The following is a 59,781-nucleotide window of genomic DNA, read 5'->3' on the forward strand; positions in this document are numbered from 1 at the left end:
TTAATTATAAGTTTTACATACATACCTAGTATAGTTATATTTATTTTGAGAGTGGAATGCAAGAAAGTCATCATTCCCTATTTGCGGAATGATAAATATAGGAAAATGATTCATCATGAGAAATGTACAATTTTCATTAAAGACTTTCAAATAATGTTTTTTGTTATTAATAAAGCTTTATAATATTTTCTTTAAATGCATATACCTACTTTGGTATGTATACCGAATGTGTCCTTCATTAGGGGGAGGGGAGGGGTGTTTAAATCCAATTCAATTTAGCATTACTTTTCAGATGTAAAACGATCTTTTAAGCACTCTGGAATTTTTTTTTACCAAGTATCCGAAATATTCCATTCGGCTGCAATTAGTTTTTTTTTAAATGAACAATAAGGATCACTTGAGAAAATGAAATTTAATAAACTTTTTGAAACTCAACAACCTAAATTTAAAATCTAAACTTATGAAATTCAGCAACTTAGCTTTAAAATTGAAACTTCTGAGTCCCTTTGCAAATAGAGAATGTTGTTAAAAAAAGTCATTTTCAAAATAAAATCAAAAACACCCTCTGGAGACTCAAATTTTACAAACAAAATTTTTTCATTAAAATACAATAGAATAGGATATTAAAAGGTCACTCTAAAAATTGGATACCCTATTACACATGCTAGAATAAACATTACAAAACATTTCACCCTTTTTGTGACCCTTGACCTTTTATATGACCTTAAAACTGTCTTTATAAGCTTAAAATGCTATATGTTGATTGCTGTAAGCATAATGAGGGTTTCATCATCTCAGCTTTGCGAGTTTATTTTGTTACTTTGAAAATAGATTTTTTTTATTTACCCATTTTTGGGGTAGGGGTAAAGGTTTGGCTTCGGATTTTTGTTCCAGAGTGCTTAAAAGATCATTTTGTATCCGAAAAGTTCTGCTAAAATTTAATTTACTCATTTTAATGAATTAACATTCCCCCCCCTCTGCTTGTGTTTTGGTATCTGCACTCCCCCAACCCTGGTCTGGGTAAAATACGCTCTCTACTGAAACCAATCAAAAGGGAGTTTACGGTGTGACTATGATTTGTTACTTCTATGTTTTATCTATAATAATGATAAGTAAGACTCTAAAGTTTATTTACAAATGAAGTGATAGTTATTAAAGAAAAAGAAAGGTTCTTATCTGTTATAAAATATGCAAATTCCAAATCATTGAACACATTTTTGACCATTTAAATTATGAAAAACAATGTTTACAACATATTTTCATAATACACCAAATTATAAAAAATATATAAAGTACTATTTTCAACTCATAGGATTATGTTTGGTACCATTTATGAGACCTATAAATGGTATATATTAGCCGAAAAAAAATCTATTTTTTTTTCTATTTAAAATACTCTGCCCACAGCATAACAGCTAATGAGGCTACAAACTTTATCAAAGTCCTTCTTATTGTCTTAGTATAAAAAGTCTTTTTACAGAAGAAAAAATAACTAAAAGAGAACAGAAAAGTCTAACTTTCACAGTGTGCAATCATAAACAAGTTGTTTTATTCACTTTTATTTTTGTACATTTATTGAAGAACATATCTAACACATAGATTAAATAATATAAAAGATACTCATTTACTATTCGTTTTTTTAAAGAACATATCATATTATGTATGTATATACATTACCTGGTTTTCTACTGAGCAGAATCTCAAATACTCTTCATTAGAACTAATGCTCATTGTTTTTAAAATAATTTTGGTATATTCAATTCCATAATAAAGTATGTATTCTGTGTACTTTATTTACAGAAACTCGAAAAAAATGAATAAAACTCAATTTTTCCTTATCTCCGATATCTATTATACAAAATATGTATGTATAATGTCGAACTAAATGTATTATTAAATGCAGTACGAATGCTATTAAATATTTTGAGAACATAGGTGTTTTGATTAATCATAAATTTTTTTCAAATATCCTAAATATAAATAGTGGCAAAACAGCTAATTTTTTGGATCTATGGTGGTTGTTTATTAATTTAAATAGTAACTAATTAGTAATACAATATCAGTGTTCCTTAATCAAACTAGATACTCAATTTTGTCACAAAATAGCTATGTTATGAGCTTACAAATCCTTATTCATGTTATAATCTACATTATATGTAAAAAATTATGTCAAATTTTTGATAGTAAAATGGAAGTAGATGGAAAACTAGTAACTGATAATTATATCTTTGATGTTCTTGTCCTCATAATCAGGTATTGCCTCAATAATTATTTAAAGGGTGAGTAAATTTACATGACCATTGTCGAAAAAACTAACAATATCTGCAGCGTAGTCCATTCACTATCCTTGTAATGGGGAATCCTAAAGAAAAAGGCAGTGTAGAAGCAATGGGATTTTTTTTCAGAAAATGAAAGTTTATAATACGCCCAGAAGTGAGGCAGCTGACTATGTATATTTTAATGCAAGCTAAAGCAAAGCAAACATCCCTAGTTTTGGGGGCTTCGCAGTTAGAAGGAAAATATTCTTATAACTCCTCTGCAACCCCACAGTGTTAGGTCCTTTTTTCCATGAGTACATGTACTCGTGATACTTTGTACTAATAAGTATGAAAAAAACAATGTCTCTAAAGGAAAGCAAAATGAACAATTCCTGAAGCCAACGTAAGATAACTATTATTACTTCTTTTTATACATAACTACAAAAATTTAATGACGTTATCGTGAGATAAGACTAAACGTTCTATTAATGTACATTTAAATGAATTGATTAGTAGAAGACAATCTTTGTAAATCAATTATTTTGTTGTCTCAAAGTTATTATTGCTTTAATTATAAGTTTTACATACATACCTAGTATAGTTATATTTATATTGAAAGTTGAATGTAAGAAAGTCATCATTCCCTATTAGCGGAATGATAAATATAAGAAAATGATTCACCTTGAGAAATGTACAATTTTCATTAAATAATTTTAAATAATGTTTTTGTTATTAATAAAGTTTAATAACATTTTCTTTAAATGCACATACTTTGGTATGAATACTGAAATTTGTTTCTTTTTGGGTTGTAACTTGTATTTGGGATTTTCATTTGACTATACTACTTACATTCATGAATGAGAGAGCCAACAATATTTACAAAAATATTGTGGTTGTTAATTTGAATATAAGTACATACAATTGTCCTTTGGGAGTGGGGGGGGGTTAAAAAGTTCGAGCCTAACTTTTCAGATATAAAACGATGTTTTAAGCACTCTGGAGAAAAAAATTACCGAGCATCTGAAATATTCTGTTGGGTTGCAATTAGTTTTTCTTTAAAATGAACAATAATTTTCTTATTTATCACTTGAGAAAATGAAATTTAATAAAAACTTTTGAAACTCAACAACATAAATTTAAAATATAAACTTATGAAATTCAGCAACTTAATTTTAAAATTGAGACTTCTGAATCCCTTTTCAAATAGAGAATGTTGTTAAAAAAGTCATTTTCAAAATGAAGTCAAAAAGACCCTCTGAAGACTCAAACTTTACAAACAAAATTTTTTCATTAAAATACAACAGAATACGATATTAAAAGGTCACTCCAAAAATGGAATACCCTATTACACAAGCTAAAATGAACATTAGGAAACATTTCACCTTTTTTGTGACCCTTGACCTTTTATATGACCTTAAAACTGTCTTCATAAGCTTAAAATGTTATATGTTGATTGCTGTAAGCATAATAGGGCTTTAATGATCTCAACTTTGCGAGTTTATTTTTGTTACTTAGAAAGTAGATTTTTTCATATACCAATTTGGGGGTAGGGGTAAAGGTTTGGTTTGGATTTTTGTTCCAGAGTGCTTAAAAGATCATTTTGCATCCGAAAAGTTGGGCTAAAATTTAGTTTACTCATTTTAATGATTTAACCCCCCCCTCTGCTTGTATTTTGGTAAACATCTGCACTCCCCCAACCCTGCTCTGGGTAAAATACGCTCTCTGCTGAAACCGATGAAAAATGGAGTTTCAGATTTGACAATAATTTGTTACTTCTATTTTTATCTAAAATAATGATGTAAGACTCTAAAGTTTATCTACAAATTTATTGGTTCTTATCTGTTATAAAATATGCAAATTGCAGATCATTGAACACATTTTCAACATTTCAAATTATTAAAAACAATGTTTACAACATTTTTTCATGATAAACCAAATTATATAAAGTACAATTTTCAACTCATTAATTCATGTTTGGTACCATTTATGAGACATATAAATGGGACATATTTAAAGAAATAATCTATTTTTTTCTATTTAAAATTTGTACAACAGCAGAACAGCTTATGAGGCTACAAACTTTATAATAGTCCTTCTAAAGTCTTAGCATAAAAAGTATTTTTCAGAAGAAAAATGATTAAAAGAGAACTGAGAAGAACAATCATAAACAAATTGTTTTATTCACTTTTATTTTTGTACATTTATTGAAGAACTTAGATTAAATAATATAAAAGATACTCATTTATAATTCGTTTTTTTAAAGAACATATTATTAAATAATTTACATTGTATATACATTACTCGGTTTTCTACTGAGCAGAATCCCAAATACTCTTCATTAGAACTAATGCTCATTGTTTTCAAAATAATTTGGTATATTCAATTCCATAATAAGGTTTTTATGTATTCTGTGTACTTTATTTACAGAAACTTGAAAAAAATGAATAAAACTCAATTTTTCCTTATCTCCGATATCAATTATACAAAATGTGTATGTATAATGTCGAACTAAATGTATTATTAAATGCAGTACAAATGCTAGTAAATATTTTGAGAACATAGGTGTTTTGGTTAATCATAAAATTTTTTCAAATATCCTAAATATAAATAAGTGGCAAAACAGCTAATTTTTTTTGGATCTATTGTGTTTGTTTATTAATTTAAATAGTAACTAATTAGTAATACAATATCAGTGTTCCTTAATCAAACTAGATACTCAATTTTGTCACAAAATAGCTATGTTATGAGCTTACAAATCCTTATTCATGTTATGATCTACGTTATATGTAAAAATTATGTCAAATTTTTGATAGTAAAATGGAAGTAGATGGAAAACTAGTAACTGATAATTGTATCTTTGGTGTTCTTGTCCTCATCATCAGGTATTGCCTCAATAATTATTTCAGGGGTGAGTAAATTTACATGACCATTGTCGAAAAAACTTAACAATATCTGCAGCGTAGTCCATTCACTATCCTCGTAATGGGGAATCCTAAAGAAAAAGGCAGTGTAGAAGCAATGGGAATTTTTTTCAGAAAATGAAAGTTTATAATACGCCCAGAAGTGAGGCAGCTGACTATGTATATTTTAATGCAAGCTAAAGCAAAGCAAACATCCCTAGTTTTGGGGGTGGTCTTTTCCCCCTTTGGGCACTCCAAACAGAATGTAGCAAAGAAATACTGGGAAATGTAGCCAGTCAAATTAAAAAAGATCAATATTCAACTTGAAGAAGTATCGAAGAACAATGAATATTGGATATTTTACAAATAAATGGATGATAGAGTTAAACATCTTTCCATAGTCGTTGCATAATGAGTTGAAGTAAATAAAGCCGTCGTAATTTGGAAATGCACCATAAATTTCCTATCCTTCCTGACAAAAAGAGGATTGTAATTTTTTTCTATAGTCGTGACAGGTAAAGAAGATCAATATATCTTTGATATATATTTTTTTGCAACATGCAAAGGTTCAGAGCTTTTATTAAACTTAGCTGCCTTAATAGAGGGTAATTAAAATTTTCAGAATTAACACTTGTATTATAAACATATGATGGATTGTTAAAATTTCTTTAGAAAGAGACTCAATCTTCCTAAATTTTCCATATTTGATAAGTATTTTTTTAATTCTGATGTGTAGCTAATTAATGAAAAGGACACATTCTCTAGAATACCATTCACATCTTTTAGAAACTGCATTACTGCAGCCCTTGTATCTCTAACGTATTTACAGTATAATAATAATCTTGTATAAACTTTTTAGTTGCTTGCATGACCGAAACATTTGATTCCAAAGAGCCAACAAGTATACTTTCATGGTCATTCGATACCCCTTTTTTTCTACAGTCCATATTAGCATTTTCAAACGTTGAGTTCCCAGAAGACTTTAAAATAAAATTTCATTTTTTTTATATGAACTAGGTGTAAGACGATATTTGGCAGTCTTAATTTTTGACAAAAAACAAGGTGAGATGAATCTTATTGCTTATTTGGTTATTAATAATTGACTGAAAAAAAGTTAACTAATTTTTAAAGGGCTGTAAGTCTTTATTAATGAAAAAAAGTGATCAGTAATTGACAAACTTATCCAAGCCATCCAAGCCACTTGGTATAATGAGTTTAAAAGAAACAACTTTTGTTTTGTTATATAAAAAATATTTTTCATAAATCCATGAAATTAAAGGATAAACAATAAAAATATTTATATCATTTTAAAACTTTTTAATTGAACTTTATAATATTAAAGCATTCAACTGCTACCAAAAATGTTAGCTTCAATATTTGAAAATTTTTGTCTTCTTCATAACGTATTCTGTAAGAATATCATATCTTATGTGCATACAAATCATTAGTAAATGTAAGTGCTATATGATTTATAAGAGTGATCACTAACCTTGAAATAAAATAATATGAAGGTGCTCATTATAAGTATGAATGTGGCATGTTTAATAATTACAAAAATAATTATGGCTTCAGTCTAAGTCTTTTCTAAACTCGCCATTACATTTTTAACATTTTGGCAAATTTTAGTATGAGGGTGCAATGTTATTTTGATTTTAGATATGTCCCAAACAATATTTTGTTAGTTAGATGTGAGAAGGCAAGTGAATCATTGTCTAATGATCAATTGAATTGCCAAATAACTGATGATTTGTGATAGATCAATCAATAATCTTGTTTCAATTTGATTAGTACTACATTCATGAGATGATTCTTCTTGAGACATTTTATAATTGAATTTTTGATCATTCGTTTATTATCCATTTCTTTCGTTGACCATTCCTTGTTAATGTTTTACAAGGTAATTTGTGCAAAGTACATCAAACAAAAATATATTATTGCTACTTAAAATAAGCCAAATTCTTTTTATTCTTCAAATCATAATTTTAATGTAATTTTACTGTGAATATTTTTTTCAGTGAGTCAATCCATATTGTGTCTATATTTATTCAGATACAAGATCTTACTTTACGAAATAGTTGTAAAAAAAAAAAAAAAAAAAATCAATTAATATTTTAACATACTTTATTTTGTATCAACATCAATCAAGTATTAAGAGTTTGGACATATTTGTGTATCGATTAATATTTTAAAAACTCCAAATGGGATATATTTATTGGTCTCCTAACTTAGTGGAATGGAAACTTTAGATTATTTTGTCTGGGTATTAATGGTTTTCCCTCGTGGGAAAAGGTCAAGCAAGTCAGTTGGACGTTGTGAAAGTGTGGTCCAATTAACAGGAATTATATTGATTCAATGTCAAATGTATGTTAAAATGTTGAATTTATTAGAAATGATAATAAAATCAGTTCAGAAATAAAGTCACTGTATCTTTTTACTTTATTTTTCTAGGCTTTTGAACGTTCTGTTGGACAAACTCTTATATAGCATTTTATGCCCATTGAAATTTTTTGGAAATTTTTTTTCTGCCACAGATAATGGCAAATACAGGAAAAAGTGTAACTAAAATTCACTGATTTTTTCCTACCTTGAAAAAAAAAAAAAAAAAACATTACCAAGGATAGCTCAAAGGGGCCATGGTATTAATAAAGTCGTATCCATAAACATAAGGTTATAAAAATAGGATGTCACACCACGCCCTCATGAAACACTTGTTATAGCTCAAGACCTTAAATAATTTTTCTTTAGAACTTTAAATCTGAAGTTTTCTCATGCTACAACATTGCATACTCATTCTTATAGCATAAGTTATTGTACGACTTCTTTACGGGGAATGACCGATAACAAAGACACCGACTTTTATATTACGGAAAATAATATATTATAAATTTGTAAAATCGTATGGAGACTCTATTGATTGATTTATAATACAAGTGTCGACATATTGCCTGATTTTTTTTTTTTTTAAATAAATGTATATAGTTCGAATAAAAATCCTTTTTGTTCTTTTAAGCAATTATATACGATAAAAAAACTTTATTTGACTTTTACTTATCCTGTAAATGAATGTGCAAATTGAATAATTGGGAAATTGTGGAAATAAGTATACTCTTTTGAAATTAATTTTGGAATTCAATTTACTAGAGACAGTTGGCAGATGATTTTGATTAAAATAGAAGGATATCAAAAAAATATATGAATAGTTTGGGATTGAATTCCATATATCTAAAACTATTCAAAAATAAATAATTATAATAAGCTAGTGTTAATAAATAGCCTAAAAATGAATTATACATTGGCAGTTAATTACAAAATGGCGGATATATTGCCCTTTCTTTTATTATAAACTTTTTTTTCTTTTTTTTTCAAAAAAGAGGGTTGATACAAAATATCATCTATTAATATATATTGAAAAACAGTTTTTCATCTAACTCAATAACAAGTACATTTTAAATAGATTACTTTATTCCAGAGAATTGATATAAAAACTTAGAAATTAAAGAAAATCACAATAAAATTATTAATATTTGACTCGTATACTTGTATAGACAATATAAAAGAGAGAGAAACTTATTCCATTAAGTTTCTTCTCCCATCTTGAAAGGATGGGACGAAATCCCAAAAAGAGATCTCTGAATCAGGAGGGAGCGAAAAAGAGATAGACGAGAAAAGTTCAAACGACATTACTCATTTTCTTATTAGAAATTAAAAATTACAATCCTGGGAGTAAAATGAGGCCAAGGGATATCGCCCCAGGAGTTGCCAAGAGTTTGGAGGAGAATGGAAGATAATACCAAAATTTTGGAAGAGCCTATGTGGAATTAAAGAGTTGAAGATATCTTTAAAGAAAGCCAGATAACTTTCTCAAACTCTCCAGTCAGTACCAATAGCTATTAAAATGTCTTGATGGGTTTTAATGGACGACATAACCGGAGTAGAAAATGAAGGGAAAGCGTGTGAAATATCAAGATTTCAACTTGCAAATGTAAGGAAAATGTCCATTTTTTGGAAATAGAAAATTAGCTTACACTGAAAAGTGGAGACTTGAGAGAGTTTAATCCCAATAAAGATAGGGAATGAGCTATATAGTTGTGGGGATGTAGGAAAACAAATAAGCAATGAACGATCAGAATTAAACACAACTGTTTAATATTACAAAGTGGATTTTGTCTTCACAAAAGTAAACAATGAAATAAATGTCACCCAATACAAATTTGATGATTAATAATTTAAGAATACTAACAGGCAATGCTAATGAAATTTCGTAGTTCAATAACAGAAAATGATTTTACGAACATCTTCTGTCCTTAACTATCCCGAGATATTCGCTTGTTGTGACTCCAGGATAATATATATAATCTTTTTAAATAAAGAATCACACATATCAAGGGGTTTCCCTACTTTATACAAAAGGCTTACTTCGAGGAAAATGGACGAAATAGACGAGATAAATATGATAGAGGCAAATATCGATATCTTTGGCTGCATTACTATTGTGATATCAGTTTATGCACCTTCGGGAAATCATTTAAAAATGTCATAGAAAAAGCAACTCCTTTAGAAAACTTCTCAAATATAACTTTAATGTTTCAAAAGATAGAAAAGAGGAAACAAAAAACTCTGACGCAATCCACGCAAAGACCATAGCTAAGTAATTAAAAGAAAAATCAATCATGAACACGAACCCAAAAATGAAATACCCAGTACGTATATCTTTTTACATGGCAATAAGACCACTACAACTAGGAATTGTGGACATATTAGGTGGTATACAAACATCAAAAAAGAAAAGAAAAAAAATATGCAAGTATTTTTATGCTGACGTCGCCTCGTTCCTATTTGACAAAAATAATGGGGAAAAAAATAATTAACTTTGTAGACCCGGTAGTGGAGTTTAGATTCCTAATTGAACAGAATATTGGGCACTTCCTAGGAGAAAATGGACACATAAAAACACATATCCCTTCTCTTAAGAAAAGCGTTGAGGCATGTATTAAAAAGTCTCGGATAAAGTTTGGGCTAATAGTAAGTAATAAGAGTGGTGCATTAGCCAATCAATGCATTGTTAAGTCTCTTATAATGGCAGTAGCAGCGATGAAAATTAGTATAAAAAATAATTTGAGACGGTGGCGACGAGGGAGCTCAAAGAGAAAGCCTCCGATTTTGATTTGATGTAGACAAATATAAAATTATAAAAAGATATCCCTTTTTTATGACTTAGTTTTGTTAAAAAAACATCAACCTTATTTTAGTTTTTACATAGTATTCTAGTTTTATAACGATACTCACCCGTATAAAAAAACCTATGCATTCAATAAATATCATTGATGATGCACCATTACTTCCGTTGTTGTTATAATTTTTATATAATTATTGAGGTACATTTATTTCATATTCCCTTTTTTGACATGCTACTCTAATTTGTAGTTTATTTTTTTATCGATATTATTTACATGAAAAGACGGTATTTCAAAGAAAAAAAATTTTTTTTGTTACTCTGTGATACTACTGTTTAAATTTAAGAAACATTTTACAAAACTTGAGTTGTTGTTGATGTATATCTGTTCAAACTTTTTTATTGTTGAGCCAATTAAAAACTGAAAAAATTGACATTTAATATAGATTTCGTCAAAAAACGATATGATAAATTGTACAAAAAAAAATACTTAAGATTTGGTGATATTTGAAAACTTGAAAATTAAAATTTTTCAGGACTGCAATGGGATATAAAATTTCAGGACGTATTTTAAATATATATAAAATCTTTATATTGGTAATTGTTTTTTATATATTTAAAAGTTGACACAAATTTATAAATATTCAAACAGGAAATTCTCAAAAAAAACAAAAAACAGATTTGATTCAAAAACTAATTTGAATATTTTTTCGAATTTGAAAAATGAAATTCCGATGTCAGTATAACTTTTATTAGCTGAGTAAGATCAAAAGTGAAAAGTGTGCCACATAGTCAAGCTCCCTTTTATAGCTCAGAGTCAGTAATTTTGCATATTTAATATAAATTAGTAATTGATATATGTAATGTGTAAGTGGTAAATATGAATAATTTTCTGATAAAAAATCCGATTAGTCCTTAATGAATTCGTAAGAAAAAGTTATTTACAAAAAAAATTGTTAATTTTTTTTATATGTAATCATAGTTACTTAATTTTACGTAAAAATAAATTCTTTTTTTTTAACAAAAAACAAATTTCCTTATTTAATTTTGTTAGGACACGGCAATTCTTAATTTAATTAATTGAATCTGACTATGTGAATTATTGATCGTCAAATATTTTCTAATTTAAGATACGTTATGAGTGGAAAAATATGTACAGTACCTTAAAAAAATGTTTACAAATTAATTGTCCACAGAAATTGACAATTTCTTGAAATTACTAAGACTTGCAAGATTAACTCATATATTATTTAAAACAACGTAAATAGATCCTTCTAATAATGCATAATTAGTTGGGGTCAGACTTCTAGTTGGCCATTGAGATAAATACCATTGTGGACAATTTACAGCTAGAGGAAGTACAAAGTTGCCAATTTGTGTCTGGCCCACTATCCAATTTTGTTAATTGTATTTTATACAAAAAAAAAAATAATAATAATTTCGCTTTGACCTCAAAGGTAAACCTGAAGCCTAATTGAAACTAATCCAGCGTCATTTAAAAAAAATTAAACTCTTAAACTGTGCTTCTAAGTCTAATGGTTTTTAAGAAATGCTTAATTTGTTTAGGCAGGTAAAATTACCGTGTAGTTTTTAACGCTTTGTATATAGGGAACATCAAGGACAGTTGCAAATATATCTTTTAACCAAACATCAAAAAATCTACAGCAATAAAATTTACATTACAATTGTATAATATTATACAGATTATTATGAAAAAAAAGAAGAAGAGTTTTTTGCAATTTTATTCATGATATTGGATAAAAACTGTTATGAAGCATGTTTTCTAGACATAGGAGGGCCCTTAAGAGGTATTTAAGAGTAAAATTATTCAATCTATATCACAGATCTCGGATCTATTTGTTATTTTATCTTGATTTACTATAATATATTAAAATTTAATTGTTCAACACAATGAACAATCTAGTGATTTATTTATCGAAAATATTATATAAAGATAATTTCGAATCCTTATATAGGAAATTATTAAAATATCTTTTTAGAAGCACTAATTTACATACAGTTATTTCAAATTTAGTATACATAGAAGAAGAAAACGGGAAAAATAATATTTATTTGCTAAATTATATATTTTCGTAAATATTACATTTTTTTAAATTATAATAGTCTTCCCAAAAAACCCTTTAATTTTTTATAAATATATGAACACATTCATATTTCATTATATTACTCAATCTTTTATTGATATCTTAATGATGAGTTAAATAATTTTATTTTTTATACTTAACTACTATTTCATGTTACTTAATGGGTTATCGATAGTGATGAATTAAACATTATTTCGAATGAGTTCGAACAAAAAATCCCATAACTTTATAGCAGACTTGATACAAGTATATCCATTACATACAATGCATCAATTCGACCTGCAAAATAATTAATGTTTTTTTTGTTTTCATATTTTATATTATTGTTTTTCCCGGAAAAAAATGTTTTTCATTTAAATACAAATTTATGGTTCAATTGAATTTGAAATCCCTTCAATCATTTTTTTTTAAAAGCTATTTATTATCAGTACAAGCAAAACGGTTAAAAGGTTTCCATTAAAAAATTATTTTTCAAATTATAAAATGTTTTATTTTGAGTAAATTTTGAAAAAAATATGTTTTTACAAAAAAAAAACAATATGTATATTCGTGCAATTTTCATTACCAAATTCAAATGTCTCTTTTTTTATAAAATTTAATTAAAGGTTCCCAGACAGAAAAATATATTATATTTATATACAAAATGATTATGTTTTGTCAAAATATTGTACGTCTTGTTGTTGAACCCTTATTATCAAAATATTTTTTCAAATACCTTGTATTAGAGTTTTATGAATATTGCACTTCTTTACAATTATTTAATGTATTTTCATTGAATGCAGTTTTTGTGAAGGCTCCTTAAATAAACAAATCAGTAACAGTCTACAACAATCCAGACAATTGAATAATTTTTTCAACTGATTATTATTAACTGAATTAATTTCAACAAAATTTTATTAAAAATTTTGACTCAGCAATCTTTTCTAATGTAGCCACCATTAGTTAATGATCGTATAGACGGACCAAAAAATATTTCATCAGTGTTCTTGTCTTTTTTTAGAAAAATTTGTTGTCAAAAGTCTTCACAATGTATAAATGGTTTATTGACTCTGGATGGACAAAAAAAAATCAAAATATTGAAAAATCAAATTAAAACTCATTCAAAATAAAACCTGAAAAATATGGATTTTTTTTGTTACAAAATTATCCTACAATTAAGAATAATTAGACTTTTTTTTTATGGAACCTTTTTGACTACCACCAGGATAACTGTGGGGAGAAGTTATTTAGCATATAACTTGGGCCATTTTTTTCTATTTCCAGATCCTGTTTGGCCTTTTTGAACTAAACATCTTCCTCCCTAACGTTTCAAAAAAATTCCTGCAACTGTTTGGATTGTGCAAGATTGAAGATCAGTATTGATCCAAAGGTATTTTTTTTTCAACTTTTACATAAGCTAAAGAGCTCAAATTTATTTAGTATGCTTTAATTTATCGGTATATGAATTAATTTCAATCAGTCAACTAATTAATTATTGAATTTGTAAGTATTTAGATTTCAATGGACAGCCCAGTATTTATTATGACTCTGAATAATTTTAATTTTTAAGTCCCCTTTCATTATTTCCTCTATATATATTAGAATTTGACCACAATTACTTCGTCCTTACCTTTTGATATAATTTTTAGAGGTTTTACCTACATCCACAACTCAAACAGACTCAGTTTATGTATCTGTAAAAAAGAAAAAAACACTTTTTTGAGTTTTGTTAGGTTTCTGTATTTTTTCCCATACTTTGAGAAGAAAGAATCTAATTCCTCTGGGGTTCTGAATGCACCCTAGACACTTGTACTTTTTCCTTAAAGTTTTGAAAATTGTCGTTTTTTTCGAAAAATAGTACTTCTTCATCAATTATTGGAAAAATAGTTGGCAGCACAGGTTTTTATAATTTTGATTTTGTAAAGAACAGAACATTTACGGTCAAATCTAATATTGTCTTGTTGCAAAAAAATTACAGTAAGTGTCTTTTTGGGTTAAGATATTAGCTAATTTGTTGAAAGCTCAAAATATAATCCATTTTGATTACGGGCACTTAAATCTACAAAAAAGAAGAAATCACGGCTTTATGGTTTTAAACACTGTATTATCAATGTAAATATTAATCAAAAAATGTATTTTCCCGTATAACTCTTCCGGAATGTCTTGGATTTTCATGTTAAGATATCCTTATTAAGTAAAAGTTTTTTCTCATGAAGTAAAATTTAAAAAATGTATTAATAAAAGTTATTGTTTGTGCTCAGACAGTAATATATTATTTTTTTTAAATAAGTTGTCATTTAGTCAAGCAGGATTTTATGGACTACCATTTTACAATAATAACGTATCAATGTCTAAAAATATGTTATTTAAACACACTTATACGGGCTCCAGATCCTCGAAGTATCTTAAACACAAGCCCTTTAGCTTGTTTAGACAAATATGGATCATACTCTTATAGTCTTTTTGTCACACAAATTTTTACTATTTGTAAAAAAAGATCTTTACTTCAGATCATTTCTAATTACATTTTTAGTCTTACATCAATTTAACTCCTGTCTATACAATTCAACGCTAAGATTATTAATATAGTTTTTTTCCTCCATATATTCATTGATACTGGGTTATTATTTAATTGGTTTTCAAAGCCAATCTATCTTTAAATTAAGGGTGGCCAAAAAAGATGAGATTCCGGGTCAATCAATGAATCAAGTATAGTCTTTGATGTGATATCTTAAAAATAGGTTTTCCTTATTTAAAACTTTTAGGCTTTTTAGTTAAATATTATTGTATTACTATTTTTCTTTTTTGTTTATCATGTAAAATATTGCTAAATAATGCTAATGGGACTACTTCTTCTGTTAAGTACCATTTGTGGTTTCTAAGTTTATTAAACCAGCTTATGCTAAAATATTGTCAATTTTGGAGAATCATATCATTTTTTGATTCAACTTCAAATCATTAATAGGAGTTTCTGTTGCAAAAGTTGATCTCATCCACATTGAAGTATAAAATAAAGAAGGTAATGTAATTAACCGAATAAGCTTATCCACATTACTTTTTTTGTATTTCCAAGGATTTTCTGGAAATTGTAATTTTTCAAATAACTTTTCACAAACTGTGCCTGCAACAATTTCCAAAATATGGTGCCTATATGTAAAATAGCTTTCTTCCCAATTAGTTTTCTATTAGCTTTGAAGCTTCTTTGTGTATTCCGCTATTACTTAATGTAGAGTCAAACACCAGAGTGGTTATTCTCTCTGTCATTTTCCAATTCTTCAATAACTCCATTGATGTATTGGCTTCACATTCTCCCGATGAGTTTTTTATCATAGATATTCCCAATAGGTTTCCTTATGTATAGCTGGAAGGATTAGAAACTAGAACAACCAGAATTTCAGCGTTAGATCAGTGAAATGTCTTAACATTTTGCTGTCCCAGTGACAACAGCAGCATATTTAGAAGGATCTCCCATAAACGATGACAAAAATGCTATATTGTAAACTTTAATGCAAAATCGTCTATGTTTGCAACACCAAATTTTAACGTGGCACAAATAACAGCTGTCACTGAATATCAGGCAATCCCAGCCAATCAGCGTTGTTGCAGATTATGTCAGATTCTAACCTTTTTTTTGCGAAAGTCAAAGAGATGAAGCTTTGGTCGAAAGTATATTCATTATTAAATTCTCCTATATGTTCAAAATTAGTCAAAGATTATGGTTTGACATTATTTGAAACTTCACAAGGTCCTGTAATTAATCAATATACATTTAAATTCTAATAGTTATAAATATTCCCGTGTGAATGATTAATATTGATAATTAACCATGTTCTTGAGAAGATTCTTCATTTCCACATCTTTTTTTATATTTTACATTTTACCTCGTGTATTTTGTCGTGGCCTTATTTTATTATAACAATCATTTTTATTAGTACATTTATTAAATTTTACTTCATAAGAAAACAAAACTTGAAAAACATGGAAATCCGGGAGAGTCCGGAAGAGTTATACAGACAAATTAATTTATTGGTTAATATTTACTTTAATAGTACAGTGTTTGAAACCTTAAAACCCGTGATTTCTTCGTTTTGTAGACTTGAGTATCCGCAATAAAAATTGATAAGCTTTTCAACATATTAGTTAATATCTTGCCAAAAGATAGCTTTTATCATAATTTTTTCGTAACATAATATAAATAGATTTAAACATAAATTTTCTCGTGTTTAAAAATTATATGATATAAAAACTTGTGCTGCAAACCATTTTTCCAATAATTGATGATCAAGTTCTATTTTTCGAAAAAAACGAGATTTTTAAAAACTTTAAGCAAAGAGTGAGAGGATCTAGGGTGTATTCAGAGCCCCCAAAGAAATGATGTCCTTTCTTCTCATATATCAAAGCATGGGGAAAAATACGGAAAGCTAACAAAACTCAAAAAAGTGTTTTTTGAATAGGTCTACAGAGTCATAATACAATAATCTTTTTTTAAACTAAGTTTTTGAAATTTTATTATATTTCAAACGCTTGATATCTGTAAATTACAACTCTCTTGTGTAAAATTAAATTAAGAGAAGATCTATAACGTCCCAACCCTATAATAGAAGTATAAATGAACTACCATTCCATGTCCATGTAGCTTCAGTTTTTTAATGAGGTCAACAACAAGAAAAAAAATTTAATTGATGAAGCATTGTTATCCTAAGAGTCTTTGATATTACCCCCTCTGCCTTGAAGTCATTTTCTCCTCTCATTGTATGATAAATTGTTAAACAAATGAAAAACGATCTTTTGGATATTATACTCTCGACAATAGATATTTAATGAATCACTTTATCACAATAATAAAATAAGAGGTGTATAGATTTTACAGCTTCTTAGCAGAAAAAAACATCTACAGTTCTAATTACTCTACTTTTTTGTACATATGGAGAATATTGGCAACAATAATCTGTAACCACGAGGTTAAAGGGTTTTTGTAAATCATTTCGTATTCAATATAAAAATTCTTCTAACTCCTTGCCAACAACATGCTGGTGTTGATTCTATGCATATATGTTTTTGAAAAGTATTCAAACATTATATTGTGTGTTAACCAAAGTTTATGCGGTATACGTTTATAAAACATATGTGCACCTGTCATTTTTATTATGTAAAAAGTAAATAATGTATTCTCTTATTAACATTAATCAGCAGCATATTATGACTTTTTTATCGATTTTATATTTTTAATTCATATATTAGCTTGTTGATATAAATATCATTTTGTTTCTAGATTTTTTTATGATTATAAAAGAACAAGTATTGTTTCATGTACACGTAGAAAAATGCACACTTTACAAAAATAAGTAAAACAAAACAACCAACCAACTAACAAAAAAAAAATTAAGAACCATTTTTGCTAGATTTAAACCTCTTGTTTCTTCTAACAATCTTACGTTCGATATTGATATTATCAACTAAAAAAGAGACTACATTTTTGAAACAAAATACTTCAAAGTTTAGACTATACTGGTAGTTTATTAAAAAAAAAATAGATCAATAAGTTTGTACATAAACTTCAAGACAAGCTGAATGTATTATATACCGGAATAAAATGTTTGAGGAATTAATTTAGTAATGTAAAATTAGTCCATATGTATCTTGTATTTACGACAATAAAGTCCCCAGAGAGAGTTTTTGAATATTCAAAAAAGTTTGTATGTTTAACTTGAGCCTTTCCAGCAAAAAAAACAAAACAATTTTGGAGAGTTTTGTTGCAGATGCATAAGTCGTATAAATATTTTAGTGCTGTCTCAATACCAAAATGTGTACAAGTTCAGGTATTAAAATTAATTTTGGTATTTCTATTCAAATTAACCACAAAAATAATACCAAATTACCGTTACGACAATTTACATGCTCTTACATTTGTAACTATATGATTTTTGTTTGAGCTGAGGTTATAGTAGTATCTTAGAAATTTGATGAAGTTATACAAGTTCAGAAATATGAAAGACTAAATTATCTGCAAGACAATTTCTTTATGACGTAATATCAATTTGTTTAGCATAATTTGAAATACACCAATATCCTGCTACCACTATAATCCCGGTATACTAAAAAAAACAATAGTAAATTTTTTACAATTAATAACGAACTATTTAATAATTATTAATAAAACATTCCTTTTAACTATCAAATTTAAATACATCCTTTTTTTTCCATAAAGATGGATTAATTTTTATTATCGAATACTTAGATATTTATAAGTTAAAGAATAGTGGAAACTTTTGTTAAATATTATGCCATAGAATTCATATAAACTAGAAATTTTATCTGAAATTGAAATAACACTTATTATTTATATATCGAACTCTTAATAAAATTCAAAATCTTTTTATTAGCATTTTCTCAAATATTGTCAAATCTATATTTAAGTTCAGTGTTTCATTTTTAAATTGTATAAAATCCCAACTTGTACAATATTATTATAAAAATAGTCCTGATCAAAACTTAAATGTAGACAATGCTAAAAATAAATGAGCATTGCCCTAAAGTAGATTGATAAACAAGCTGAATTAAATGACTTTAACTGCCTTACCCGCACGTTTTCTCTTACAAAATAAGTAATTGAGAACAAAAGTAGAAAAGTGTTTTTATTGATAAGGTACAAAAAAGAGAAAAAAATCTTTTAGAATTAGGAATCGTAAATGCAGTTCAAAAGATTCATTCTATAGCCTATTTTATTAATGAATGACTTAAACTGTTAAAATTATCGATTGAGTAAAAATTATTCTATCACATAACTCATAATATACAAAAAATTATTTGATTTATAATATGATCAATTACTGAAGTAATGGCGTTTTTCCCGACTCAAGATTCGAAAGACTTATTCCATTATATTAAAATACAATTTAATTGTCATTTTTATAGCAAAATAGTACATAAAATGTTGATTGCAATTTTTACCTTTTAAAATACATTTGATACTAATATTCACAAAATGCATGAATACCTGATTATTAATTGAAATTAAATATACAGAAATGCATTGAATCAGATTATTACCTTGTTCGGTAAAAATACAAATCAAAATATATATTTATTATTTTTTACATTTACAAAATGACAAAGTATCGAAATTAAAAAAATATATAAATTGCATTTATTATTCAAATAGTTTATTTAAATGAGAAAGCTATTATACTACAGAGTTGCAACCCAAAACTTGCAATACCATTACATACAATTTGAACCTCGTCATTTTATTTAATATGGTTGCATTATTCCACCAAACGACAGCTAAAACATAAAAAAACAATTATTTAGACAACCTTTATCGGAATAGCTGACGATCTGTTCGCCGGCGTGAAGAGGATATTATTTTATAATAAACGACATATTATAGCTAAATATAGTATATAAACATATTACATATGGTATTGAGTTGTCTTTTATTGATTCCATTAAAAATACGTTTTTTGAAATTGCAAGCATTGGGTTGCCACTCTCTATATTTTTTCATAAGGATCTGATTTATGATATATCTGGGATTTTAGAAATTTAGGACTATTATCGTTCAGAGTCAAATTTTACCCTTAAAACAATCTCCGAATAAAAAGTAGGATAAATAAAACTTATGTAAAAGTGTTCTTTTAAGATTAAGAATGTATCTTGTTCTGAACTCGATATATTTACATTTTTAGGTTGAAATATGATGAAAAATAAAGCTCTTATTAACTCTTATAACTTATTCATAATAAATAGTGATGATAAATATTATAGCTTATGTTATAGGAACATATTCAATGTAAAATGAAGAGGAAGATCTATTTATAATAATCTCCAATAATTTTTGTTCCATTTTGTATTTTTTAAGTGATCCCATTTTGAAATAATGAAATGCTCTATTGCTCGTGAATGGATGGTTAATACTCGCTGTGATAGGTATAGTTGTGATGATGTTCTCAATTGAAGTGTGTATTCGCCTATGGAGAAATAAGAAAAGAGAAAAAGATCCAGAGATTGATGATGTTGAAAATATTCATCATATTAAACATTGGATCCATCCTGGTACGTGTTTTTTCAAGACGATCTATTCAAATTATTTGATAATCAATAGATAATCATTTTTTAATATGAAAACTTCAGCTGAATTATTTTTTTTTTAAAATATATTTTTGATGAACTTAACTTTTTGAAACATATTATGTTATTAAGACATTTCCACTTTTTTTTCAATTTCATTTGTCACTATAAAAATTAATTGCTTGAATATTGAAAGCTTTTCTTAAATTGTTACGCTGTCTTCATTTATATGTCTATATGTACATATTGAGGTTGAGGGCCAAACTGCCGTGACTCTAAAATGAGAAATATATGGTTATTGTCAATAATTCAAAGTAATTGTCTTATATATAATGTAAATACTGACAAACAAAGAAACTCAACTCTTAACATTTGAGTTACAACAATTTTACTCTCATCCTAGGTTATAGTTGTTTGAGTATATAATGTCTCTTTTAGAGCTGATTCCATTTGGATGGGGGCATCGCGATAGTCTTTGGGAATGCTCCATCAACGATGCAGACGATATACAGATTGATTTGACAGATGCTCAAGAGAGTATTTAGTCAAAGTCCTTGTATGAAGTCATACACTAAAACGGTTTCTATCTACCCCTTTGATTTAAAGGATCACCATTGATTCAATAATCTTCAAGTCCAATCCCTGTGTTGACTATCAATCCTTTCCAGAAGAAAAATGTGCAAAATCATTTTTTGAGATTACTACCCTTAGTAGCCTTGGTATCAACAAAGGCGTTCTGCAAGTCTACAATCCTTCTTCATTATTTTCAAATGCATTATTTAAATGTTTAGCATTTCTATTTATTAATTGTTCTTCCCAAAATTATTGCTTCAGCACAAAGCAATTCCTTCATAAAATATAATTGCTTTTTCAAATCTTCTACATGACTCTATATTGTAGTGTTTCGGCTAATATGTGAAACGTTTCTAAATATATTTCACTACAAAAAAAAAAATTACTGTTACATTTTGTCATCATATGTGCACAAAAATCCGGAAATATAAGCTGAAAGATTTTATTCATTTTTAACACATTATATGTGTTCGAAGTTGTAGATGTGTAGCTTAAAAAAGTTTTTATTAATTTATTTTTTATAATTTTTACGGATAATTACAGCTAATGAATCTTTGGGCCAAACTAGTAAACCCAGGAAATTCGAGTATTTAAATGAGTATTACTGATAATCGATCCATTCTTTTATCAACCTCGGGTAATCAATGGGTGCACAAATATTATTTAATTTATTATTTTATATCTCTATTGAATCATAAAATAAACAATTATACAAAAAGTTCTAACAAAAAAATAGACCTTTCTTACAACAACCATGAGGAAAGAAAGTTACACGTTATAATTCACACTGACCATCAATATTATTAGCATTTCAGCATTTTCACCTGTCAATCTATGTTTTCTTGTTTGTTGATGACCAGACCAACTGCGTAAAAAAGTCTCTCATTTGGAACAGGGCTCTCTTGAATACATAAATATTTTTGTCTTCATCTATAAATAAAAGGATATTTAAACTTCTTGTCGTCCCACCAGTGGAGAGGGTTAACGCCATTAGAAGGTATTTCATCGATAAGATAAAATCTAAATTGTATTTTTGTTTTAATAATATTTGTATTTTTATAGAAATTACAATATAGGGCTTGAAATTTAAAATTATTTCAAAAGCTATTTCAGTAACAAAGGATCTGTTCCTTGGATTTTTTTATAGTTTACATATAAATCAAATAAGGACATGATATGTATTTATTTTATGTCAAGTAAAAAGTTATGACATTTTTGCAGTGGATGTTTTTATGTAGCTCACGATCAATTCATTACATCAAAAAAAAATCTTAAAGTATACTTAAAGGTTAAGCGTATACTTAAAACAGTTCATATATATTTTGTGATTGGTGAAGCCTGTTAGGTGTTACAACGTTCCAAAACTAAGTAAAAAAAGAAAAATCAATACATTCTTCAGTATCACTACGACTAAAATGAAAAGGTAGAGTTTGAAATAAAAAATTTGTGCTTTTATGGACCCAATACTGAATTGAATGCAAGTTTAGCAAAGCTGTAGCTCAAAAATCCTTCCGTTTTGGTAATATGGGTATCGAAGATAAGGCACGATCAGGTAGACCAATCATCGAAAATATCGATAAAATAATGGAATTAAATGTTAATTTTATTTATATATTTAAATTTTAATTATTTTGTCAAAATAAAACGAAAAACGCTCCAGACTTTTTACCTCGCCTATTTATTACATATATACTTTATAATAATTAAATTTTAATATTACAGTATAAATTTCAGAAATTTCTTGTTTTTATTTAAAACCCTAACAAAATCTTTTAATCTACATTTGTTTCATTTGATTTATATTATACATATTCAAATAATCATTTGGTTTTTTTTTATTAATACAGTTCCTGATGTTAAAGGAATTATTTCTTCCAATAATCTTAAAAAATTAATTATTTAAATAAATAACTATAAGTTAAGCTAACATGAACACGCTATCTTAAAGATAGGCCAATGAAAAGTTTTGAAATTTTATTTTAATTTAGCTTATTTATGTTAAAATTGGTAAACTAAAACGATTTACTATAAATTATAATTATGGGTTTAGGTAAATTTCTTTTGGTAAAACCTCGTTGTATACAACGTTTTTTGTTGTTTCTGTCTATTTTATGTAAAATTTGACACTCTTGAAAATTAAAAGATAATTAATCATGTAAATTTTCACTGATTTACGACTGATGGGGGTAAATATAAAGCCTTTTTTTAATTGTTTGACCCTGTGATTTATTTATTTTTGCTAATTTAATTTTTTTCAACCAAATTGAAAAAGTTGAGACATACATACTAAGATAAACTTGATCATTGTTTTCTAATTAGATTTTAAATTACAGTATTTAATTTACATTTTTTTTCTGTTTGTACAATAATTATTTTTTTTATTTTTAATTTTTTAGTGCATATTAAAAATCAAAAATCCATACCTTAAAAAACCAACTTATTAGCAAAAATCAAATTTCACTTCCAGAGCCCAAGAATCTTGTCGAATCAGAATTAAACATTGACTTACGTACGTAACTAAAAACTCTAACCAACTTTTACGTTATGTTTAAAGTCTTTATCTGTATCTGTTTTTGAAATAAATGCGTTTTTATCATTATTTTTCTTTCTAAGCTGGACGCACATCACATTAATTATTTTAATTCTAAGTAGGATATTAGATTCGTTCATTAATTTCTTACAAGTCCACATTACCGACAAATAATGACTTTTATGCTTTGAAGATGACTCAATAACTTATTTTCTCCATTATTTGCCTAGTTCTAATTCATAATATTAAATTATGTATCAATATATAATTCAATCTATTATATTGACTTATTTGTTTAATTTCATCATCAAGAAAACTTAAAGATTTAAAAAAAAATCAAGAACTTTCGACGTCAGGTATTCCTTCACCTTTCGCAACTTTGAGAGACTTATTTTTTAAGAGGGAAAATGTACTTGATATTGAAAAGGAATTATAAAATTCATAAGTTTATTGTGTCGAAATCTTAAATGTATTATAAATTATTTATATATAAATTTTTATAATGACTGTCAAATTACTATAAAAATAAATATATATTTGTAAACCTTATTTTTCGTATTTTATTTAAATTAAATCTATCTAAATAAACTCATACTCCAACTTCTAAAAAAACAATCTTGTCTTTCTTTGGTGTTAATTGATTAAAAATACTTAATAAAATAAGTATATTTATGTTTAAATATAATTATAATATCTTCCCTATAATAATGCTAGTCTAATTGTAACAGGTTCTCCTCTTTGTTTTCACTTTCTTTCTCCAAAATAATATAACAGACAGTTGATATTAACGACTGTCTATTCAGTATCCCTCGTGCATCGTTTTCTTCTGGCGCACATTTTTTCATTACGAATATGTCAACTAAATATATGAATAAACGCTCTACAGAACCACTATCTGAAAAAAGATACGGAGGTACAGTGGACTGTATCCTGTAAACATAGTGATGAAAATCGTGTGTATCATGATCACATTTAAAAAAGAAAAGAAAAATCAACATGGTAAAACTGACAATTTGAAAAATGTTTTTGAAAAAATTGGATAAAATCCGCTGTGAGAAGGAAGGAGGAGAAAAGGAAATAAACAAGGGCATTACTAATAATGACACTGATGTCGATCCTAATTCTTCTTTGAGCCCAACAAGGACTTAGTTCTGCTCTGAGCGTGTATGTAATTATTAATATGGATATACGACACCTATGAACAATATTTTTAAATAAATTATAAAACATAACAATAACAAACGTATGAAAATTAAATACTCTAAAATGTATGAAATGTAATAATGAAAAACATATGAATAATCATTTAAGCAAAACGAATGATGGGGAATATCCATTAATCGGCTTCGGGCCTTGCTTGGATCGGCATAGATTTAATGGACCATAGGGAGGAAAAGAATTATTTAACCACTGTTTGTTTTCCAAATTAGAGTAACTTCCCAATGATACTGTTGTTGTGGACATGGGCTGGTTCTAAATCTTTGTCTGAAGAATATCTTGATTGAAGTTGTTCCTCATGCCTTCTCCATGTTGAACCTTTCGTTAACACTTTTACGTCAAATGTACGAGTTCTTCGTATTCTTGCTACCACTGCACGTACGCAACGACCTTCTCGAATTTTACAGGAACCAAAATAATGCACATAAACGTTGTCCCCAATTCCAAAAGTTTTCACAAGTTTTGAGACACTATCTTGATTTAATTTTGTAATCTCACTACATTGTTGACCTTATGGTTTGTGTGCTGGAGAAGGAAGAAGTGTATCAATTCACTCGGAGACAAATCACTCGAATTTGGTGTTCTACGAAATTGCATTCAAAATTTCTAAAGAGCTTTTCTCAGAGGGAGATGAGATTTTCCAAGAGCTTGCTTGAAAGTTCGTACTAAAGGTTCTGCGGATCCATTAGTAGCAGGATGATAAGGTGCTCTTGCTAGGTGTACGATGTCACGTTCCTTACATCAAATTTTAAAGTCCTCCGATAAGAACGAAGCAGCATTATCGGTTACTAAGGTGTTAGGATAACCAAAATGAGCAAAGTCCTGTTCTAAAAGATCAATGGTTGATTTAGTTGTAATTGATGAAGTATGATGTATGCAAGGATACTTTGAATAAACATTTATAAGAAGTAACCAATTAGTACTAATAAAGTTTATAGCACGGCCCACATGTAGTCGGCTCCATAGTTTTTCTGGTAACATCCAAGGATGTACTGGGGGTTTAGAAAATTTCTTCTGATGCTCTCCACAAGCAATACATCGGCGACAGGCAGATTTAATTTCTTCATCAATTCTTGGCTAATCAACTGATATGCAAGCTAATTTATTCATCCTCTGAATTCCAAAATGTTCCGTATGTAATAATTCAAGTACATGATTACGAAGACTGGCGGGCATGACGACTCATCACCCTGAAACCAAACAACCATTACAAACAGAAAGTGATTCAGAAATCTTTGAAGCTCTGAATTTTCATCATTACTCTTTGGAATCCACCCTTCTCGAGTGAACCTCATAGCTTTGGATATAGTGGGATCGTTGCTCGATTCTTTTACTAGTGATCTTCTTTCAACTGCCATTATATTTTTATTTATTAATTTTATGGCACATACCATTTCAATGTCTTCCAGCATCTCCTCATCATCAAAGTCCGCATTTCCCACGAACAGTAAACGACTTAACACATCATCTACATATATCCCTAATTCACGAATTTTACTCCTATCCCAACAAATTTAAATCATGAATCTTGGAAAACTGTGAACAAAATTTTGCAAAAATCATACCCATAGTGAATCCAAGTGTTTGCACAAAATGTTAATGATTTGGATGAATTCATATTTGCAAATGGCCTGTGGACATCCCAATTCCTACCAGTGATTTGAAAAAAATCAACTTTATCTTGAGTTTTGTCCATCGATATTGAGTTATCTCCAGTTCTGGTGATGTTTCTCCGTTATTAACATAATTCACATTTTGAAATCAGATGACACAGTACCCTTGCCCTTATTCTTGCATGTTTTTTCCAAATGGCCTTATGGCAAGACATCCTAATTCCTACCAGTGACGCTTAGAAGGGAAATTGTCTGCAGTGGTTGAAACTTAGATCAAAGGGCTTCATCATGATAATGCTTTATTGATGTGAAGTCGTACGTGACTTCCCCTTGTCGGATTCGGGTGCCAACTCCTAAATTGTCTCTCCAGGGTTTCCGTTCATATTTTTCCAACAGTTGAAACGCTCATGAATAATAAAAAGTTTAGGGTCATATTGAGTACTCATGAAAGTTGTAATTTCTTCCAGAATAAGAACATTAATATCTTTCGGGAGTTCTGCTGATTCAATAGATTCCTCAAAAGCATCCCTCAATTGATTAGTTAAAAATATAGAAGGTACTTTATTCTGGGCACCGAATGTGCTCCACCAAAGGGCAAAAACTCATGTGACGAATCAAAAGACTCGAATGACAGTAACTGAGAGTTTGAATAAATTTTAGACAGACATGAAATGCCATCCTGCATGATCTTCGTATTTACTTCCAATTGTTTTTCTTGTTGAACCATCTGTTGTTGCATAAGCAACATGATCATCTCAGGCATAGTTCTTGAGGAAATCTTCTTCAATCCGATCCGTGTAACTATGTAAAGTAGCAAAAAAAAAACTTATTCTTTAGACATAAAAAGCTTATAAATGGTTATTTTCTGTTGGAATAATGATGGAATTCATATAGGAAAGTAGGAGGGAAGATATTTGATTTTATATATATTGTTTTTCAATTTAATGTTTTATGCTTCGATTTAATATCTGCACCTAGAATTTTTACTAAGCTATTGAAACCTGTGATGTCATATCTATGGTCACAACTTAAGATAAGTTGTAGCATCTATTTAGATAACTTAATTTTGTAGGCTAATGCCTCCATGTATGCCTAGATCTCTAAGTGGTTGGCATTGTTGCTATACATAATCCTTTGTTTCAAAGCCAATTTGAATAAAATTTCTGGGATTCCAATGACGCAACTGAATTTTCTAGGGTTGTTATAGAACTTTGTGGCCATGACAACTATCCTTCCTGAGGAGAAAGTGCAAAAGCTCAGAGATATTTCCACTAAATTCTGCCAAAGGCGAGGGTTGTTGGTTAGAAACCTTCAACAGACAAATGGGTTAATTGAAAGCGTCAGACTGGCGTTTGAATTCTCCCTACTATTTCAGAGGAACCTACAGTTCGATTTAAAGAAACTGAATTTTGATGATCCTTTTAAGCCAGAAAGTCTTATCTTTTTCAAAAGTGAGGAAGATCTATTATGGCGGGAAGAACTTAAAGTTGCTTGTTCACCAGTGAGGATAATTTTAATCCAACGTTGGAAGTTTTACCTATACTGCCTTATCAGGATATGGTATATCATTCTCAGACGGCACCTTTGAACAGGGACTTTAAAAAGGGAATGATGGAGATCTACATATTAACGAGTTCAAACTGTTACTTGCAGAATTAGCGTTAAGTTTGATAAATAATCATTCACTATTACTAGTTCGTGTTGATTATACAACGGTTCTGTTTAATTTTAAAATAAAGGGTGGTACCAAAGTGAAACGCCTAAACGATATAGCTGTGAGATCATGGAAGAGGTTGATGTAGAGAAGAATTTGTGCAGATTTTGTCTTGATCCTGTCAAAAGAGAACACAACTGGATTTTCTCAAAAGAAAGTATCTTCAGACGTGGGAGTTCGGATTAAGGATATAAGTATTCAACTAGATACCCTTCCGATGGTTCCAAACCCAAGTGGATTTCTTCGTGTTTAAGGATTTCCACGTAAATTCAAATTATGTATCTTGTATGTGAGACAATCAAGCAGATACATTAGATGCGTTCTCCATAAGGTTGAAGAAGAAGGGTTACTTCTTCCCTCCATTCTTTCTAGTTCCAAGATTGATAAGCAAACTGAAGGAACACAATTTTCGCTGTACATTGAAGAGAGCGATTGAACGAATGCCATAACTATGGAGGAACTCCATAGGTAAATGGAGGCACTAGCTGACAAAAGAAATCAAAGTCTTTCTTCAAATAATTGAAATAATTCAAACTTCATAAAAGGAACTGGAACCATGACTATAACTTAATTTAGATTTGAAACTTGACTCAGATTCCTAAACTTATTAGATTTAGTTTCTTATTTGTAGGGGATGACCAGAGCATTACTCAGCTCAATAAATTCTGAGCATACTCCTGCTCAGTTATTAATTTTTTGAGGTCACTCTTGTTCATTTTTTGTTCGTATTTGAATATGACAACCCTTTAGGATTGCAATTAAGTTCCAGAAATTTATATATTTGTATACCCGTATTACATATTCCAAAAATGAAGAGAAATAATGTAAAATAACATATGTATATATCTTAAAAAATCTAAAATTATTTAAAAAAATTTAAATATCTATAAAATGATTTGATTCATTGACAAAATACTTTTTTTTCTAAGTTTCCATTTTTTAAACTATGGCATATATCGTTCAATATAATTGACTACCTCTAGATCAACGGTAGCTGAGGACAGTAGTATATAAATCCGAAGGTAAAATTTATGCTTGATGTGATCTCACAGCAATTCTGTCAAAAATCTCTGAATAACATTAATTAATTTGATGGAATTCGGATTGCCACATGCAAATATGATAAAATTAAATGATAAGTGGAAGTACAGTTTCTCCTGAGGCAAGTTCTAGTCTTCTGTACAATTTGTGACAAATTAAATGTTTTGATGTTATCTCATAAGATAAAGAAATAGTAATACAAATATATATAAATGAGGAAAAATTCCAGCAATTTTGTCGCTTTTCTATAATGGCGAGCAGGTTTGTGCTTGTTATTCAAAAGAAAAACCGCGCTTCCACTCTCCCTCAATAATTTTGATCGGGGCACACTAATGCCTTGGGAATGACACATTGGTAGCATGCCCTTTTAATGTCATTTTTAAGGAATTTACTCATCAGACAAGAGCCAGTCTCCCTGTAAACCCATCACAACTCAAGCTTGCAGTGAGCAAATCCTTAACAATTTGAGATACATTCTGTGACTATTTTTTCTAAGATTACTTCTTGATTATAGGGTGATATTATTATTTTTCTCAAAAGAAAGAATACTGCAATTTTACTGTATATTAGACTTCATACCCTTGATTTTCATTACTTTTTTGTGGTAAGTATAATGGCGATGTAGCTTGCAGTAAACTTAGTGGATACTATAGTATTAGTTTGATCAAGACATTTGTAAAAATAAAACATGTAAAGTTTGTTAATTCTGAATGTATTTTGCATTGTTTTGTCAATTTCTGATATTACGAAATAATTAAATAGTTACAACAGCATCAATCTTTAAACATTTTTCATATTTATTTATTTTGGTTGGTATGGTGCATTATATTTAATTGTAATACATGGATACTAGGGATCTTTGTCTACGTTTCTGAGATTGAGGGATCCCAAGGTTGGAAAACTTTTGTCCTACACATTTAAAAAAAAAAACATACTACCGATTTTCATTTATCCACTTATCCACATTAAACAATATTGGTTGTTTGGGGTCCAATGGATGTATTTCAGTTTACGGTTTATGACTCTTTGATTGCTAAAATTAAATCATTTTCTTTTAAATACACTAATATTATGGTCTATCAGACTGTATAAGTCTTATCAAATTTATACACTATAACAGAAAAGTATATTTGTTGGAGCAATCAAACAAAGGAAAAAAAGTTTAATAAAAATACAAGGTTAGACCATCATGTAATTGGACTTGATAGAATTTTCAATCTGATATATTGTACCAACTGCTGGGCAAGACAGGCCAATTTTGACAAAATACGCAACCACTGATAGTCTATGACATCACTATTACTAGAATTTTCAATTTAATGTATCGTACCGACTGCTTGGAAAGAAAAACAGATTTTGACAAAACACGCAACCACTCACCTACTATGGCGTCAATATTAAAAGCGTAGTAGGTGTCAAACATACGCCGTTATGGTATAACCTTGTATTTCTATTAAACTTGATTCAATGCATTAAATCATAAAGTTTTAGGTCCAATAATGATTTTTTTCTCGATCTAAATGAAGTTAAATAATAAACTTAAAGTTATTATTTAACTTCCATTTAAGATTTTAAAATGATACTGGGTTTAAAATATAAATCTAATCTCAATAGCATTATTATCTATTTCATCCTTGGGGGTGTACCTGCCATGGAAGTTCACAATAATAGTGAATGACGTTCGTATTTGGAGGATATCTATAGTATTTTGAATTTTTTCATACAATTTCGTAAGCTGAATAAGATAATTAAACTTTCATATCATAGATTGTAGGTTTGGCTAAATAGTAAATGTCTAAAACTGTTCCGGTTTGAAAATCTCCACCCTGTACACTGAGAATAAATTTTAAGGCCTAAAGCAATTCTTAATCAAATATACATAGACAAAACATATTTAAACCTTAAGCCCCAAATTCGTATGTCTATGATTATCGGGAAAAACTTAGCGAATATTATCAATATTTATATGCAGTGATATGTGTTGATTAGGGTGCCCTGAAAAAAATTGTTCATGCTTAGAACAGTTAATGACACGGCTGAGAGTGCAATTAAGTTGACAAAAGACTTTCATGCTTTCATTACAGCGGATGAGGAACAAAATCAATTTCTACTACGTTGCGTTCATGAAGATATATCCTGACTTTAAAAAAAAATACTTCAAAAAATATATCCAATGTTATTATTTATTGTGTTATTAACTAAAAATAATCATAATGTATAAAACAGATTCCTATTATTTATCAATTTCTGAAAGAGAAACTCAACATCATTACTTTATATAAAGTAGGATAGACCAGAGAGAGACACTCTCACCGTCCTTCAACTGACAAGCAACCAACTTCTTCCGTAATTCTAGTTTATTTGCCCAAGTTTGCTTTTGAAATTGACTTTGCAGTCGACTTCAAGCCACACAGGGATCCGTTGCTTCACCGAGAAAGTATAATAGAGTTGTATCTAATGCTAATACTATAATAGCAAGGGCTTTGTCTTTACGAACTCTAAACGTAACATCTTCAGTTATCTTCTCAGCCGTTATCTTAGGCTCCGTTTCTTGTCCCGTGACAATTTTCCGAAGATTATCCTTCATCTGTGCCATGCGACACTGAATTTTCCAAGTGGGATAGTTAGATCCTTTAAGGGGAACGATGGACATTCTATGTACGGACATATCAATTTATATACACCTCACTTATAAATTCAAGCACAACAGAAAGGTATCTGGTCACATAGCCTGTTGGATTGTTGTAATATAAAATGATATCGGGAGAAAAACTTTTACAAACTGATACAAACATTTCAGTATTTGAAAATGACTTCTTTATCACTTTATCTCGATTACAATTAATAAAAAAGTGTATATAAGCACAAACAAATGAGTAAAATGATGGACCTAAATAAAAGATAATATTTTCTTTTATTTTTTCTTTAAGTACTTTATATCTCAGCTGAAGTTATGGAATGGACCTAAAATTTCAATTTAAAAAATGCATTAAAAAATGTTAAGTTTTATTGATTTTTGGGCAATGTAGTTTTTTATAGTTATAAGAAATTTTTACTATTAATTGATAGTAAAATATTTAATAATTTAGATATAAGGGGTAAACATGTTTATAGATGCTTCATATTCAAAATAAATAATTAATTGATAGTTACTAACCGATAAATGATTCAATTTTTTCCCCTTAATATTGTCGTAATCTACATTTAAGCAACCTAACCAACATATTCTATTTAAATTTCTTAATAAATATGAGAAACTAAATTGACCAAAAATCAATAAAAAAATGTAATTCAATTTTACATTTACGTTTCAATAACTAATATTCATTTTGATTAAGAAATACGTCCCACTATATGGCCTTAAAATGATAAAAATAGGATGACTTACGAATGGTTCAATGAGCAACACACTCGGTAACAATTATTTTTCTCAACTCAATGTGCGTAGATTTCATACTCGGCCACTCCCAGAAAATATAAAATACATTAGGAATATGAAATTGAAAGACAATGTATCCATTTAGGTGAAGTAGTTGTAATACTCTTATTTTTACTTAATCAATGCAACTCCATTTGACCAATTAAGGACTATAAAAAAATGCAAAACTTACAGATGTTATTTACCATTAAAACATATACAAATTCCAAAGTTCGTTTTAGATTTGACTTATACAACATTTTTTTATGAAAAATTCATTGATAAATGTTTTTCCAAACAAATAACTTGCAATGCAGTACGATGAAGTCCTAAATATTACATTTCACGCAATTTATAACAATATTTGGAGTTTTTCTTAAATTGGGAGAATCAAAATACCTAAATAACATACATTATTGGACATGGGAGAAAGGTTTTTTTAACATTTTGAATGACACAATGACATACTACATATATATTTTAAAATATGCAACATAATATATATTCGGTAAAAAAGGATGGAACCAGAATTTTGTTACTTTGTTTGTATTTTTAGATATTAGATGAAACAAAAAATGTATTTTCTTAGTAAAATATTATGTTTTACATACACACAAAAAAAAATTATGTTTGATCATAGCAATACCCATTAATAGCACTTATTTTAAAAGCTTAAAGTCTATTGATGAATAAATAAAGCAATATAAGATTACATATTGACAAAGAATAAATGCAAACTAATTCCATAGTAATAGTAATTTTAATGGTTCTTCTTCCACAAGTAACTAGTTACTAACAGTAAAAAAAGAAATGTTCAATTGCTACTCAAGCTTTTTGTTCTTTTTTATTTAAATTAGGTATGATATGATACCTATGATATATACCTATAATCAGCTTTATTATGAATAATATTTTCATAGGGAAGACACTGCGTAGTAATACTAATATTTATTAATGAAGGCAGAAAATTTATCAAAGAGTAATTACTGCTCCAATGGACCTTGTCAGTATTATACAGAGAATAAACTGTCTAGTATTTTATGGGTTAGGTGGATTTGTCGGACATGCTCGTAATCTAAGATATTACTGTACAGGTTTGTGCAGCAAAACGTGGGCGGTTAATTGATGTTATGTTTCTCAATAATATAGGAAGGTTAAATGATAATTTGTTAACCTTCTGGTTAAACCATCATTTGTGCATAAACAAACTAAAATAAACAATTCGTCATATATTCATCATGGGTGAGTAAAAAGTCAAAAGGTAGCGCATCTCAGATCTAATAGATCCTGAAATTAAGGGAGATAAGATTATGAACATTGTTAAGTGGTTTAAGAAAATTGTTTTTCATTGGACCCAAGATGATAAATGATGGCAAAGGCCTCTACAGAAAAGCAGGAAGTAGAAGACACAATTTCAAAAGGAATCCGGAGTTCATTCCAGGCTTGGAAAAGAAGACAAAGTAGAACTCCACCAAATGACTGAATCACCTAGACAACGACATCTCTGTAGCTGCTAGGGCAATCAGGAGTGCCTTGAAGGGTGACTTGGGACTGTACTCATACATGAAAACCCCACACCACCTTCTGATAGAGCTCATATAGACCAAAAACCTCTGGAATCCACGTTTTGTTGCCTATCTTTACTTGTAAATACGATAAAAGTGTCTAAAATTTCTATTGAACCTTAATATGTTATATTTTCCTTAATACAAATAAAAAAAAATTTAAAGGATTTAGCTCTAATGAAATATTTATTAATTCAATATTAATAAATTCCATGCTTATGACACTTTTTTAATATACGTTTTTAATTATTATTCTATGGAATAGGAATTATATAGGTAAATAATAACAGTTATCAAATATCAAACTTTTTTGAATTAGTTTAAAGCTTAGTTGAATACTGCGATAAATAATTACTCATTGAAATGACATATTTGTAATAAAAATTTAACATGAAGTAGAAATTGAGGTTTACAGCAATTTGTAAATGATTTTCTCGATATATTTTCCCTCCAAATTAAAAAAAAAAACATATATTTTTTTAGGCATATTATTAAAATTAATAAAATACATAGTTTAGCCCAAAAAAATGATTATTGGTAACTCTACATCCATAGCTTTATTGATATTTACCAATGTTTTTGATTCATTATTTTTTTAAATAATTCCTTACATAGCTTAAAACAATGTTGCCAAGTTGTTTACTTTTGTAAAATGAGATGGATGAGAGTTAGAAAATCAATAAAAACAATGAATATATTAAAGTAAAACTATAAGAAAAACAAAAACAAATGTGCGATAAGAATAGTGATAAAATGAAAAATTTTATTCAAAGAAAGAGCAACTAATTTATACAAATTGCAATGATTTTGTAACACTGTTGTCAAAATCCAAAGGTTTCTCTCTTGGAAAAGGTAATATGTTGATTTTGTTCAATTTTTGAGAAGTTCTTTAATCAAAGCCATTTTTCATGAAATTATATCACTCGACCACTGAATCATATTCTCCCATATAATATTTTCTAGTTTTATAATTCGAGCAAACATTATTCATCTCTAAGAATCATTCTTATAAAAATGATTTGTGAGATTTTAAGTACATTCATTTGTAATTTTAGATACTTGATTCAAAAATTGTATATGGTTAAATAATTTCTATAAACTGACATCAAGTGAGTTATCAATACTTCAACAGTACTCATACTTGTCCTTAAAGTTTTTGTGATGTTTTATATTTTTAATGAAACAAACGCATTTTTTTTAAATTTTTTAATAAGTTACATGTGAAACACCAATAAAGGAGTGACAATATTCATTTGCCAATCTCTTAATTTGATGATTTTATTTCGTAGCAATAAGACATTAAAGCAACGCTGAAAATGTATTGGTCCAAAAATCTACTGCGACAAGAATATATATCTCATGAATGATTAAAAATTATGTTGTGTAATTTGGCACACTTGATTTACTAATAAATTTGAGGTTGTCTACCACAAGTTATCCAAATCCGAGAGGGTGGCGTTAAATTAAGATATTATTCATGTTTTTCAAAAAAAAAAAAAAAAAAAAACAGCTTAGGAATTATAATTTTTAACCTAAGAAATATGTTTCTTTTATTTCGATTGTTCTTCATAAATATAATAATATTAATGTTATTCTTTTCAACATAATTATTATATTTCAAATGTTCAAATAACCTGATCCATCTAATTACTAGATAGATTTAATTCCCTAATTCACCCATCACATCTTGACAACGCTGGGTCCTTCTTTGAATTAGTCCTTTATATTACTCACTGCTTTTTTTTAGGTGTGTATATGTAAGTCAATATTGTATGTAGTAAAGCTTATATATATACATACATATATTTCTCTTTATGTGTCTGCATCTTCATGGGCGGGGTCTTCTTCTTCTTATTGATATACTTTATGTAGTAAATACAATATATATATATTTATCTTTATGTTTTTGTATGTTTGTGTAAATCATTGATATGGATCGAGTCAAGGTCAAAACTATTGGATTTTTTTAAATACATTTACCTATTTTTTCTTTTTTAACTAGGGATAACCTATGTAATTATTGTTAGTTTTAATGTTTTAAATTATAAATATTATAAAAAATCTGAAGAAAAAAAATGACCTCTGACAAAATATATTTCTAACATCTACATATGTTATATGTGAATATTATGTTAACCTATGTAGACAAGCCTGTAAAGCAAAGCCTAATTCCCTAGCTACCCTGAATTCTTGTAAAATGTATGTTTTTAAAAAATATATATGAATAAAAAAAATCATTATGTAAATTTAGAGAACAATTACTTCTGTTCAGTCAAGCTTAAGATCAGTTATAAAAAATGAATAATATTTATTAGTAAGAAGGAAATATTTCAACAATGTTTAGAAATTTAGAGTTTAAGGACTACATTATGGGTACTGGGCCATAAACACTTCACATGAATTTTTCTTCTGTTAAAATAAATTACAACTATTATTTCAATTTAAGCAAAGAAGTGTTAGACTAATACAATATGATTATGTAACTTTATGATGGAGCACTCCCTTAGTTTAGGTACATAGTTAAAATGTTAAAGAGGACCAATTCAGCTTAGATGGTTCAGATGGTTCTTTTAGATTAGTAGAGCACTCCATTAACAAGCGTTATATATATTTTTCATCTTTCATTTTTGATTTAAAATTTTGCTCTTATAAATTTTATTTGACTAACACTTAAAATTAATAAATGTCTACCTCGCAGGCCAATATTAAAAGGGAAGCACAAAGAAGACCGGAGGAAAAATTTGAAAAAAAACTTCAACGGAAGTCAAATGTTGTAAAATGAATGAAGATTAAATTAAAATATCATATTTGGCAGCGGTGGGATTCGAACCCACGCCTCCGAGGAGACTGGTGCCTTAAACCAGCGCCTTAGACCGCTCGGCCACGCTACCTTATGGCACATCCTTTAGGCCAAAATTATAATTGACAAAAAGCAATACAAAACTATTAAAATTTATAATTATTTTATTTTATTCTAAGGGTTTTTTTATAGTCAGGATGGCCGAGTGGTCTAAGGCGCTGCGTTCAGGTCGCAGTCCACATCTGTGGGCGTGGGTTCAAATCCCACTTCTGACAAATTGATTTTTTATCCATATATATCAAAATTTGGAAAAGCTTAATACAACCCTTTTTGGTCCAATATATATGCAAGCAGAGTGGCGCAGTGGAAGCGTGCTGGGCCCATAACCCAGAGGTCCGTAGATCGAAACTACGCTCTGCTAACTAGTGGGGAATTACTTTTTTTTATTAGAAAACATAGTTTAATTATTATTGGTATGGATATAATAAAGATAATATTTATGTTGTTAATTTTATAAATTTAGTTAATAATTCTTAGAGGAAGATGAATGCCGGAAGGAAGTGGAATGTACTCATTGATATGTATATGAACTTATGAACTTAGTTTCATTTTTTGTTGGTGTTATTTTATTGTATTTTGATTTTATCTGTCTCTTTAGTTACTAACAGGGTTGAAGAGTCCGACTTGTACTTGTATATTTCTAAATATTTGTATTTAGAAGAGCTGAAGAAAAGTTCAAAAAGAAGAACAGATTCCATCTATCATTTTATGAGGTCGCCTACATTTCCTAAATTGATATTATTGTGTATATTATAGGTAAAGTTGATAATATTGTAGAGAAAAACGCGTGCAAGGAGAAGGGGGAACAAATACATATGGTATCATTGTTTAAAATACTGATGTGATTCTCATCTGCCTGCTTTATTCTGATTTTTGAGAGTATAACGTAAGTATTTATTAGCAAAATGTTTAATAAAGATATACTACGTATAATTGACTTAGACGTTTTTTATCCGTTACAGTAGATTTTATAACGTCACACTCCATGAAATTGTAATTCATTATGAACCTTATTCTCTGAATAATAGCTAATGAAACGACAAAGTAGAGTATTTCGAAATATATTTGAAGTTCTAAGTTTAAAAAAGAAGGCTTTCATTAAATATAATCAAATAAAAAAAAATATACCATTATGTTAAATATACAAAATTAAACAATTGGAATCATATGTCTAATAACAATAAATTATATATACAGAATATTGAAATAATAGATTGATCCAAATAATATTTTCTTGTTCTGACATCGGAATCCAGTTAAATATGTCATAACTTTAGGTTGCAAAACACAAGCAAGACGTGGAGTTTAATCAAAAAGATAATCACCCACCCCTCTTCTTCATGTGGAAGTTGCTATACACAATTGTGCACAGAATAGATATATCTCTACCGATGAAATCTAACTAATTATTAATAATAAAGTAAATGTCAAAATCATAAAATTAGACAATAAATATACTAATAAAAAACATGTTACAAATAAGATTTAAAGCAATAGCTAATTATGTAGTAATGTCCAGCGATATTACTCCTTATTAAGAGCATCAAAAAAGATATTTTCCCCGTTATTTATGCTTATATAACCACATACTATTATTATGAAGGATATACACAATTTCTAATTATAATGCTAAACCCAATGTACCATTTAACTACCCCCCTTGTTGTGACCATTTAAGCAGTTGTTTTTGCTATTCAGTGAGTTGTGTATCATAATTCTTGATATGTTTAGCTAAAATATAATTATATTTTATGGTTAGATTTTAAAAAAATTGAATACTTACTGTTAGATAGTACAAAATTCAGAGCTCCATTTCGAAATTAGTAAATATTTTGTACTTTTTACTGATAACTTGATCGTCATTTGGTGTGGATGACTCAAAACATTTTTATATGTATTTCTATAAATGACATCAGTACCAACATCCTCCATTAATTTAATAATGGTTCCTCGGGAAGGGATAGGTTTACCCGTGTATTTCTCCATAAATTTTTTGAACATAGATGATTAGCAATGGATAAGGTTATATTACATACAATCAGCATCTTTGAGAGATCAAAGGTAAAGTCTGACTTGATGTATTCATCGTTAACTTGATTTTATAGATGAATATCCATACTCTTGTTATGAGAGGAGGATAATGAGTGGCGTGTAATTCTAGACAGGATACTAAAGGCACATTTATATCAATAAATCCGACAAGCCATCTGTTTCTCATCCGGTAAGTATTTTCCAAAGCCCTGGGCCTCCATTTCCAGAAATCCAGACAGAAGGGTACGTTATTTTAGGAATTTTATTCAATTCCCTATCGACTAGCATTATCTAACGTTATATTAATATTGAATAATAAAGGCGGGAATGCTAACGTTCTTGATTGATAGAAGAAGATGTATATTATTTAATCAATGATGCCATATGTATTTCTTCTCTTCTCCTCGCACGTTTTTCTATTCTTATTCTTATCACCCTTAATTATAGGTAAGTTGAATGAATAAGTATGTTATCTGTTATGACTAATGGGTTTGTTTAAGTTAAAACACTTTTACTTATAATTATTCTTATTTTCATAATGAGAATAAAGGTTTTCATTTTATAAATTTATAATATATTGATTAAAGATGAATCAGGAGAGTATTTATGGAGAGTTTAATACATATATTTTACTATGTATTTTTTAACATTATTAATGCAATAACAAATTATTGAATTTTAGATGAACATCAAGTCAAAATGCAGTGTTCAAAATGTAGTATATGAGGCAAGAAACATATTACACTTATACATCGTGGTAATATGAAAAATGTATACATATAATTACAAAATTTGAAAAAGAATCTACTGTTCATGTTCTAGAAGATAAATCATTAGAAGATGTGCAAAGCTTACATATTAGTTTTGGAATGTTGCATATCCCTGTGCGTATTATCTTTGATGAAAGTTTCCAGGATTTGTCTGAAATCATACCCCTTATTTATGATATGTTAATATGAAGTCTAGAAAACTTAATATTAAGTCAAAGAATTCTCAGGAAAATGAAATGAATACATGGAAAATTAAAAATATATCAAATTTCAATTCGAGAATTTAAGTCATCTTATCAGACTTGGAATTGACATCGAATATGGAGATGGAAGAAAAAATTGATGGCCTTGTAGATGCTGATATCATACTGAGGTTCTCAATTAATGATTCACTTCCCATCGGGGATAAAAGGAACTTGATGCTTGTAGAACTAGAGTTAGTAATAAAAAATGTATACTGAGGTATCGTGACCTTGTCAAGACATCGATTATTTTATCGATAATGAATTAAGAAGTACCCATAATTGAATATCGTCATCGTCAATAGTTATTTGAAATTGCAAGTTCAGCAAATTCTTCAATCGTGGCGGTGGAATATCCTCATATATCTCATATCCACGTATATCATAATATGTCATAACTTGAGGTTGCAAAATAAAAGCCAGACGTGGAGTTTATGTATATACTTTATTCTACACGCGGAGAATCCAGAATGAGGTATATTAATTATTATTAAACAAAACACATACGGAACATTTGGAAAACATAATTTACCAAATATTATATGCATATATATATAACAAATGTGTAATAGTTTTTTTTTTTTGTCATAGCTAGCGTTGTTTATTCTGATAGGTAATTATCAAAGTTTGAGCACTTTTGGACCCTCAGTTGTTATGACACAGTCGTTTGAGAGGGTTGATGGGAGTGAGTGCTTTTGTGAAAATGGACATAATGGAAGTTCGAGCACTCATTAAATATTTGTTTTTGAAAGTGTAGCCTACAAATAGATTCTAACAATAACAGACATATACACTGGCAAGAAAAAGTTTTGAAAATCAAATGGAATTTCACTTATTGTTTTAACTGCCTATGACTTAATCATCAGGTAACATAGTAAGTAGGCTATTAAAATGAAAAAAAATGAAGGTTCAATTATAAACATTTATTGTAAAAAGAGCCATGTATTTTTGTTTAAATTTTAGCTTCATCAAAAAATCCTCCCATTTTAGACTTTTGGTATTCTTACATTTATTTTTTGAAGAAAGGCAGGTATCATTCCTAGTCTTTTTTTAAAAATTTACACTTATTTGTGGGGCACTTTTCCCGATTTTTTTGTCTTGGTGTTCCCACAATAGCTCTATTGGGTTCAAATCAAGAGATTGAGCTGGTCATTGCATAATAGATAAAATGTGAGAGGCTTCATTCTTTTCCGAGAAGTTTTTGAAGAGCTTGGATGTGTGTTTTGGGTCGTTGTCTTGTTGAAAAAACAATTAATCTCTGTGAATGGCCAAGATAGAATGGTAACCAATCTGAAGCAGCTGGATTTTTACAGACAAATAATTAAAAAGTATTGTATGGATCTATTTTTTTCATAACAATTTTCATCGTGTTTAAGTAAAAAATATTGATAAAGTCATAACCATATAAAAGTATCTTGGATTTTGGACGGGTAACAGAGATGGAAGCATCCCTGGGAGAAGTGTGTAGAATTACAAGGAGTCTACATTAAAAAGTTAAAAATCAGAAAAAAGGTCTTGTATCATTGTTAGGTCGAAAACTTTTCAGACCACCCTTATGTATGTGAACCAAACCATTAACATTCCGTCGCTAATCATTCTTTTAATAAAAATAAGAATAAAAGTCACAATAATACAGTCGTAGTAGACATTCTAAACTGTTGATATCCAAGAATAAAAAAAAAAAAAATAAAATAAAAGAGGACAGTGCTTGGAATGTTAAATATTTGATCAACGTTTTTTTCCTCTTCTTTCTTAGGAGAAGCGAGTCTTAGTTACTTATTAGTTATTAATACATATCTAGTCTCTTCCATTCAAAATGAAGGTCAAAAGAGCTCCCAGTACAAACATCAAAAATAAATACAGAGTGGACAAGGTAAATCCGGAATAACTTTAACGGCTAATTATGAGAAGTTAGAGATTATTTGATAAAAACTTTAATACTTGTGACAACCTAAATGTGTTAGTTTTCAAATTTAATAACAGGTTTTTTGAGTAACTCGTTGTTCAAGATTGGAAATAGTCAGAAGAAGCTCGCCGCCCGGGACACTCCACACAAGAGATACTTTCCTTCTTTAAATATCCCAAATCAACAGTTTATGACGTGATTAAGGCCTTTGATGAGGAGGGAAAGACTGATACAGCAGCTCATTCAACAAGATTTGATAAAATCCAGACAAAAAGGCTCATAGCTGGCTTGAAACGATCAATTGACACTCATCTAGACACAACAATTGCTAGGATGCCCAAGGACTTCAATGTGACCAAAGGGACTATCAAAAATGTCATAAGAATTGTCCTGCATTTCTTGTCTAAGTGCAGAGCCTCAAACCATCTGCTAACAGAGCAGAATTTAGAGAGAATCTTCACCATTGACGCCAAGCATAAACGTAAAAACGATTGATGGAACTGTCTGGACCCTGAGGAGGTCCAACCAGTCATGAAAACAATGAATCCGGCTTCGGTTATAGTCCTGGTGGTCATCATCACGGAGGGAATGTTATGACCTCCACTTCTTCCCACAAGGACTAGTAGGTGCCCAAGGAGGTCTACAAGGACGTTCTCAAGGATATGGTCATCCCATGAATGAATGAAGTCACCCTCTGAGAAGCCATATACATTTTAGCAAGACTCAGCACCTGCGTATAAGGGCAAGATTGCCAAAGAGTTCTTAGGACAAAATGTGCCAGATTTTGGACCTCCATTTTATTGGCCAGCCAACAGCCCGGATCTCAATCCCTTGGTTTTTTGCCTGTTGGTCAGGGTAGAAAGGATTGCCTGCAAGAATTATCATACCACAATTGAGGCCTTGAAGACCCCCATCGTCAATACAATGAAGGACATGGATCTGCACGAGGTAGCAAATACATACCTCGCATTCAGACGCCGTGTACCACCCGTTATCGAGAACGAAGGCTTTCATTATGAATAATCCTTATATATTTAATGTGACTTCCAAATGTATACAAAATAATCTTTCTATCTTTTATACAAGTCCCATAATTAGCCGTCAATGTTATTCTGGATTTACCTTCTCCACCCTGTATATGATGCATTTCTAAGGTCATCATTATCCTTTGACTCTGAGCTTCCTTGTAGTAGATAAAATAAGACCTTTACTCAATAGGCATCCGTAAAAAGTTTGGGCATGTATTTTGATAGTACGTATACTACAAATGTATAATTTGGTCAAGACGAAATAGCTAACAGATGCCAACGTATTTGATTTTTATCTGTTTCTTTATTGATGAGAAAATTTTGCAAAGACGATTAAGGTAACAAGGTTATATATACTGGGTAGGGCAGCAACCCGTGGACTGTTAATTAATGTTTATTTTCTCAATACTGTGAAAAGGTTTTTTTTAAATATATATTCTGTTTCCACGGTCTTTTACATAAACAAACTTAACTAATCATTTTGTCAATTCATCATCATGAGCCTGCAACAACAAGCAAAAGACAGCGCATCTCAGATTTTCTAGATGCTGGAGTTGATGTAATGAAGGTTACGGACATTGTTAAGTGCTCTAGGAGGCCTTTTTTTAAAGTTGGCCAGGATGAAATAAAGGGAGAAGACCTCTCCAGGATCTCAAGAAGAGTAAGACATAATTTAACCATTTCAGACCCCACGGAATTGAAAAGAAAATCAAAAATAATTATAGTCAATTCTTGATCTCTTTGATCATATTAGAACTAATTAGAATTATTTCAATAGGTTCGCCCGAATTTGATGGGACACTGGTTTCCCTCTGGGTGTGAACGGTAATTTTTTATTATTTTTAAACAAATTACTAAAGTAACGCTTTACTTTTTATTTATATTTCAATTAAGTAATAATTATACTATGAAAAATTAATTTAGTAACTAGTTTTCATATCAAACATAAAGAAGCAATTTCGATATTCAAGTATTAAGCAAGATTACAAGCCATACAACTGACCAAAGTTTGATTTTCTATATTTTTGCTTGCACAGTAATCACATATTTTTCTTTTTTGTTCAAACTCCAGTAAATGTCCAATATAACAGATACATTTTTTCTTCTCGTTGGTATGTAGGATTGGGTTGCCTGTTACCCCCTTCATAATATTTCATCAGACTCTAAGCAATTACTACTTTCAAGTCAAGAAGCGATAATTTATTTGGATATTTAATGTTATAAACAATATTGAATACTAAATCTGGAAGATTCTTAGATAAAATTGTGTTGATGATGAATCTTAGTGGTATGAAGCAGTTCTTTGATCCATGAGATCGACTCATGCCTATGCCTTTGTTGTAGTGCTTAACAAATGTAGAACTTATTTTTGTAAACATTCTGTTCAGTAGATTATAAGTGGTCTTAATTTATATGTTTTATCACTTTAATCATTTTGTAAACAAAGTAAAATGGTTTTGTAGTATCGTAATAACGATGTGAATGTTGGCTTCAGGAGTCAATGAAGCATCTTAAGTGTTTTCTGTGGGGACCTCTTCATCTATAATTTAAGTATTGGATTCATATAATTAATTGTTTATGTCTTCTTTCACCAATTGGTTTAAAAATTTGAACCTTTGTTTACTAATAGTGCTGCTAAAGGTCAAAATACGCCATTCTTTGATGAGCATGGATTACTAACTAACTGTCTACTAATAAAGAATACTTTGGTATGAATCGGCAAAAGACAAGCCCATGTCTCAACCTGAGCAAATTTTCGTCTAATAGGGAGAAAACCGTTCAATGCGGAAGGCGGAACAATTTGGACTGCCATGCATTTGCATTTTTGGGCAAATATAAAAAAATCAATAGAAAAATTGGTCACTTACATATGAAGGTGAAGTTGTTTCAAAAAAATGGTCATAGTTTGGACACATAATTAAAATGGAAAAAGTCCACTGCAATGTTTTTATAAATTTGAGATTCCTACTACTCCCGTTCAATCATTGGATAAAATATTTTGTAAATAAATTAATGCAAGGAGTATGGTTTGAAATTATAAAGAATACATATGATGCAAAAGGGTTAAAGAGGGATTATAAGGATTCCATTAACAGTGTAGTCTTATTCCTCCACGCAATTTCTTCTTTTCATTTGTCTTCGGTCATCCTGGATCTCTCCTACTATAAATAAGTTTGTTTCTCTCCCTCGTCAAGGCACAGAGGTACCAGAAAATCTTCAGATGAATCAAGGCAAAGTATTCAATTATGAAAATTTTCTTCAGATAAGAAGATTTTCATAGTTGATCAATTCCACAACTGCCGGAACGACCGCTGGTTAAAAGAAACAAAAGAAAAGTCCAAGGGCCTTACAGCACCAAATATCTGGCCCAAACAATAGTCTTTGGCGTTGTGGCCTCTGATGGAAAGAGGATGACTCCATTCTTGTTCAAGGCTTGATAGAAAATCGGCCAGGAGGCCTACTATAAGATGCTTAGGTACAACATCTTGCCATGGCTGAATGCCAACTACCCGTAGGGTAACTACGTGTGGACTCAACTGCTGCATGGCGTTCAGGCAACTTGCAGAGGATGTGATTGATAATGAAAGTGGCCATATTTAGTGAAAAAAGTTTTGTGTCTACATGTTTTAATAATATTATTTTTCCCCTTATTATTAAAAAATAAAATTATTGATGTATTTCCACATTTGCTGCCTACCTTGTAACTATAACTTAAGTTGTGAAAAATGTTGAGATATTTTAAATGAGTTATAGAATGAAACAGAGAGTACAGAAAAAGTTTTGTTAAAATAACTTAATAAAGTTGTAGATAATTAAGTTGGCTAGATATTATATTTTATAGGTGAAACATTACGGCCCTAATAGATAAAGGCCTGCAAGCACCTCAACCAAAGTCACATCCCTACTCATGACCATATGTATATTTAACAGACAAGGGGTTACAACAATGTATTTCATAAGTTGAAATACAGTTCGGAAAATGTATTTTATAAGAAAATCCCTACCCTCAATTTCTATTGATTTATTTATTAACTCCCTCCACAAGTGATCATGTCCCAAATACTTCATTATCCTTCTCCAAATACTCCAAAATATCCCTCATAAACCAGCCCCTCATTTTGTATGACTGTGTGTATCTTGTTTAGATCATATATTTGGAAGGAACTGTTAAAACCATAAATAAAATTAACTTCTGCAAGCTCATAAATAATAAAACTGGTCATACATAGTATATACAATGTCAGCTAATACATTTTAATTATATTTATATAGATCCCCTTTTGATATGTTCCAGTTCCTGCAGCATAGATAGGTATACGATACGTGCTCTCATTGATCCATAAAATATTTATACAACCTCTGTCGTCATGAAATGAATTAATAAAAAACCACAATAATGTTCAAACCTCATAAAACCACGCCAAAGAAGCAATAAAAGCCTCGGCCATCAGTGATCCTTATGATATGTAGGATAACTTTTGAGTTTGTTCCTCCTTCTTTTAATTTAGAGGCACTTGGAATGTTCGTAATTGTGTGATGAGATCATTTTTTAAAATCAACTTTATTCCTTTTAGTTTAGGGTAATGTTCAAATAATTAAACAAATTGGCATTTATAAATTAGTCAAGCATATCGACATGGGTTAAAAGATTCTTGCGTGTCTACCACATCAACTAATCCCTATGATAAACCCTTCTCCACGGTTTTTAGCCAAGACGAATAGATTCAAAAAGTTTAAGAGTTTTGCATTGGATAGCTAAAAGTATGAACTTTATTTATAAAAAAGAGCCTCTTCAAAAAGGCTCTATATCGTTGTCAATTTAACATAAGGCCAAAACAATATTACAAGGAAAAAACTCATTTTGAATTGATCTCATAATATAAGCCCATAAGTATTCGTATGCCCCAGTTAGAAGGATAGAAACAAAGAAAAAGAAGAAGAAAATATATAAAAATAAAGAGAGAGAAAAAGAAAAAGGATTTGCTCCGAGGACTCCCTTAAATGTCCATTTTGTATTTGGAATCCCTCACTCACTACGGGTATTCAAGGAGTCATCTTGTATTTATGAATCCGAAATAATTTATTTATACAGTTTGAGATATGAGACTTAATGTTATACAAAATTGTATAATATATATTTTTTTCTATCTCTTTGTTTCATAGCAAAAATTAACAAAAAATGTATGGCCTTTTTTCTGAAGGCCACGAGGCTTTGAGAAAAAAAGTAAGGTCATATTTGGGATCAAATTGCACAAAGTTGAGGATATGCTGTTCTTGTGTATAAAAAAAAGTGTGATTTTGGTGGATAGTGTTGTTAGTGATGTCCAAATAACGCATAAAACAGGAGTAAATATAAAAATGCAGAAAAAGTCCAAAATGCAAATAAATCAGCTAAAAAGAGTTATTTTAGTTTTGAATATTTTTATCATATTATAATTTTTTATTCCAATAAGTCTTATGCCACTGAATAATCATCTGATTCCTGGGGCTGTTCTCCGTTAGCATGTTCCTCTTATAGGGAGAAGGTCCTTGAAAATAGTAAAGGTTATTTCACAGTCCACGGATGTCATGGGGTGCAGTTGAAGCTCGCTATGATGTTGGAGTTTTCTTCACGCCAGACACATTCTCACCAGAGAGTATCAAACCAATATTAAATATATTCTGAAATGCTGGAGTCTTCTTGAGAATGTCTTCTAGCTTGTGGGAAAACTTGGGTATGGTCAGGGTCTCACGGATGTTCTTAATGATGGACAAGGTCTAGACAAGAGGCAATATTTTCTTGAGCGGATTGAAGCTGTCCTTTTGGACTTTGACGTTTGACTTAATTAAGGCGAGGTCTTGCACACGATCTCCTTGCCTTTTTTTCTCCTTGGCCTTCGTCATGGTGGTGAGGCTGGACATCGTCTTCTTGGTGGACTTCTCCAAGAAGTCTTTGAACTCCTTGTTGTCAATCTAGGGAGGGGAATGTTTGCAGAGACCCAAGGCCTTCATCAGGTCTGTGTTAAAGATGCCTTTGCTGTGTTTGTTGGAAGATATGACGTTTACCAGGTTCATATCTCTTGCAATTTTTTTGTTCCTTGGGCTCTAGGATAGACATCCTGACTGAAGTTGCAAAGTTTATACAATCGGTATTTTTTTTTGGCACATTGGTGCCACCGATTTCCTGTATGAATACTGAGGTTTCACAATCTTTGGTAAAGTCAAATACTGAGGTTTGTAATAATTAATATTTGATAAAACACGGTATAAAAGGTAATTGTTCTCCAGTAGAGTTATATATCGGTAATGAAAGGAAACATGGATTATAAAAGCCTCATTAGCTTTGGCGGCAAGATGGATAGTATAAACTGGGGTGAGGAACCTAAAAGACGGAGTTTTCTTGTTTTGGAGGGGGAAAATTAGAGAGTGTGTGTTATCAGGGAACGATTGCACAAATACACATTTTCTATCTAAAATTGCAAATAAAGTTCGAAAATGTTGAATAAGAAAAAAAAATGCAAATAAAGTTCGAAAATGCAAATACATCTTATTAACATAAATTGGACATTATTAACCATAGTAAAACTTACTGTCTCGTCCAAATTTCAAATAATGAATATGCTCTTTTTTTCTTCTATATGCATTGAAACAGAAACTTTTCATCACTATTTTATTGTTATTCTTATATTTTTTGGTCAATGTGGTTGTGAATGTTGACTGTGTGTAAAACCATTCTTCTTCTTTTGAATTTATCTTTTATTGAACATTTCAAAACAACAATCTCTCTATATATGAATGTATGTTATGTATATAAATATCAAATCTTGTACAGAGTCTGTCTCCTGTAGATAAAATATATTATTAAAAAACTTTTGACCCTCCAACAGAAAAAGTACGGAAAATAATTAAATGATTATTTTAAGAATGCCTTTTGATCTAGACACCCTGTATTTCTGTCTTTATTTATGTCTTCTCCTTTTTGTTCGAAACAAAGTATCTTTTTTGTTTTTCTTTTGCCTATTTGAAGTAATGTATTATATATATGGATATTACAGCATTCAAATGCCTTATCTATGTATGTACCTAGAAAGAACATTGAACTTAATATCCAAGAAGTCCGTTTTCAGTTCTTTTGTCTCTCCTCCTCTTCTCGATATTAGTGTTGCATATATTTTATTATATATATCATGTAAGTCGTGACCCGCTATTTCATTCAAATTTCATAAAATTTCCCTATTTATATACAGTATATAACATTTCAATCTCTTTGATATCTCTCAATGTCAATATTTAATGTGTTCTTCGTACTCTTTTTTCCTTCATTTTTAATGACGTTCATAGTTAAAAATGTGATGTATAGTTTGTAACTTGTATAAGTAAGTTGTACAAGTTGCAAATTATTCGTCTTTAACACTAGAACAACGATGCTATCATTATTATAGAAGATACTCAGTTGATACTCTCTGATTTTGATGAGCACACATTCGTGGTTACACTTTTATATTTGGTTTAATTTTCTCTCTGCGATATCAAAATAGTGGTACTGATAATTGATAAGAGCTTGAGAAAATAACAGGTTCAACAACAAAATCTATGCTTATGATTTACTGCCCTAAATATATGTACTCTTATTTTCTTTTCTTTCTAATATAACGCGCTAAGCTATAGCTAGACATGCTCGTTATTAGATTGTTATTTCTTGGATCAAGTAGTTACTCTAAAAAAAATGAGGTACCGACAAACATACAGACAAATCAGAATTCATTTTTATAAGTACAAAAAATTCATCATTCAAAATCTTATTTTAGGGTGGCAACAATTTTCTTGTACGAGTTACATCATATGATATAAAACCGTCAATAATGAAAGCTCCTTTTAATTGTCAGAGATTGAGAATCGCTGTAAATGTGAATGAGGAAAGGAGGGAAAGGACGAGGGATTATTCAATTAGTAAGGAGATTCATTCCTTAAATCCTTTTTCTTCTTTTTAGTAGAATGTCAAGTTTCCTAAGAGATGCATCCTAGTAACTAACCATCTTTTTTACTCTATGATGAAAGGTCTTAAGAAGCATTTGATTGATAAGAAAAGACTAGGGTCAGATTCTTGCTGTTAAGATAAAGCTTTTTCTTGTTTATTTTTATTTATTAGAGTCTACTTTTACTTCTTTGGAACTAAATAGATACTCAGGGCCTATTTAGAATGAAGGATCCCTCCCTATGCATTTAAGTGACATAATGATGCTTTCATACTTATTAGAAAAAAAATCTGTTCTAGGATGTAAAGAGAATCGCTATGTTAGACTTCAAAAAAAGAAAACCAGATATATAGCTTAGGTAAATTATAGTTACACCACTAAATAAGAGGGGAGAAATCACTCTCTGTGACATGTAAAATCTGCCAAAATCGTTGATTTAGCAGAAGAGTCGAAAGATTCAATGTTGACCCTGAAGGGAGTAAATTGCATTGCTAAAAAGTCTAACCTTATATCTTTTAATGAGCATTATTAAAGGGTGTATTATTCTCTCTCTCTCAGACCACCTACTCTAATAGTCCCATTTATTAATACCTCCGGTTAATATTAAGGTCATCATTGGAATGTAACGATTTCAAAATGTTGACATTCCGTTCTAAATCTTAAGGACACGTCTGAATTTGAAGCAAAAGTCGTCCCGAATACAATCTTTGCTGAATAAAATCATTATAGTTATACCCTATAACATAATCATGAATCAAGCTTAGCCAATTCTGATGACAACAGCAAATACTTTAATTATCCCTGAATTAAAAATAATGTTAAGCAATTTTCGTGCATCAAAAGGTACTTAAAGCTTCGTAAAACTCATTCAATTGGTAAACTGAAGTACTTTACTTTAATATTACTTATTGAATTCATAAATTCAAGAATTCCCTTCAGAAGAAGGATTTAGACTTAGATTTATTTTTAAACAAAACTGTAATACTTTTTCCCTCCAGGAATACGTATCAATGTACAAATCCGAACTGGATGCTGAATAAATAGGAGTATGTTCAACTTTCAAATTAATAAGAAAGTCTAGAAAATTGGATACACATTTTAATGACTAAGTAGCTTTGCAATCATATATTCATTCATCACTCTTTGTGATATTTCTAACCAGGAGGTCAGTAGAATTTCTTTGTCCATCACCCTTTATGATGTTACTACGGACGTTTTATGTGGTATCTGGCTTAGGACTACCTAATACTTTAAAAGAAATCGTAAAGGAGAATTATCCATCTTCAACAGATTGAACTCTGGGAGTATTTTCAAAAGGTATAAATTGAAAAATCTTTGTCTCTTCCGTTGAGACGTGCTATCAATTAATCGTACATTACCCTCCATACGAATATTATATACTTCTGACAACTAAACCTATCTTAGCTTATCTTCTTTCCATTTCTAGAAGGAAACTAGGGCGCTGGGATTTAGTCTGGGACACTTATACTCGCTTTAGATCAGGGCCCTCTCTTAAAATAATATGAGTACTTAATGACAAACATAGAACATTGTTTGACATGTTGAACCATGTCCAACAATTTGTTTGGTTCTCAGGCAAACCCGAATGTAACTACATATATCTTCTTATAAAATACCTCTTTGAGTTTCCTGCCCAAACGTCACCATTATTTTGAGCCTCTATGTACCTAAAGATATGCACATCTACACTTTCTCCCAATTCCTCTACTTCGTTTTCTCTCTGTACTAAATATACAATATTAAAAACACATTCTTCCAGGTGTTAAATATTTCCTTAATCACTCTTTGACAGGTCTAACTACATACATAATTCTACGCATATAGAGTTTCAGAGGAAATAATAATATAATGAAATAAAAAAGACGTTTTAAAATACGTTTATTCACTATGTAACTAACATAAGAAAATATCTTCTTCCTTCTTTTTATCTTAACAATTTTTCAAATGCATTAAGAAATAGTTACAAAAATAAACTTTAAACTTCTGATAGAAATTTAAAGTTTATTATGTATTAATTAATTCACAAAATGTTCTTGTTGTTTTTCTCTGACTAAGTTTTGTATTCTTTCCATTTCTTCGAGGATAAGTGTGTTTACGCACATTTATCCTCGAAGAAATGGAAAGTTTAAAATGAAAGTTTAAAGTGTTTCATATTGCATTGTGTACCGCTCGTAAACCAGAGATGGTGAGAAAAATTGGTCCATAATAGAGTAAAACCCAAATATGGATCCATGGTCTGAGATGACAATGGTCTATACGGAAATATCCGTCAAGTAAATGTAACCTCTTAAGACAGAGCCGAAAAAAGTCGGTACGACTCTATTATGTAAATACCTCATTTTTTAAATACACTTTTGAAAGAATGACTAAATGATATGCGTTCATAGAGAAAACACATATTATGTATTGCATTTAATAAATACAGAAAATAAATCAGCGTCATTATAACCTGTGATTTTTTGTCTTCCTTCTTATTCATCCACTTTCTGAGTATATTTTTTAATTATATTTATTTGTGATGTTTGTTATATCCAAGTACGTAGAGATATTATGTATGGTATGTTATTCATTCTTAGCATCATGAGATGGAAGATGGAAGGGGTTCTTTGTATGAGATCCCTTGTTTGCTCCTTCTATGTACTTGAATCCGCGTAGATAATGTTGTTTTTCTTGAAAAAGAGGAAGACAACACAATACAATAAATGATTTGTCATTTTGGATGATGATAAAAAGAGAGAGATGGAGAGAATTGAGTGAAAAACTGTTGCTACAATACCTCTAAAATGGATGATGACACACGATGTAATGATCCCCTAGCAGAAAAAGCCTTCATATCCATGTGCAATACATAGATTAACATACGACTAAATATTTAAGTATAGAGGAAATGACCTTGAGATTGGGTCAAGGTCATGTGATAATATGGTAATGATATATATCTTTCAAAATAGCGATAATTATCACAATAGTATATATTTGAATTATTGATAGAATGGGTCCTAGGGTCCTTAATATAGGACTTCAAATCCCTGAGTGTTATCGATCCTGAAAAAAAAAATACCCAGTGTTGTACATCCCGTCATTATGCCAAATATTACATTTCAGTGTCTACCTTCATGACTGAACCAATTGAATTCGTTCAGTACAATCTGATTGTCATTATTCTTACATAGATAAGGCTGTATTAAAGTATTTTCATTTTTACGGCAAAAGTTGGTAATTCAACAATTTCCAACACTTTTGATTCAATATATCCCCCTCCATTCCGAAGGATGGTTTCAATACGGGGACAATTTTAAAAAGCACAGATGTCTTTGATACCATTTTTACGTCAAAGGATTTAAAGTTTTCCACTCCTTCGTGATTACGATCTTCCAGAGGATCGAAATTCTTTGATAAAGTCAAAAGACTTGTTTCTCTAGCCATCCAAAACGCACCAAACAACGAAGTACCGGGGGGGTCACGTCAGATGAGGACGAAGGTCAGAAGGCAGCCATGTTATCCTTGCAGAAATTTGGCACCTTCTTGGACGTATGTACCAGGACTCCGTCTCTTGTTAACACTTAGTTGTCCCTGGGAACGTGCTGCTCAACCATAGCAAAACATGGTACCTGAGGACCTTGTAGTAGACGTCCATGTTGACTTTCTCGTTGGCCTTGAAGAAGTAGAGAGGCATCTTGCTGCCGTCAGACACTACGATGCTAAGGCCAATTACCTGAGCTGGATGTTTGGTCCTGAATGTTCCCTCCACTTGCGCTCTTGATTAACCCAATAAGCGATCATTTCTCTTGTTCTGAACAGCGTCCACTTGTCTACTCTGCGCGGAGGAGATCGTTCACCCTCTGCCGTTTTTCTTGTTGGTTGCCCTTTTTGATCCCACAATTTTTGTCAGCTCATTCGAATGGCGCCAATGGTATTTTTGTACAAGTTTCACACTTGTAAATTCCAAAAAAAAACTCTGTATCTATGTATTCGTATAATATCATGAGAGTAAACTACTAAATTAGATTACATTCGTGTTTTCAAATAGTGTATAAAACCGTTTTATGATTCCGTCGAATAGAAGGAGACTTCTCTATTCATACAGAAAAATAAATAAATATATATAATATAATGTGTACTCTGACTCTACTCAATTTATGTAGAAAGATCAATAGAACAATTACAACTTCTCAAATTTCACTACTCACTGACGTTCCAAAGGATCCAGAAACCCTTTTAGTACATAAATATTACTAATATTGTAAATAGATACCGTGTGCTCTAGGGGTTTGGAATACATTTACCCCTTGCTATGCATAGAGAGGAGCCCATTTGATCTGGGTATCCAACTAACTACATATCATTATGCTAAATGTAGAAATAAGAGGATGTTTCATCCCCATCTGTGTGTGTATCTCTCTTCTGCCTCCCTCCTCTGAGCTGAGTGGATTAGTAGTTGTTGTAGTAGTGGTAAGTACATACATACATACAACCATTATAAAGAGAAGCCTTCGCAATGAAAAAAGGGAGAGAGAGGAATAAAAGGGAGAAAAATATGTATTCTAAATAAATATACATATATAAGGACTGGGTGATGCTGCATTTTGACGAAAAAGTTTTGAAATAATAAAAAGTCATTATTAATACATAGAACATATCAAAAAAAGAAGAGAATGTTTCTCTCTCTCTCCTCCTTTTCGTTCACATAATACACAAACAAGCTGACATACATAACATAACTAAGGAAAAGAAGGGAAGAGAGATCCATCCATCATTTTCTAGTATAATCAGATAGGCTGGAATGGTAGTGGAGGGAGAAGAAACGAAGAGAAAGAAAATCATTCTTTTGGTACTAATTGAAAAAATATGTGTACTTTCATTTTGACAGGGTTTGAAAAGAAAGTTCGAGTCTCACTTAGCTTCATCACTAGAATAAGACTTTGACAACACTAACTGAAGTAGATGTACTTTTTCCCCCTTATTATTACTTGGTTGGTTCCTTGGAGCAAGTTGTCCAATGACGTCATCATTGGACAGTTCATTATCACAGAGTTTCAAAAAGAAACTCGGTTTATCAAGTTTGATTATATAAAGCACATCACTAACTCTCCTTCTCTTTTCCTAGTAGTTGGTTGGATCTCCTTGAAGTAATAAAAGTGACGTCATGGTGGACATATATATATCGATCCATTGCTTCTTCCTTTCCCTATTATTATCATAGTATGGTTTTCTTTCCTTTTTCAGGATATATTGCAGATTTTTCCTCCCTCCATTTTAAATAATTAATAAGTTTGAGGCAATAAACAGAAGGCTTCACCTACAAACGAAAAGAAGATATTAAGTTATGGTGCAGCGCCCTCTATGACTTTTGCTAGCGTAGATATATACTGTTTTAATATATGTATATAGATTTATATTACGGTTGTTCAATTTTAGAATAGGAGGAGGACGCAGATTATTATAAGTACGGGTGGAAGGTTATATTTCGTTTTGATTTATTAGCCACCTTATGTACCTTATGTATCGAGCAGCAGACGCTCCTCGTCCGCTTTTGCTCAGATGGAAGTACAACATCAACATTAAAGTAACGTAATATAACAACCCTGATGTTGAAAAAAAGAATTTTGTATTCTTCTTCTTGTTTTTATTATTGTTATTTAGGGTCGAAGCAAGAGGGAGAGAGAGCTGAAAAAGATCATTTTCTTTCGTTGTTTCTTTTCTCTCCTTCTGTATGTTTATGCTTCTATCTCTCTCTCTCTCTCTCTTTATCGTATATATTTTTGTATTATATTTCTTGTTTTCCTAGCTTTAGTATTTTTCTCCTTTTACCCTACGTCTTTAAAACGTTGATAATATTATACCCGTACATATTTTTTTCTTTTTTTTTTTCCTCATTACGATAATCACCTTTTTCTTCTTTTCGTTCAAGAAAAATGCACACAAAAAATAACAGAGTGATTCATTTATAGGCGAAAGAAAAATGAGGTACCATGTGACTAGTTCTTTTTCTTTGATACGTTCACGTTACATTGAGTTATATTATGAAGGAACCTGGATATAAATGTAACTACATAGATAATAATAATATTAGAGATACGAATGTTTATGAGCTTCTAGCATGCTCGAACTTTTAATGCCGATAGGAATAACGGTCACACTTATGAACTTGTGTATATTTGGCATAATATATGATGTTATTTAATAATAAGTATTCCCCTTCCGTCATACAGCTATTTAGAATGGTGAAGAAGAAACATTTCCCTAATGGTCTGACAAATTTATAACCGGTTCGAACTTATACTACGGCCGGGAGAATAGGAATTATTCAATTATTAAAATAAAAACACCTTTTTTTTAAATCGGTTCGAACTTACTAAAGATATTTTTATAGGAGGATGGTTATTGTTCAGAGGAATCGGATACATTTTTCAATTACTCAGATGTTCTTTAAATATTTAGAAAAAAAATGGTTCGAACTTTAATTTTTTTTTCAATAGTATGAAAATGGTTATTGTTTATGGAAATGGACTCCTTCAACAATAACTTTCATTATCCACGTAAATTAATCGGCTCGAACTTTGTAGGAAAGGGCAATTTTCAGGGTAGAAATGCATTCATTTAAAAAAAAATCACATTATCTCTACTGTTCAAAACAGTACCTGGTTAGAACTCTTTAATTTGACTTGAATTCTTAAACGAAATTTGTGCATTCGACATGGTACTGAACTATTTATCTCTCTCTCTCTCTCTCTTTCTTTCCCTAACCTTTACTCAACCGTCACGTTCAACTATTATTCATTATTATTATTATTATTGCATCTTCTTCTTAGCTCTTTTTATTAACCTGGAAGAAGAAGTAGAAAACGAACATAAACTATTATTATTCTATTTATTTTCAAGGCACGATTTTTGAAAATATAAACATCGAGTCTTTTCTTTTTGCGGTAGAAGTGGAAAGAAAGAGAGAGAAAAAATACATTTTTATTTTTCTATTTCTTACGATTGATGAGGAACCTTTTTTCCCTCCTGTTTTCCTTTTCTATCTTTTTATTTGTGTACGTAACCAAGATTTTCACTTACCAAAGAAGAAGGGAAACATAAAATTCAAAAGAAAATGGGAAAGAGGAGAAAAAAATTAAGATTAAATATTAGTTGTTACATTTCTCCTCCTCTTTGAATTGCTATTCATAATATCTGATATAGTGATATGGAATCCCTTAGACTGTATTTGGGGTCAGCATTTCAAACATTTTCCTTCTTGTGTGGACATAAATATTTTCAACAAAGTCAGTTTAGAGGGGACACAGAAAAGAGCGCGAGAGGAAAAGAATAATAATAAATAGCAGAGTGTGTTTTTAGGTATAAATCTAATCTAACTGAAAATGGGTGGACCCATTTTTTTCCCCTCTTTCTCCTCGTCTTCCCCTCTTTATATTGAACAATATATACGTATAACCTGAGGGAGGACTAGCTCAATTCTACCACTCCACTGGCAAACAGTGGCAACGTAACTCCACGATCATCTCATTGGTGTGCTCTCTGTGTACATCTACGACTGGGGAATGGAAGAAAATAAAAAGTAAAAGAGAGAGAGATTGATTTGAAAACTTAAAAAAACACACATTGTGAGTGACTGACATGACGTCAACAGCCCTCCTCTATAATTATTTAAGGAGAAGAAAAATACTAAACTTTTCGGAGGTTGTACATTATATACTGGGCAACCTTTGACATAAATAAATACATAGACATGTAACAGGGCTGGGGGTGGAGTGGGTTCTCCAACAATATCGATAAAAAAACAATATCATTGGTTTTTCATTACCTATCATGAAAAAAAAATTATGTTTTGTGTAATAATAATGGTAGAAATAATTTTTTACTAATTTATATTTATTAATAATTTTCTAATTATGGATTTTATTCAAAAAGGCACAGAATAAAATAAAATATCATCAAGCTATTAAACCCCTCAGAAAAATTCTAGTTAAGAACCTCATCCCTCCTTGTAAATACAGGGACTACGCCGTCACTTTGGCGTGCTCTCTTGGGCAAACGCAAGCACATAGGCAGGTCTTTTTTTTGTTAGATAGGTTGTTTAAAGTTGGACTAGTTAGAAAATTAGAAATCAATTTGACGAATTGGTTGTCCCAAATATTTGGAAAAACATAGACCCCTCCATGGAATCCGTGCTGGGACAATAGCATGAACTGTTGGATTCAGTAAAACGTTCGTTCGCAACGTTAAGAGGTAATTTGTAGCCTCTCAATGGGATTTTGAGGAAACAGCACATGTGCGGAATATTGGGGTGGTTAGCTACGAAGGCCGTGTAATGCCTCTTCATGTGATCCCCCAAGGCCTCAAGGTCAACTCTAACGTACTAGAGACCATCAAAGTGAACCACTGAATCGATATGGTTGCCAATGGGATGCCTTGCATGTGGTAGCAGGACTGTGCTCTCAACCACACCTCAGAAAAAAAAGTTTCAAATAGCTCCAAGCCAATTTTGACAATTTCATCTCAATTGAAATTTTGGTGTACAAACTTTGAAAATTTGATCTCTACTTCAACATTGGGCAATCTTGGCACCAGAGTTAAAATATTTATTAAATTAAATTGGCAAGTTTCAAAAGAAAAACTTCGAAAAAAACTTCATGAAATGGCTATAAAGAAGAACAAAGGCTTAACATTTGACAGGTCTGTGTTCAATACAATCCGATGCCAAAGAAAAACAGTGATAAATAATTAACCGAAATGATTAATAAGGATCGAAAATCTCTGAAAATGGCTTGATTTGTACATTGAATTTTGTTTTGATTTATTTGGTATGAGAAGTAGGATCCTCAATTCGAGTGGAAATACATATAAAGCAAAGTCCCGTAGCTTAATAATAATCACAAAAATATTGAGTATGTAATAATTAGTTTCGATCCTGGAAACATTGGTATTCATTCTACTAATATGTATCCAAAAACAATTTAGATTTAAGATTATTATCATAAATTTTACAGCCCTAATACAGATGAAGTTCCTGCTAAATGTAATGAAAAAATTGCAAAATCAACTGATGCCCAGAATGAAAAAACTCCTAAAGATAGAGAAAAGATCAATGTTCATTCAGTTTCTCATTTTTACTCAAGCTCTTACTAATACAAAACTTCATTATCAACATTTATTATCAATAAAATTCTGGAATATGAAAAGTACAATTTATTTAGATATAAATAACAGAAGTAAATTACAGAAATCATGTAACAAGGTTACATTCGTATTTAATAATATGTCCTGTTGGAATAGTTGAGAATCAATAACACAAATGTAATAAGTCAACTAGAAGTGACGCTTGAGTAAAAATTTATGTAATTAGCCTTTTATTTATTTACTTAATAAATATTAACGGCCAAATAGTTATAGGCACATTTGTTCCATTATGGATTTATGTTCAAATTTGAGGGATGGGATGAGATACTAAGAATATGATCTATCAATTAAGAGCCTTCCATTAATTAGTTGGACTCCAATTGGCCCTGTAATGACCTTTTGAATATAATTGGTCATATTCATAGCCTCAGATATTTGATAATATTTATTAAAACAGGTTACATAAAAAATAAAGCGAGGTTGATCCGATGTATATTTACTCCCATTAATTATAATATAGTAATGATGTGCTGTTTGTATTTTCGCTATATTTTTTGAAAATAAGTTACGTCATCGAAACGGCAAAGCCGTTTCAATAGCAATAATAGTTATACAATACATATTTAATTAACATATGTAATCTATCATCAATGCCTTTGGAGTAAAAATGGAAAGGAAGAATAAAAA

General features: G+C 29.9%; 1 long non-coding RNA gene and 2 other non-coding genes across 4 annotated transcripts; 2 read left to right on the forward strand and 1 right to left on the reverse strand.

Moving 5' to 3' along the window:
* Nucleotides 1-36,739: 36,739 nt before the first annotated feature.
* On the forward strand, nt 36,740-38,487 carry LOC121131522 (uncharacterized). 2 transcript variants are annotated; one of them, XR_005869071.2, is made up of 2 exons: nt 36,740-37,430; nt 37,481-38,487. It is a non-coding gene; the product is annotated as an uncharacterized lncRNA (long non-coding RNA). The 2 variants fall into 2 exon arrangements; XR_011784241.1 differs by having other exon boundaries at nt 37,495-38,487.
* TRNAL-AAG (transfer RNA leucine (anticodon AAG)) lies at nt 36,967-37,048 on the reverse strand. Its single transcript has one exon. It is a non-coding gene; the product is annotated as a tRNA-Leu (tRNA).
* On the forward strand, nt 37,149-37,232 carry TRNAL-CAG (transfer RNA leucine (anticodon CAG)). The gene has a single exon. It is a non-coding gene; the product is annotated as a tRNA-Leu (tRNA).
* Nucleotides 38,488-59,781: the final 21,294 nt, after the last annotated feature.

The sequence above is a fragment of the Lepeophtheirus salmonis genome, unplaced genomic scaffold, assembly GCF_016086655.4.
Source record: "Lepeophtheirus salmonis unplaced genomic scaffold, UVic_Lsal_1.4 unplaced_contig_7954_pilon, whole genome shotgun sequence".
Taxonomy (NCBI): domain Eukaryota; kingdom Metazoa; phylum Arthropoda; class Copepoda; order Siphonostomatoida; family Caligidae; genus Lepeophtheirus; species Lepeophtheirus salmonis.